We start from the raw sequence: 71614 nt of genomic DNA, 5'->3' as shown, positions 1-71614 counted from the left end.
AAACAGTGCACACAGGGCAATTCCCCCAGGGCTTATTTCAAAGTCTCAGAAGATGTTTAACCCATGAGGAAAAGCCTGGAGCTCTGGATCTTGGAGACAAATATGAGTTAGACAGTAAGTGGATGGCAGATCCTTCCAACCACATGTGGTCTTGGACTTTGTATGGCTTGCTTCTCAGTTGTTTGGAGGATGGATGTCAGAGCAGGAAGGCTGGGCATTCAGGGGTTAACTTCTAAGCCAAAACCAGGAAAGAAGGAAACCTTCCCAAGGGATCCAGGCAGTTTAAGAACCTGAGCCGCCTCGCAAGGCCTGCTCTCAGCTTTCTGTGGGTGACTTGGGATTACTGAGCATTTCTAAGCTCCTCCCAAATCTCAAAATGTGACACACGTCAACTGTTTCCACCCGCCCGTCCTCCTACAGCTGGCTGCCTTGCTAAAGCAGCTTTGGGGAAGGGCACCATGTGGAGTGGACTTCCCTGGTGGCTCAGAGGTAAAGAATCTGCCTGCAAGGCAGGAGGTGTGGGTTCAGTTCCTGGGTTGGCAAGATCCCCTGGAGAAGGAAAAGGCAACCTACTCCAGTATTCTTGCCTGGGAAATCCCACGGACGGAGGAACCTGGCAGGTTATAGTCCATAGGGTCCCAAAGAGTCAGGTGCGATCTAGCCACTAAAGAACAGCAAGAGTACCATGTTGAGCACTCTCTCCCCATGCAGACCCAAGACTCTCCTCCCAGCCCTTCCTGCAGCTCACCTGCCTCTCTGAGCTGCTCTCCTCATGGAGCTCCTGAAACATCAGCTGTTCATCCTCACGCTCCTCAAGTCACCCTTGGTGATGCTGTCTTGTTGACAAGCACCGTTTTGTTGATGCTATCTGTGGTTTGGTGGTGGGCATCCACTCTTTGTACAAAGCCAGTCACCTCTTCCCTTTCATCCATTTATTCTGTCATGTTCATTAAATGCCTACACCATCTGTCAGGCACTCTTCCAACCCTGAGGCTGCAACAGTGAATATAGCAGACAAAAGTCCCTGGGATGTAGATTCTCATTCAAGGGTTGACCAGTTTTTCATCTCTGTTTTTATAGCTCAAAAGCAGCCATAGGCAATGCATAAACACGCATGGCTGTGTTCCAATAAAACTTTATTTACAAAATGGGTTGCAGGAGGGAGGGATTTGACCTGTGGTCTTCAGTTTTAGTGGATTAACACCACCTCCAATTTTTCTTTGGAAATACATGCTGCTCTTCTTTCATTTCATGTTTGGATAGGTCTGAGTCCACTCCTCAGGGCTAGGGGTGGTCGTGTGACTCAGGTTCAGACAACGTCATAGTGATTGTCTCAGGAATGGTCCAAAGCCTGTGAACAGATGAGAAGTAATCTTGGTCCTTTTTCTGTGAGTGATGAGAAAGATATACTCCTTTTCTGTTGGGATTTCTAAGCAAATAGAGTAAATCCTCTGGGTCATCTTTGCCACAACACAGGGAGAACATGCATGAGAATGACGCGATCTGGAAGGAAGGCAGAAGGAAGAATCCTCGTGATCTTTGAGCACCCAGGATCAACCATGCAGCCAAGAATGAGGCCACATGTACCTTCCCTTGTACCTTTGGTTACTGGAGTCAATAAACATTCCTCCCTTCTCCATTTTTTCTTAATCCAACTGAATTGGGGTTCTGTCTTTTGGAACGAGAGTCTTGACTGATACAAAACCCAAACCCATTCTTGAACACCCTTTCTCTTTATTCTACATACTCTCTCTGGGCAGTCTTATCTACGTCCATGAGGTTCTGCTATCACCTTTATGTAGATGACCTTCCTATCTTTATTTCAGGCCCTAATTTTACCACTGGATTCATATTATCTACTGCCTACTGAATGTTCCTACTGAGAAATCTTGCAAATATAACAACTAAAACTCAACTCATTATATAGCCTCACCCCTCCAAATGTTTTCTCCTATGTTTCATAATACTACTAAAAACAAAAGCACCAAATGAGCTATCACTGTGCAAGGCCCTCTAGTAGGCAATATATAATCATTTGTAGTCTTCCCAACTAACATGCAAGGCAGATAGTAAAAGCCCCACTATCAGATGAGGTAACTAAATCTCAAAGAGTCTAAGCTCATTTGATTAGTAAGTGACTGAATCATAATTTAACTTCAGGCCCAATCGTTGCTGCCTGCCTTCAACTCTACTAAGTCAGGCTTGATGTCTTCTTGTTTGGTTAAGAGCACCCACCATTCAATCAGTCACACAAGTCAGTAACTCCTATCCCTTTGGTCATTAGGGCCCGCTGACTCTTCTAGGCATCTCTCTGTCTTCCTCTCTCTACACAGCCTGTATCTTGGTCCAAGTTTTTATTCCTGAGGAAACACAGTCTTCTAAATACTCCCTTTCCATTCCACTCCAGTGTACATTTCATTACATCATAAAGCCAAATCTAAATGAACAAAAATAACAAGTCTCTACCTCTTGAGACTCCTCTGCTCAGAATAAAAACCAAGCACCTTAGCTTGAAGCCAAGTGACTTTTCTTTTCTTTCAATAGTTTCATTGATATAAATTGTACACAAAAAATTACATACAATTATTGTGTATAATTTTACACATAATCATTTACATACACATATATACATACACATATACATTGTACATACACAACTTGGTAAGTTTGGACATAAGCATACACACATGAAACCATCACCACAATCAAGGTGTCACCTCCAAAAGTTTTCTTGTGTCCTTTTGTATGTCTGAGGTAAAAATATTTAATGTGAGGTCTACCCTCGTACTCTGTGGCTCAGTGGTAAAGAATCTGCCTGCAAGGCAGGAGATGTGGGCTTGATCCCTGGGTCTTGAAGATCCCCTGGAGAAGGAAATGGCAACCCACTTCAGTATTCTTGCCTGGGAAATCCCATGGACAGAGCAGCCTGGTGGGCTATAGTCTATGGGGTCCCAAAGAGTCAGACATGACTGGATATAGCAACAACAACAAACAACTACGCTCTTAACAAATTTAAAAAATTTAAGCGCACAATACACTATTGTTAACTATGTTCAATTGGTAGAAAGTTTCAGTTAAACACAATGAATAAGTTCTAGAAATCTGTTGTGTAACATAATTAAGGCTGTGGTTTTTCCAGTAGTCATGTACGGACATGAGAGTTGGACCATAAAAGAAGAAGAGTGCTGAAGAAATGATGCTTTTGAACTGTGGTGCTGGAGAAGGCACTTGAGAGTCCCTGTCAATCCTAAAGGGAATCAATCCTGAATACGCATTGGAAGGGCTGATGCTGAAGCTGAAGTGCCAATACTTTGGCCACCTGATGGGAAGAGCCAACTCACTGGCAAAGACTTTGATGCTGGGAAAGATTGAAGGCAGAAGGAGAAGAGAGCAACAGAGGATGAGATGGTTGGATGGCATCACGGATTCAATGGACATGAACTTGGGCAGACTCCAGAAGACGGTGTGAGACAGGGAGGCCTGGAGTGCTACAGTCCATGGGGTCACAAAGAGTCAAACACAACTTGGTGACTGAACAACACAAGGACATTTCAATCCAGCCCATGACCTACCTTTTTAATCTTCTTTCTGACCCACCATTTAATATATTCTTGATCTAAAGACTACTTTCAGGAAACAACAAGTTTAATCTGCTTTTCTAGAACTATTGAGACCACTTCAACTTGGAATGATACATCTGTTATCTAATTCTCCTAAATCCCTTCTCAAGCTCCAATTCTCTTGCAAAGTCCTCCTGAACACTTGAACTTACTCTCATCTCCACACCTCCTGAACTTTATTTTTTCTTCTCATCTGGAAAGTTCTCTCTCTCTCTCTCTCTTTCTACTTTGAAACATTTTTTGAGTCTTGTCTTAGTTCATTTGCTAACACGTACATTATTTTTTAACTACATCTCATTTCCCTAACTAGGCAGTAAGTATCAAATATTTAGAGGCCAAATTTCTTTTAATCTGGCCATGATTCCAAACACATTTCTTATTATAATTCTTCTCAATGTTAGCTTTTCTTTAGAATCTCCAACAGAGCTTTGCAAAAAAATATATAAACACCAGGTCCCATGATCAGAGATTTGAATTTAACTGATCTCACATCTTATTGCAGAGCTTTCCAGGTGATTCTCCTGTGCAGACAGGATCAATAACCGTTCAGCACATCACAGATACTCAGAAAATATTCAATGGTTATTTGATTGAATTTAGACCAGACAAGGACCCAAATTTCTTAATTAATTACCCCATTTATTTGGTTATCATCACACCTAATCCTGCAGACTTAATAAACACTGTCTAAGGATGAGAATGATAATGTCATTAATGATGATAATGATGATGATGGTGATAAAAACCTGAAACATATTCACTTCTGTGTCTCTAATCTCAGCAGCAGGACAGTTCCCTCATAAGAAATCAGGTCAGCCCCATTTTGATCTCTGCAAATTCTTTTCTTCTCTAATAGGTACCTTGTGGCTTCCTGGTCACTCCATACAGGACTCTTTGCAAGACAACATCAGTGGAGCAGACTCACTGGGAATAACCCAGTTCCTTCTCATCTCCAAGGCCACATTTTATAAAAAGCTTAGTTAATTTGTCATTTTGAGGAACTTTTGGGTACAACTAGTTCTTTTCTTAATAAGGCCTGGTTCCTAGGGAATGGACAGGGACACAGACTTTTAGTCTATGACCTAAAATGTGTTTGGAAGAAAAGGCATTTGCATCAATGGTTGTCACCAGTTGTTCAGAGGTATTTGCTAATGAGGCTAGTGTCAGGGCTCCACCCCCATACAGAGTAACAAAGTTTGCTTGTTCTGCAAAGTCCTCTCCTAACCTCACCCAGCATCTGTCAACTGTCCTTGGAGCACTCATACAGATGGTAAGAGGGTGTGGAGGATGGCTCATTACTGCTGGATTGGAGGGAGCATCTTTTTTTTAACTGAAGGATAATTGCTTTACAATGTTGTGTTGGTTTCTGCCATACAACAACAGGAATCAGCTGTGAGCATATATATGTCCCCTCCTTCCTCAGCCTCTCTCCCATCCCACCCCTATCCCACCCCTCTAGGTCGTCCCAGAGCACAGGGCTGGCTCTGTGTATACAAGAGGCAGGGCTGGCTGCCTCTTGTATACAGCAGTTTCCCACTAGCTATCTATTTTACACATGGTAGTGTATGTACATCAATGCTACTCTCCCAACCCATCCCACCCGCTTCTTCCCCTGCTGTGTCCACGTTCTCTACACCTGCATCTCTATTCCTGCCCTGCAAATAGGTTTATCAGTACCATTTTTCTAGCTTCCATATATATGCATTAATATGCAATATTTGCTTTTCTCTTTCTGACTTATTTCACTCTGTATAACAGGCTCTAGGTTCGTACACCTCAGTTCAACTAACTCACATTCATTCCTTTTTATGGCTGGATAATATTTCACTGCATATGTGTACCACAACCTCTTTATCCATTCATCTGTCAGCAGACATCTAGGTTTCTTCCATGTGCTGGCTATTGTAAATAGTGCTGCAATGAAACATTGGGGTACATGTGTCATTTTGAATTATGTTTTTTTCAGGGTATTTGCACAGCAGTGAGGTTGTTGGGTCATATGGTAGTTTTACTCTGAGTTTTTTTAAGGAACCTCCATACTGTTCTCTATCTGTGAGGCAGCCCCACAGTTATAGCTAAGCACTCAGGACCTCGGGGCTGCTTTGACTATTTTATAGCATAATTGATTAAGGACTTTTATCTTTTTTAGAAGTCAAATAAGATTTAAGATGCAAAAATCAGGCATATACTTTCTTTTTGTTTAGTCCAATTTCCACTTAAAGTCAAAAGCAACCAAAGCAGGTCTGAGCAGATCAGAGACAGGGGGCCTTGGGTAACACTTATTTGGGAGACCACGGGACAGCAGGTCAGGGGATCAGAGTAGCATGGTGGTCAGGAGCATGAACTCTGGAGTCAGCCTACCTGTGTTCAAACCCCACACTGACCTTTGGCATGTGACTTCACTTCTCTAGGCTTCAATTTCCATATTTGTAAAATAGGACAATAATAGTAATGGTAACAATCTTGGAATGTTCTAGGTCAGGTAGAGACAAATTGTGAGAACTAGAGCATTGAGGGAGCCTCTGTGACTGTGGTGTGATAATGATGCTGACCCAGATCCTTGCTCCTTGCAGGCTGGCCTCTGTTCAGCATAGTCCTCAATGAGGGGAATCAGCTTCCCACCTCATTGGCCAGTGGAGGTCCTACCAGTCCCCAACCCATAAGATAGACCATTTTAACCAGGATCCAGCCAAAGGTGCAGAATTCACACAAGGTCTTCCAAACAGAAGCAGGTTTAATACGGGGAACTGGTGACACCAGTAATGCAAGAGCCAAGAAGCCAAGCGAAGGGCAGTGAGCTGAGCCAGAAATTAGCATCGGCAAGAAGTCACTGCTATCTGACGACCGGAAGGACATGAGAAAATATGGCTCTGCAGATCCCAGAGGCCAGGCTTCCAGGTAGGAGCTAAAACCGTACAGTGCTGATAGGATGTACCTGGGACACAGGAGTGAGGGACAGTCTGATGGAAGCTACAGCCATGGACCTGCCAATGCAAGAGATGCTGGTTCAATCCCTAGGTCAGGAAGATCTCCTGGAGAAGGAAATGGCAACCCACTCCAATATTCTTGTCTGGGAAATCCCATGGACAGAGGAGCCTGGAGGACTACAGTCCATGGGGTCACAAAAGAGCCAAACATGATTTCGAGACTGAGAAACAGCACGGCCTTGGGAGAGACAGAGCCACTGATGTGTGTGCTATAAAACAGCATAGTAAGCAGAGAGAGATGGGAAAAAAATACTCTGGCTTTTCTACTCCTCTCACTCCATCCAGCGAGCAAGGGAGTCTGGGAAATGTAGTTTCCTACACCAATTTGGGATACAGAATGCAGGCCATGGATGAGAGAGATGGGTAGTCAACAGGAGTATTGAGTTCCTAAGGCACTTGTCTCCCCTGGAGCCAACACTGAATTTTGTCTCTTGAGTGAATTAAAATGCAAAGGGGCATTTCTCACCTGAGAAGTATCAGAGGGTCCTGGAACCACCACCCCCAGAGGTCCACACACCACCCCCAGAGCAGTTCTGTTGGGATGGAATGCTGTAGAGAGTAGGAAGGAAAATGAGGCTGGGGTTGAGGGAATTAAGTTTCCCTGTTTTCTTTAAATTTTTTCTGACAGGTGCTTCCGTTCTTTTTATTATTAGTTTGAAATTTTTCTTTCATGTTCTCCATACATCTTTGGAAGATTAATTTAAACCAAATCTGTCAGTTCCCAAGGGGCTAATCCACTTCTCTGACTGAACAAAGGACAATTATTATTTCTTATCAACAGAAAAGCACAGCTGTTTGAGTGAAAACCCCAAGAAGCTCCCTGCCTCCTTGGCAATCTGAAGGCTTGAGACTTGGTTGAGGATCTCAGCACAGAGTGTCTTGTGGGATTTTTAACATAGTTGGAAAGGAAGGAAGAAAGAGGATGGCTTTCGCTACACCAGGCAAAGGCTTGAGGACCTTGGGCAATGCTCTCCCTTCACTGCCTCCCACTCCAGTCATGTGAAACGGGCAGTTTCCCCTCAACCCAAGGGTAAATGCCTAATGAGGGAGAGGATTCTGCTGCAAGCAGAAGTGAGCCTTCCATCTTTGATACAAAGTTCACAAGCTGGGGTTTCTGGCAGAAATGAAGCCATGGCAGAGGCTGCCCGGGTGCGCTGAGAGACCCAGCTAGTGCTAGGCTACACCAGGATTTGTGCTCAGTCGTGCCTGAGTCTTTGCGACCTCATGGACTGCAGTCTGCCAAGCTCCTCTGTCCATGGAATTTTCCAGGCAGGAATACTGGAGTGGGTAGCCATTTCCTACTCCAGGGGATCTTCCAGAATAAGGATCGAACCCGTGTCTCTTGCATCTCCTGCATTGGCATCTAGCTAGTGCTAGAGATGCCAAATAAGCAGAGAGATTGGGGAGTAGTGCCCTGGCTTTCCCCTCTTCCTGCCCTCCAATCCTGGCTTGCTTGTGTCCGTGTTCAGTCATGCCTGACTCTTTGCAACCCCATAGACTGTGACCCGCCAGTCTCCTCTGTCCATGGGATTTCCCAGGCAGGAATACTGGAGTAGGTTGTCATTTCCTCCTCCAGGGGAATCTTCCCAACCCAGGGATCCAGTCCATGTTCCCTGTGTCTCCTGAATTGGCAGGCAGATTCTTTACCACTGAGCTACCTGGGAAGCCTCCTCCAATTTTGGAGCTAGCATCAAAATGAAGATGTGAAAATGACACAGTCTCAGAGCTAGAATGTCAGACTCCTGACAAATGTCTCCTCCCTTACACATCCCGCCCCCTCCCCTCCCCTCTCACAGACCCCAGATGCTGTTAGGATCTGCCCGGTGCCAGGAAGCTCGCGGTCCTTCCATCCCCACAGTCTCCGGCCCGAATGCTCCTCTTCTTCCTGCCTCTGAGCCAGATCTGTGCCCCGACGCCCAAGGGAAGAAGGACTCAGTCTGCTTCCCTGACAGCCCCTCAGGCCTTCCCCGTCTCTCAAGTATTGCCTCTTCTGGATAGAGAGCCTGTTCTTCTCATACCAAAGCACTACTTTCAGCTTTTGGTTTTATGTTTGCCTGCTAACTCTCTGAGCCAGGTTTATCCAAAATGTGTCACAGTGTAGGAACTGGTATTCCCTGAAGGAAAATAGAAGTCTGTGGCCAAATAAGCTTGAAAACGCTGGATTAATCGACTTGGGGGTCACTGTTGGTGCCACGTCCCTGACTCTCCAGTGAACGTGGCTCAAGTTCCATGGTCGGAACCTGCATTTCTGTTCCTAGAGGCTTTGTATGACCCTCAGAGTCCACTCTGCTCACCCAAGCCAAGCAAGACGTGCCAAGGCATGGGCACACCTGAGAAGCAGCCTCCATGGAGGTGGTGTGTGACCACCCAGATCTCCCACCCTGCCCTTTCATGGGGGCAGCAGACCCGTGCCCTCACGGCTGCAAAGCTCCCCAGTAGGATCAAGCTTCAGTCACAGGGTCGCTGGCCCTGCAACTCATCCTTAGCTGTCTCACTTCCCTGCCTTCATTCCCTATCTATTAGGAATCAGGAAACTTTTATTTTTGAGCACTTTAAAAAACAACAACAACAACAACAAAAAAAACCTTGTTCTTTTCCCTTTTCCCTTTTTTTTGGTTGTGTTGGGTCTTGTTGTGACGTGGAGGACCTTTGTTGCATCCTGTAGCGTCTTCCATTGCGGCGCATGGGCTTCAGTAGTCGCAGCACGCCAGCTCTCTAGCTGTGGCCCATGGGCTCCAGAGTGCTCAGGCCCAGCAGCTGTGGCTCAGAGGCTTAGCTGCCTGCCCCCACAACATGTGGGACCTTAGTTCACTGCCCAGGGATGGAACCCACCTACCCTGCATTGGAAGGCAGATTCTGAACACTGGAATACCAGGGAAGTCTCTGGAATCAGGAAACTTTATCTCAGTCAGGGCTCTTGGGAAACGGCGACAAAGACACAGCCAAGATGCATGTTAACTCTCCAACCAAGGCCCATAGTCCAAAGCCTTCTCTTTGACCGAGGAACCCTTCCCTGACAGTTTATCTTGGAGAGTGAGGGTTCTAGAGAACAGTCTCTGGGAAGCCCTGTGGTAGCTCCTGGGCAGGATGCTCACCTGTCACAGAATTGTGTCGAAGAAAGAAGTCAGGGATGGGTTGGATGATCCGTATGTGAGGCAGGAGAGATGTTAGTGAAGGAATATTCGGCCTCCCAGAAATACCTGGGCTTAGGACTCCTCAGGGACAGAACCCTCCCAAAGGCCCAGGCTGCCCGGAAGTTCTGACATGGGCGTTAAACAGGTTCATCTGCTGTTACAGGGCCTGCTTTGAATTCCTGCTCTCCTATATCAAGGACAGGGTGTGGATTAGGCTAATTCCTAGAGGATTCACACTTCACAAAGAATATTTTGCTGCCTGGGAGGGAACAAACCGTCCTGCCCTGTTCCTACCTGTAAGGAAATGGTACCAATCTCCTTCCAGCTGTGAGGTGGAGAGGCAGAGACACCCCAGGACTGGGCAATTATGTCAGGAAACTCAACATTTGAGATGAATGGAAAATAGCTGGGGAGGAATTTTTCCAACAACTTGGCTTGAGCAGGATTGAGTCTGGGACTGAGAGGCATTCAAGCGATGCAGAACCTGCAGTGTTATCAAATAGGATCATTTTATAGCTGGAAAATCTAAGGTGTGCCTTACCAGCAAAGCATAGGCATTTAACAATGCCAGTGGAAAATGCAGAAGGTGGGAGGAGGGAAATCAACCATGAAATGCTGGGTCAAACCTATGTTTGGAGTCCAGAGCATCACAGAGGCACAGGGAGACCCTCCAAGTTTTGGCAAGGACAAGGAAATTTTATTTTGCCCTAGGAGGACATGGGATGTCCTCTCTGGGACACCCCACAGCACTGTCCCAGGAAATCTCTGTGATGGTCCACAGCAGACAGGAAATTCTGTCTGAACCTGCACACAGATCCTTAGCCCTCCGCTTGGCATTTGCTTCACGTTTGGCATTTGGTGGTCTGTTATATATGTGATGGGATATAATTTTAGAAGAGAATGTTCTGAATCTTTCCTGATCCCCTACCCACTCATGAACATTCTGGCTGGGCCTGCTCCCCACCCTCCAAGAAGGGCACTGCTTAGCAGACCAGCTCTTCAGAATTGGAAGCACAGAATCTGGAGAAAGGAAGAGAGAGAGAAGTACAAGAGGTCTGGGAGGCAGAGTTTAGAGGGGGAGTTTTCCGGGGTGGCTTGGGAAAAATAAGATCAGAGCTGCTGCAGCGCATGAGCAAAATGGATGAGAGAGGAAACAGGAATGCGTTAAGAATGGCTGTGGTTTTCTGTGTCCTCTTTGGTGTCTGAAAAATGTAAACCACGCATAGGAGTGCTTGCCTTGACATTACTCTTGATTGTGGAGCCTCTTGAACTCTAAACCCACCTTGGGACAGGGTTTTGTGGGTCACAGCATAAAGCACTGCACAGATGCACATCCAGACCCAGAGACTTTAAACAAATCCACTCACCCACAAAATGTATGGCTAACAATCAATAAAAACAGGCTTTGGGACTTCCAGCCCAGTTCTCAGCAAAGTGTCAGGAAATCTTTTCTTCCAATCCTGTTCCTCACTGTTTACCAGTTTTTTTTTCCTACTTCTGACTTTCCAGTAGTTCTCCCATTTTTGGCCCTGTGTGTCCTCCTTGAACTTGAGTACAGAAGTTGACATCCCTGGTATGGATCCTTGCTGTCCTTAGGAAACAGTTTTTTCTCTTTCTGGTTCTCTCCTATCCTAAGCCTCCAGCCTGAGCACAGTCCAGCCTCCCTCCAGTCCCTAGACCACCCTGATGCCTGATGTTAACTGGGCTGGCTCTGCACCCCACCACCACTTTTGATGATGTTGAACATGTCCATTTCCCCTTAAACTGTACCTTCCCATTTATGTCCTATCTACATGGTGTCCTCCCCACTTGCCAGGCCTACATCTCTTCCAGAGCAAGGGCTTACCAAGTGTTTGCTGATTCCCAGTCACAGAACCAGCTTCAGGTCTCAGCCTGGGAGAAACATCAATATAAGAACAAAGGTATTTGGAATTTACCGTGGTGACACATGAGTTAACAGAAGTTCCAGAACACCGCAGAGGCTCCTGGATAAACTAGAAATCACAGGAAACAGGGATGCTATTTTCTGGCCAATAGCCAAGCACTGATGATTTAACAATAGCAGTTCACAGCGCCTCCAGGACTTTCCCACACTGAGTCATGGTCCTTCTTTGCTTATAAAGATCAGTCCTCTCCTGGCTCAGCTGATTTCTCCCAGCTGGGCTGCACTTTTCCCAGGCCCCTAGAATCCTGCCTTGTGTAGCCCTCTCTGCCCCCCTCCTCCTCCTCATTAGACCTAGAATCTGGAATCTGATAGATTCCTGTAGGTCTGTGATGGAATCTTGAGTTGTTTTTTAATTAGACTGTATTTTTTTCCTGTTTTTATTTACTTCTTCACATTTTATTTTTCTTCCATATCTACTATGGGACAAGCCCTCTGCTGGGCTCTGGGAATACAGTGGTAGTCCTGACATTAAGTGGTCCCAACACATTGAGGAAGACAGTCAAGAAATTGAAGTTTTTTGAAAATGCTATTGTGATGGGGCTGGTATATTTCACATGTAGAGGAGGGCTACCCAACCTCACCTCTACAGGTAGAAGCTAAAATTCCCACTGCTTTTCCTTCATCAGATGAGGGAGAGGGACACCATTGTGGGAAAGTCACCAACCCACACGGCACAGCTTGAGATCCCATTGCCTGGCTCCCAGTAACACACAGGAAACTGTGAAGCCTGAAGCCTTTGAAACACTCCTGCTACATCCATCTTTCCTTGGAAAAGCTGCCCAGATCTGACTGGTCCCTGGCCTTCTTCCCCATTCCGGTACCAACACCTCCAAGAGAGCCACATCTTCAGGCAGGTGCCAGGACCCCATGGAGCAATGATTCTCTGCTGTACCCCTCAATACCCCTGCCTTCCTCTGGTGGAACCCTGCCACCAGGGACTCCACTCTGCACACAGTTGCAAAATCTAATTTTGTAGCATCATGCTCTTCATGTTCTTGACTTCCAGCTTTTCCTCTGCTCTCGCCCTCATCCTCCTTTCTGGTGCCAGTCTCTTGAATCCTGCCATGCTTTCATGTTTCACTTTAATCAGATAGCTCATCTCTGGGACTGCTGTCACCAAGGGCTTCCAACAAGTAGCTTTTGGTAATCATTTTCTGTGTCTTCCCACATCCCTGCCCCCCAACACCTCTGACTATGCTCTGCATCTTTTTTTGTTGTTGTTGTTCCTCACTTGGACTCATTCATGAAAGTCATTTTAATTTGTTTTCTGCTTGAGTCTATTAATACAAGGCATTTCCATTCTATTGCCCTCATTAATTTTTTTGTGCTGCTGACTTCGACCCAGTAGACATACATCAATCCACACATGGTAGCTTTGCAGAAGGGAGAGAGGAGAGGCTCAGCTTAGCGGTTGGAGTTTGCGTTGCCTCTGCTGATCTGCTTTCTTCATGACCTCCCTAGTGCAGGTGATAGTTTTCACGTACATGGGTTTCTCTTCCCAACTATGAGCTCCTCTCGGCTGCAGTCTCCTTCTGTATCTTCTCTGCATTAGTGACAGCCCACAGGCCTGCCTGCCTGGCTGGTCAAGCCCTCCACTCCCACCTTCTCCCTGTTCGCTCTCCCAGACATGCACAGCCTGGGTAGAGAAAGACCAGAGCCCTCAGCCCTGTTACACACAGGAGCTCTGACCCCCGTCTCCCACCCCCAGGATGGTGGTCCCTCCATCATGTACTTGCCTTCCCCCTCAGCTCAGAAAAAATTCAGGGAAACCTTAAACTCCCTTGGACAATGAGGATATTTCCTGGGGTGGGGTGGGAAATAAAGTCATCTGGGTTTGAGCTGAAACGCTACCTAGTTCATCAGAGGGATGGCGGCTAGCACAGACCTTCTGCTCCTCCTAATGTCAGAGGGAGGGATAAGGGGTTGGAGGGTGAGGGTAGAGATGAACAGTTCTGAGAGGGTGGGCGGGTGCCATATGCGTGCATGTGTGCCTGTGTGTGTGAGACAGAGTTGCAGAGAAACAGAAGCACACCCTTCCAGGGAGCATGGTAGAGTGAAAGAGCTGAGAAGATTAAGCCACCAGACCTCAAGTTGCTTTCAGGCAAACTTCTCTTTCCTCTGAGTCTCCATCTCCCCTGCAGTTAGATGAACAGCTGGAACTGTGTGGTTTCCAAAGTTCTTTCAACCCTGAGCTTCCATGCTTCTGTGAATGAACCCTGACATGAGATTTATCTGACCACAAGCAATTTATTTTAACTTTATATGCTTTGGGTTTTTAAAAAAAATTCTATGTGTGTGCTAAGTCACTTCATTTGTGTCCAACTCTTTGCGACCCTATGAGCTGTAGCCTGCCAGGCTCCTCTGTCCATGGGATTCTCCAGGCAAGAATATTGGAGTGGGTTGCCATGCCCTTCTCCAGGGGATCTTCCCAACCCAGGGCTTGAACCTGAGTCTCTTAAGTCTCCTGCATTAGCAGTCAAGTTCTTTACCACTAGCACCACCTGTGAAGTCTTTTAAAATTCTAAATGAAGAATAATAATTCCAATTCAGGAAAACTGTTGTGATGATAAAAGCAGATTAAAATATAAAATCATTGGAAAAACTCAATGGTACTTTTAAAATGTAGGATCCTTGAGCAAGTAACTTCATTTCCCTGGGCCTTGGTGAAGCATGGATCCCAACATCACTTATGAGAAGTGAGTGGGGTCATCTCACAAAAGTTGCCAAACTTTTGTGGGGTTTGGCACATGGCAGGCTCTAAACAAATCTGTTCTTAGTTCTGTGCTTCATGATGCTTATGGGACAGTGTAATAGAGCAGGGGACCCCCTGGGATTGACTTGTAGGAGGAGGCATTGTGCAGGGCAGGCCTGGGCCTGAAAGAACATCTGGCTCCCCGCCTAGACTTCTTGTGAGGGTCCTTCTCCCCATTCAAGCCCACAACACATTATGGCTCTTCCAGGATGGGGACATTTGGGTACTTTGGGGTCAGCACCCCATCAACAGCAAAGCACCAACAGGGACTGTGCTATTCAAAAGAGATGAGAAACACCCAGGGCACATGATAACATCTTCCCCGTCTCTCAGTTCTTCTTTCTTCTGTATTGGCTTCATTCTCAGGCAGACGCTATCCCTGGGATGTCAAAACTGGCATCTGGAAGCAGAAAGTTAAAGAGGTCTGTGGCTCTCTCACCACCATTCAAGGAGAGTTCCCGGGTTCACCCTTGAAAAAGTGAAAGTGTTAGTCATTCATTCCTGTCTGACTCTTTGCAACCCCTTGGAGCCCTGCCAGGCTCCTCTGTCCATTGAATTCTCTAGGCAAGAATATTGGAGTGGATATACCTTTCTTTTCTCCAGGGGATCTTCCCAACTCAGAGATCAAACCCAGGTCTCCTGCATTGCAGGCAGATTCTTTACTGTCTGACCCACCTTCAGTTCAGTTCAGTTCAGTTCAGTTGCTCAGTCATGTCCGACTCTCTGCGACCCCATGAATTGCAGCATGCCAGGTTTCCCTGTCCATCACCAACTCCCGGAGTTTACTCAAACTCATGCCCATTGAGTCGGTGATGCCATCTAGCCATCTCATCCTCTGTCTCCCCCTTCTCCTCCTGCCCTCAATCCCTCCCAGCATCAGGGTCTTTTCCAATGAGTCAACTCTTCTCATGAGGTGGCCAAAGTACTGGAGTTTCAGCTTCAGCATTAGTCCTTCCAACGAACACCCAGGACTGTATATTGTCACCCTGCTTATTTAACTTATATGCAGAGTACATCATGAAAAACGCTGGGCTGGAAGAAGCACAAGCTGGAATCAAGATTGCCAGGAGAAATATCAATAACCTCAGATATGAAGATGACACCATCCTTATGGCAGAGAGTGAAGAGAAACTAAAAAGCCTCTTGATGAAAGTGAAAGAGGAGAGTGAAAAAGTTGGCTTAAAAAACTGGCATTCAGAAAACTAAGATCATGGCATCTGGTCCCATCACCTCATGGGAAATAGATGGGGAGACAGTGGAAACAGTGTCAGACTTTATTTTTTGGGCTCCAAAATCACTGCAGATGGTGACTGCAGCCATGAAATTAAAAGACACTTACTCCTTGGAAGGAAAGTTATGACCAACCTAGGTAGCATATTAAAAAGCAGAGACATTACTTTGCCAACAAAGGTCCGTCTGGTCAAGGCTATGGTTTTTCCAGTGGTCATGTATGGATGTGAGTGTTGGACTGTGAAGAAAGCTGAGAGCCAAAAAATTGATGCTTTTGAACTATGGTGTTGGAGAAGACTCTTGAGAGTAACTTGGACTGCAAGGAGATCCAACCAGTCCATCCTAAAGAAGATCAGTCTGACCCACCTTAGTTCTAGCTAAAAAGTCCTGGGTTTGACTCTCACTGACCTGGCCTGGGGTCACATGCCCACCCTAGACCTCTCATAACACTACAGAGGTGTAACTCACTGGTTGGCCCACCCTGAGACACAGTTGGTGAGTCAGCATCACCTGAACTGCCTAGGAGCTGGGTTAAGAGTAAAGTGGGTAGTGGTCCCCCCAGAAGGGCTGAGATCTTGGAAATGATGGGTTTGGGTTTGAGCTGAGATTTCTAAAACCTTCTGTCTCAGGTAGGCTTTCCCAGAAACAGACCCAGAGATAAGGATTTGTATGAGAGTAATTTATCAAGGAAGACTATACTGGCCTTCCCTGATGGCTCAGTGATAAAGAGCTCAACTACCAATGCAGGAGATGTGGGTTCAGTCCCTGGGTTGGGAAGATCCCCTGGAGAAGGAAATGGGTACCCACTCCAGTATTCTTGCCTGGAAAATCCCATGGACTGAGGAGCCTGGCGGGCTGCAGTCCATGGGGTCATGAAAAGTCAGACACCACTTGGCAACTGAGCACACACACATAAAATTCATCAAGGAAGTGCCCCCAGGGAACATCTGTAAGGGCAGAGGGAAAGCAGGACAAGGAAAAGGAGAGGTCAGATTCTGGCCATGTCCTGGGCAGGCTCCCATCAACCTGATCCCACATAGAACCTTGCAAGCGTGAGCTTCACTTCCAAAGAGCCCCACCCTGAGACTAGGGGGCTGGCCTCTGATCAGTTCAGTGCTTCCATTAACCTGGAAGACTGTAAACTTCCAGGCTCCTCTGCATTTCCTTGTGTGAGCTCAGTGACTCCAGCAGCCCAGGGTGGTCCTGGGGAGAAGAGGAAATGGTAGAGCCCTCGGGAAGCAAGAGCTGGCTGAAGCATCCCCTGACCAGAGGGATCCAGGCAGGGCACCAACAGCGCTTCCTAGAAGGCCAGGGTCCAGGCCCATTTTTCTCCCTTCACTCCCTGTCCTTCACTTTGTCAGTCCAGATAGTAACACGTTGCCTTTGCTGAGAATGAGGACACTTGGCTCTAAAATCCCTACATCAGAGAACACTGAGGAATTTGATTAGTGTTGAAGCACCATGATGACCACTTACCAAAGGAGCCCTTCGGTTGCCAAGCCAAGCGTGCTCTCTGCACAGAGCGGTCTCATCATTTCCTAAATGATCCTGCTGTGCAGATCACCTCAGACTTAGCCGCTGCAGAAGCAAAGAGACATGCAGTGGAAATGGATGTGCCAGAGGAAATTTGGCTTCCCTTCTACTATGTGCCAAGGAGAGAGCTTCCGGTGGGAGGACAGCCTGCTTGTTACCACCGGCTGGCGAATGTGAACCTTGCCTGTCACTGGCAGTTTGTCCTCAGGACATGCCTCCTGCCCTGGGGAGGGGGTGATGTGGCGGAACCAAACCACTCTGTCTCCCATGGCTTGTTGGCTCCACGGCAGTGGGATTGTCCAAGGCCTGCTCTCCTTGGCCAGACTCCCTGGATTGCTAATGAGCTGTTTCCAGCACCTGCCCTAATTGTTTCCACAACAAACTGTTCTCCACCACCACTTACATCCCAGCCATTGGTGGTCTCCAACTGTGTTTGGAGATGCAGACAGTGAAGTACCTGACAATTTTTCAACCAGTCTTCGGCCCTAGTTAGGCAGTCACCTGCTGTCATTTGACAAGGCGAATGCTCACCTCATGTGTTTGAATGACTTTCCCAACCAGGAACACCCTTCCCAATCCCCCACCTTCAGGGACCCTACTTGTCCTGCCGGGACTTGTTAGTTGTTCCCAGAATCGTTCTCACGTCTTCTGACATTCATTTACCTTTTTTTATAGAAAGTGAAAGCATTAGTCTCTCAGTCTTTTGCAACTCCTTGAAACCCCATGCACTGTAGCCCACAGTGTTCCTATCCATGGGATTTTTTTCAGGCAAGAATACTGGAGTAGGTTGCCATTTCCTCCTTCAGGGGATCTTCTTGACTCAGGGATCAAACTCACTTCTACTTCTCCTGCATTGCAGGTAGATTCTTTACCACTGAGCCCCTGGTACAAATTTCTCATTAAAAGAAATTCAAGGCCAATGTGTGTTACTTGCTCGATCATATCTGACTCTGCAACCCCATGGGGTGTAGCCCACCAGGCTCCTCCGTCCATGGGATTTTGAGTTGCCATTTCCTTCTCCAGAGGATGTTCCTGACCCATGGATTGAACTTGAGTCTCCTGCATTGCAGGCAGATTCTTTACCATCTGAGCCACCAGGGAAGCCTTCACACTTACTAGGTTGGCCTTTAAAAGGAATGAAATTCTGACACATGCCTCGGAGACATTATGCTAAAAGAAATGATCCAGTCACAAAAAGACAAACACTATATAAATCTGCTTACATGAGGTGTCCAGAGTAGTCAAATTCATGGAGACAGAAAGTAGAATAGTGGTTACCAGGGGCTGGGGGAGGGTGGAATTGGAGGTATTATTAATGGGTATGGAGTTTCAGTTTGGAAGGATGAAAAAGATCTGAGGCTGTGTGGGTGGTGATGGTTGCACAACAATGTAAATGTACTTAATGCCACTGAATTGTTCACTTGAAAATGATTAAAGTGGTAGATTTTACATTATACATACTTTAACATAATAAAAATATTTTAAAGAAATAGAAAACAATTGCCATAAACCAAATTTGCTGGAGGCTCCTGGAGCTGAGGGTAAAGATCAGCCTGGCTGCCTCCGTGTTTCGTGCTGAAACCGTGGAAACAACCTGGGTCTGGCCCTTTAATGCCAGTTCCACAGAGGGAAAGTCTTTCAGCAGAAGCTGTGAACATGCACACTGGGAAGTCAGGCAGACCCTCTCTGTGGAAATCAGCATGTATTTGAAGGTTTTAGTGCCCGATTTAGCCTCACCCAGAGGTGACCTTCTACACAGGGCCAAAAGAAAAGTGATTTCTTTGATCGTCCATCTGACCACAAACTGACCTCCTGCGCTTTTCAATTCATTTTAAATCACACTGTTCTGGCCAAAGTGATTCCACCTCTTAGCAAAGAATATTTCACATTTTGACCAGTAATTCTGGGCCAATTTCAGACTTGTTCACTTGAATAGCAAGAATAAAATCTGTGAGTTCTTTCTGGGTCTTTCTTCTCTCAGGCAGTAGGGAAGGAAATAGTCGTAAGTGGCATGGGTCTTTGGCAGAAGATGAGAATTGGAAAGTCCTCCTTGCTTAGATGTAAACTAGTGCCCATTTGGGACACATCTAAGGTTAGAGGAAGACAGGTGTGACCCCAGGGCAGGGACCTGAGTTCGCTTTCCTTGGGTCAGACTCAGCGTCTTCCCAGAGAGAAAGACCTCTTTGTCTTCTGCATTGTTTATGATGTTTTTGGCTGCAAGTAACAGCAACTTATCTCTAGCTGGGGAAAATCCAGCCTCTCACGTGACAAAGAGAAGGAGGTGACTGCAGGGTCAGCAAACCAAGCTGCTCAGCGTCGTAAGCAAGAACTTATTCTCTGTCCATCTCTCCACTTCCCCCGTGGGCACAAGACGGCTGCCGCAGCTCCAGACGCCATGCACACCCCAGGCCACGGGAGAGAATAATTTCCAGAACCCAGCCCACACCCCCAGTTGATTTTCCATTGGCCTGAACTGCATCACACACCAATGCCTAAACCAGGAGTCAGCAAACTTTTTCTGTAAAGGGCCAAGAGAATAAATATTTCTGGCTTTGAGGACATGTGTTTGGTTGTACTCAGCTCTACCAAAAAGCAGCCATCCGTAATGCATTAACAAGTGACAATAGCTTTGTTATGAAAAAACTTTATTGATAAAAACAGACAGACTGGACTTTCCTGGTGGTCCAGTGGTTAAGACGTCGTGCTTCCACTGCAGGGGGCATGAGTTTGATCCCTAGTCAGGGAAACTAAGATCCTGCATGCCACATGGCAAGGAAAAAAAAAAACACCCTTAAAACAAAAAACAGGCAAGTTGGATTTGGCCTATGGGCTGTAGTTTACCCATCCATGCTCTAGATTGACCATTCTGAAACATATCACAGGCAATTTGTTGTTATTTTATAATAATACTTGTAAGTGGCTTATCCTATTCTTTGCTGGCACCTAACAAAAGATATTGGAGAAGTTCTAATTCATAACATTGAATGTATGATCATCTAATAGGCATTTTAACAGAACACAGCAAAACTGGGACACCAAATGAAATAAAAATTTCAAAGAATTTCTTACTTTCTAATGAGCATCAAAGTAGACACTAAGGGAAAACTCAGAATTCAGTTAAACCTTGTTCTGTACTTACTTTGTAGCTTACTTTACAAATTAACATTTATAAAACATCTAGATCTCACTATAATCCCCTTGGAAGTCCAAATTCTATTCTCTAGAAGCTATTTTCATATCTCCTTTTTATTCTTCCTGTATTGAAAGTCAAGACTGAAAAGAACTCAGTCCAAACCCCCAAATTTTATAGATAAGGGAATTGAGGCTCAAAAAGGGCAAGCTACTTTCCCCAGATCACACAGCCACTCAGTGCCAAAATAAAGACCCAAAGCCAGGCTGTGGTAGGTTGTAATATTGTTCAAAATATCTGCTGTCCCTCCCAAGAGGTGGAATCTACAAATTCCTGCAAGGAGAAATTTGACAGTTGCCTTGGCATGCCCCTCCCTGGAGCCAGAGTACATAACCCACCTCCTTGATGAACTTCGGAGTGGCCAAGTGACTTGTTGTCCATGAAAGTGCAAGTGAAAGTGAAGTCGCTTAGTCGTGTCCGACTCGCTGTGACTCCGTGGACTGTAGCCCACCAGGCTCCTCCATCCATGGGATTCTCCAGGCAAGAATACTGGAGTGGGTTGCCATGCCCTCCTCCAGGGGATCTTCCCGACCCCGGAACCGAACCCAGGTCTCCCGCATCACAGGCAGACACTTTAACCTCTGAGCGGGCACATGGCACTTCTGATTATTCCTCCAGCCTGGGCTGCAGGGTGAAGAAGATAAGTAGCACCAATACAGCTGACCTGGGAAAGACATGTCATGTGAGTGTGAAATAAACCCCTGAAATGTGAGGCTGTTTGTTACAACAGCTTAACTGAGCCTAATCCTGACCAATACACAGGCTTCACAACTCTGAACACTGGGCTCTTCCTCACCTGGAGAGTCTTGGGTTTCCAGCGGTGCTGCTCAGAATTGTTGTTGTTCAGTCCCTCAGTCATGCCCGACTCTGTGACCCGCTGGACTGCAGCACCTCAGGTTTCCTTGTCCTTCACTGTCTCCCAGAGTTTGCTCAAACTCATGTCCATTGAATCAGTGATGCCATCCTACCATCTCATCCTCTGTCATCTGCTTCTCCTCCTGCCTTCAATCTTTCCCAGCATCAGGGTCTTTTCAAATGAGTCAGCTCTTCATATCAGGCGGCCAAAGTATTGGACCTTCAGCTTCAGCATCAATCCTTCCAATGAATATTCAGGGTTGATTTTGTTTAGGATTGACCGGTTTAATATCCTTGCAGTCCAAGGGACTCTCAAGAGTCTTCTCCAACACCACAGTTCATAAGCATCAATTCTTTGGCGCTCAGCCTTCTTTATGGCCCAACTCTCACATCCATACATGACTACTGGAAAAACCATATCTTTGACTATACTGAACTTTGTTGGCAAAGTGATGCCTCTGCTTTTTGATATGCTGTCTAGGTTTGTCATAGCTTTCCTCCCAAGCAGTAAGCGTGTTTTAATTTCATGGCTGTAGTCACTATCTGCAGTGATTTTGGAGCCCAAGAAAAGAAAGTCTATCACTGTTTCCATTGTTTCCACATCTGTTTGCCATGAAGATATAGGACCAGGTGCCATAATCTTGGTTTTTTGAAAACTGAGTTTTAAGTCAACTTTTTCACTCTTTTTCATCTTCATTAAGAGGATCTCTAGTTCCTCTTTGCTTTCTGCCATTACTGTGGTATCGTCTGCATATCAGAGGTTATTGATATTTCTCCTGGCAATCTTGATTCCAGCTTGAACTTCATCAAGCCAAGCATTTCGCAGATGTACTCTGCATAGAATTTAAACAAACAGGGTGACAATGTACTGCCCTGAGGTACTCCTTTCCAAATTTTGAACCAGTCCATTTTTCCATGTCTGGTTCTAACTGTTGCTTCTTGACCTGCACAGGGGTTCCTGAAGAGGCAGGTAAGGTGGTCTGGTATTCTGATTTCTTTAATATTTTTCACAGTTTGTTGTGATCCATACAGTCATAGGCTTTAGCATAGTCAATGAAGCATAAGTAGAGGCTTTTCGGGAATTCCCTTGTTTTTTCTATGATCCATTGGATGTTTGTAATTTGGCCTCTGATTCCTCTGCCTACAAGCTCTAAAACCCAGCTTGCATAGCTGGAAGTTCTTGGTTCATGTACTGTTGAAGCCTGTTTTGAAGGATTTTGAGCATTGCCTTGCTAGCATTTGAAATGAGTGCAACTGTGTGGTAGTTTGAACATTCTTTGGCATTTCCCTTCTTTGGAATTGGAAAGAAAACTAACCTTTTCCAGTCCTGTAGCCACTGCTAGGTTTTTCAAATTTGCTGGCATATTGAATACGGAACTTTTACAGCATCATCTTTTAGGATTTGAAGTAGCTCAGCTGGAATTCCATCATCTCCACTAGCTTTGTTTGTAGTAATGCTTCTTAAGGCCCACTTAACTTCACACTCCAGGATGTCTGGCTCTAGGTCAGTGATCACACCATCGTGGTTATCCAAGTCATTAAGACCTTTTTTGTACAGTTCTTCTGTGTATTCTTTCCACCTCTTCTTGATATTTTCTGTTTCTGTTAGGTCCATACCATTTCTGTCCTTTATTGTGCCCATCTTTGCATGAAATTGTCCCTTGATATCTCTAATTTCTTGAATGGATCTCTATTCTTTTCTGTTCTATTGTTTTACTCTATTTCTTTGCATTTTTCACTTAAGAAGGCTTTCCTATCTCTTCTTGCTATTCTTTGGAATTCTGCATTCAGATAGGTATATCTTTCCTTTTTTTCTCTGACTTTCACTTCTTTTCTCAGCCTTTTGTAAGCCCTCCTCAGACAACTGTTTTGCCTTGTTGTATTTCTTTTTCTTGGGAGTGGTTTTGGTCACCACTTCCTATATAACGTTATGAACTTCTGTCCATAGTTCTTCAGACACTCTCATCTATCAGATCTAATCCCTTGAATCTAATTGTCACTTCCACTGTATAATCATAAGGGACTTGATTTAGGTCTTACCTGAATGGCCTAATGGTTTTCCCAACTTTCTTCAATTTAAGTCTGAATTTTGCAATAAGGAGTTCATGATCATGATCTGAGCCATAGTTAGCTCCCAGTCCTGTTTTTGCTGACTGTATAGAGCTTCTCCATCTTTGGCTGCAAAGAAAATAATCAATCTGATTTCAGTATTGATCATTTGGTGATGTCCATGTGTAGAGTCATCTCTTCTGTTATTGGAAGAGGGTGTTTGCTATGACCAGTTTCTTTTCTTGGCAAAATTCTGTTTGTACTCCAAGGTCAAACTTGCCTGTTACTCCAGGTATCTCTTGACTTCCTACTTTTGCATTCCAGTCCCCTATAATGAAAAGGACATCTTTTTTGGGTGTTAGTTCTAGTAGTCTTGTAGGTCTTCACTGAACTCCTCAACCTCATCTTCTTTGGCATTAGTGGTTGGGGCATAGACTTGGATTACTATGATACTGAATGGTTTGCCTTGGAAGTGAACAGAGTTCATTCAGTCGTTTTTGAGATTGCACCCAAGTACTGCATTTCAGACTCTTTTGTTGACTATCAGGGTGACTCCATTTCTTCTAGGGGATTCTTGCCCACAGTAGTAGACATAATGGTCATCTGAATTAAATTAGCTCATTCTGGTCCATTTTAGTTCATTGATTACTAAAATGTCAATGTTCACTCTTGCCATCTCCTATTTGACCACTTTGAATTACCTTGATTCTTGAACCTAACATTCCAGGTTCCTATGCAATATTGTTCTTTAAGCATTGGGCTTTGCTTTCACCACCAGACACATCCATAACTGAGCGTTGTTTCTGCTTTGGCTCAGCCTCTTCATTCCTTAAGGAGCTGTTTCTCCACTCTTCTCCAGCTGCATATTGAACACCTATTGACCTGGAGGGTTCATCTTTCATTGTCATATCTTTTTGATTCTTCATACTGTTAATGGGGTTCTCAAGGCAAAAATACTGAAATGGTTTGCCATTCCCTTCTCCAGTGGACCACATTTTGTCAGGACTCTCCACCATGACCTGTCCATCTTGGGTAACCCTACACCACGTGGCTCATAGTTTCATTGAGTTAAACAGAGCTGTGATCCATCTTGGTTAGTTTTCTATGATTGTGGTTTTCATTCTGTCTCCCCTCTGATGGATGAGGATAAGAGGCTTGTGCAAACTTCCTGATGGGAGGAACTAACTGTGAGGAAAACTGGGTCTTGCTCTGGTAGGCAAGACCATGTTCAGTAAACCTTTAATAAAATTTTCTGCTGATGGGTGGGGCTGTGCTCCATCCCTATAGTTTGGCCTCAGGTCAGACCATCACAGGGGTAATGGAGACTTCCTCCAAAAGGACTTATGCCGAGCCTTCTAGGACCACTGCTCCCAGTGCCCCTGACCCCACAGCAATCCGCTGTAGACCCACACATCTTCCAGAGACTCCCAAACACTCACAGGCAAGTCTGGCTCAGTCTCTTGTGGGGTCACTGCTCTTTTCTCACGGATCCTCATGCACTAGGTTTTGTTGGTGCCCTTCAGGAGTCTCTGTGTCCCCAGTCCTGTGGAATTTCTATGATCCCCCTGACCGTCCATGTCAGATTCCCTGGGGATTCTCAGTCCCTTTGCTGGATCCCGAGGCTGGAAAGTCTGTTGTGGTGCCTAGAACTTTCGCAGCAGTGCAAGAACTTCTTTGGAATGATTGTTCTCCAGTTTGTGGGTCACCCATGGCAGCTGTATGGTGGAGCTAGTGGCAATCTCTTCCAAGAGGGCTTATGCCACACGCTGTGTGTCAGGAGCACGCATTCCAGTGTCAGTCTGCCTGGGCTCAGATTTCAGCTGTGTGATGGGCCAGGGGCTCTCCGTGCCTCAGTGTCCTCATCAGTAAAAGACTGGTACCTTCTCTACAGTGATCTGGTGAGGATTCAATGAACTAATGTGTGTTGTAAGGACCATAACCCACCTCACTTGATGGCTCTTTGCTTTGTTGCACTTGGTACATACTGAATGTTTTACAAACCAAAGGTTTGTGCCAACCCTGCATCGAGCAAGTCTGTCGGTACCATTTATCCAACAGCATCTTCTCTCTTCTTGTATCTTTGTCACATTTTGGTAATTCTCACAATGTTTCAAACTTTTCATTATTGTTGTATTTCTTATGGTGATCTGAGACCAGTGATCTTTAATGCTAATAAAAGGATAATAATGATGCCAATAAAAAAATAATTCACAGAAGGCTCAGATAACAGCATTTTTTAGCAATAAAGTATTTTTTAATTAAGATATGTAGTTGCTTTGTAGACATAATACTCTTGCACACTTAGTGGACTACAGTATAGTATAGCAAATATAAACTTAATGCACACTGGGAAACCCTCCCCAAAACTGTCTGACTCACTTGTTTGCAATATTTGCTTTATTGCTGTGATCTGGAACCAAACCTGCAGTATCTCTGGGAGGTCTGTGTATACTGGCTAAACATTGGTTATTATTATTCCACATACTTTCCTCCTGACTGACATTTCGACAACAGTAGGGGTTGAGAGGTGAGGGCTCTCTGAGACTGTTCCATGTTATTGCATATGCAAACAACATTCTTCCCACCAGAAGTCAGCCTCTGCTGTGTGCCATGCTGACAGCCATCATGGTCCCTGGTCAGGACGAGGGGAAGGGACAGGAAGGGCTCTTGTGGAGGGATTACATGCAGGGTCCTAGAGTCAGACTGGCTAGGGTTCAAGTCCTGCCTCTGTTTTTTCCCTTCTTATACATCTATAGCTCAGTTAGTAACCTGAATGAGCCTCAGTTTCCACCTCTGTAAAATAGGAGTAATAAAAGTGTCCATCTCATGGAGTGAGGTGAAGAGTCAATGAAATTATTCACATAAAAATGCTTACCACAGTGCCTGGCACATGGTGGGGGCTCACTAGAAGTCAGGATGTCCGGCTGGTGTTCTTTTCAAGACGGTGCCAGTCAAGGGGAGTGTGGGCAGAAGCAAGTGGTAGGAGGTGATTCATCTCTCAATGCATCTGAACAAGCCACAGGGATCTTTGTAGCCTTGGCTCCCCTTTGCCTTCCTGAGATCATAGCCTGATTGTCTGGCTAGTGTTGAGTTGGTAGAAAACAAAGGATCCTCTCCCCATCACACAGCTGGCATGGATTCCCATGACCAGCACAAACTGCCTGGTCTGCTTGCCACATGGGGGAGTTGCTGGACATCCATCATGGTGAAGGCGACACTCAGCGTGAGGCAGCTGCCCAGCACCTGTGGGTTTAATGACCCCAGATCAAGGTCACATGCCATGATGGAGGAGGATCAGATCGGGGCCGTGGAGTATTTGAAGATGCACTCTGCCCTTTCACAGGAGATCCGAACGGCATGGGGCACCCATGAAAGGAGCCCCCTCACTCATGGACTTTTCAACCACACCCTTTTTGCTGTGTACCCTCTGCTGATGGCAGAGTTGCTGCCCAACTACCTACCTGAGCCAGGACCTTGATGCTCACCAGATGGGGCGTGCTACCTGCAGCTGGTTGTACTTACTTCACCTCCTGTCCTGCAGATACCTGCCCAGGCCTGGTCAGAGGCGAGCTGGAGAGTGACTTGTTGAAGGCACATCCCACAAGCCTAGCCTTTGAAATGCTAGCCCATAGCTTGTCTGCCCTAAATCTCAGTCTCTCCAGGTTAAACCCTCAACATGCAAATATACCCAAGGAGTGGGGAGAGGAGGGGTACCTGTCAGGATGAGTTCATCGTGGTGTCAAGCACTCACGTCACTCATTTTTGACTACCATGTGCCAGGCTTGTCTTCCTTGTTGTCTGGAAGGGAAGGGTGAAGTGCGGGACCAAGACTAAGAAGGCATGCGGCAGGCGGTTCATGGGCTGCCCCATGCCACATCTAGAGCTCAGCCTGGGCTGGGAGGAGAGTCCAGGAAACCTCACTGAAACATCACCAGGGACTTCAGTCCTGAGGAAGAAGGAGCAGACAGACTATGGAAAATACTGCAGAAGAGCCCTTTGGATTTCTTTTTTTTTTCTTATCAAATGTTATTGTGAATTAGCAGCACTCACTCCTGAGCCAGCCTTTACAGCCTCCCTTGTAGCAAACCTTAAGGCTGGAAAGAAAAGCCTTTCATTTGAGAAACGCTGTGGGGGCTTATTACTGAGTCAATGGAGAAAGCAAAGGGAGTCTGTGAGAGGAAATAGTACAAAGACTAGAATATCTTCAGCAAAATAATTGCAAGGCAACATTTCAGGGTAGTTTAATTTCCTACTGCATTTTAATGACCAATATAGAAGATATAAAAATGTCGTTTACAGACAAACTCCAACATTTTGTTTCCCTGGTTGTTCTAATAGATCAAATGGGACATACAATATGATTTTTTTTTAAATTTTTTCACCAAGCACTGTAATCAATCTTTCAAGCTACAGATCTGTGTAGTTACCTCTTGTCACACACTCAAAATAGATGTGAATAGGAAGTGGGAAGAAAACTCTTCTTTTTCCTTCTGATAACCAGGCAGGAAATCTTTACAAAGTACATCCTTAGGCATTTTCCCATTCTGATTGTAACCTTTTTGGAAGTTACAATGTTGTCATTCCCAGCACTGGAGGTGTCCTGATAACACAGGAGGGATGATGAGGGATTTAGGAATTCAGGGTCAGTTTTTTAACCCAGGAGCTTCTCTTGCCTCTGCTCATCACTGAGACCCAAGCCCTCCAGGAGGCATGTGCTGGGCAATGCAGGGAAGCGACCTCCATCCCGGCTCTTCCTGGGTTCCAGGTTCCGGGAGCAGGGCGGGGTTGGGGGATGGGATGGTGGACCAGATCTAACCCCGATAGGTGCATCTGACTCATCTCACACAGCCTCCTCTTCCTCTAAAATTAGCTGATGGGGTCCCTTGGGAACCCTTATATTCGGACTTTGTTTTCTGCGGCTAGTAACATCGCAAAGGCAGAATCTGGCTTCTCAGCAAGGACTTCAGGCTTATCAAACTCCACTACCTGAAAGTCAGAGAAGAAGAGCTGAAATTGTCAGAAAAAAGCTACCCGCCATAGAGCCCAAACCACTGAAACCTCTGGAGAGGTGACACCAACTTTCTGTACCTTCCCATTTTCCATGACCAGGACACGGTCACAGTTGAGGACGGTGTTGAGCCGGTGGGCAATGGTCAATACAGTGCAGTCTTTGAAGGCATCTTTGATGGTGTTCTGAACAAGAGTGTCAGTCTTAGAGTCCATGGAGGCAGTGGCTTCATCCAGGAGAATGATCTGTTGAAGAAGGAATGTTGTGAAAGTCACACCAAGCCAAAGCTGTACCTAGAGGGAAACTTACAGTCTTAGCTCAATTCATTAAAAAAGAAGAAGAAGAAGGGCTGAAAAGTAAGGAGCTATTTATCCATCTCAGAAAGTTAGAAAAAGAGCAAGAGAAAAAAGCCATATCACACAATCTTTATCTTTCGCAGAGGGAACTGACTTGCTGGAGAAGCAAGACTGTACATTCTTTACTTACCTTTTTATAAATGGTTTATTCTAATCCCACAAACTATAGGAAGAAATGCCCCATGATCTTTACCTACTGCGCTTATATGAGTCAGCATGAGGCATAATAACAGCACTTCTATTAGTTTCCGGTTTCTGCTGTAACAGAGTCACATAAATCAGAGACTCAAAACAACACACGCTATCTTACACTTACTTCTGGAGGTCAGAAGTCCTAAAGCCAAGGTAGTATCAGCACTGCATTCCTTCTGCAGGCTCAAAAGGAGAAATGTTTTTCCTGCCCTTTCCAGCTTCTAGAGGTTGCCTGCATTCCTTAGTGTACCTTCCTGGTATCACTCTAACCTCTACTTCCATCGTCACTTTCTTTCTGGTTCTCTTGCCTCTCTTACAAAGACTTGTGTAATTACACTGGGCCCACCAAGGTAATCCAGCGTAATCTCCCCATCTCAAGGTCCTTGACTTAATCACATTTGCAAAGCCCTTTTCCCCAGGTAAGGTAACACGTTCACAGATTCTGAGTATCAGGACATGAGCATCTTGGGGGTGGGGGGGCATTATTATGCCTGCCACAGTGCTGGTTTGCAAATCAGAGGACTTGATCAGCTCAGCTCTAACTCTGCTTGACTTTGGCTAAATTATATAACTTACCCAAGCCTCTATTTCTTTGTCTGTGAAAGGGGATTACACCTTATTATGTATGTAAAATGCAAGGACAACCCATCAACCACTCAGCACCGTGTAGGGCCACAGGCAGCAGTGAATGTATATTGGCCCCCTTCCCTGCCGTTAGCACGCTAGAGAGCCCATGTGATGGGTTACCCTTTGATCGGGGTTCAGAGGACACAATTTCTTTTTTTTTTTTTCACTTCAAATTATTGATTCTGTTATAAAGTTAAAATTCTATGAAAATATTCTTTTCTTTAATATAGTAAATAAAAACCATGCCAATTACCACTTCTAAGATTGTTCACCTATACCTATCACAGTTTTGTAGCATATTATAAAATACAAGTTGGTGGTGATGGTTTAGTCACTTAAGCTGTGTCTGACTCTTGCGGCCTCATGGACTGCAGACCACCAGGCTCCTCTGTCCATGGGATTTCCCAAGCAAGAATACTGGAGTGGTTGCCATTTCCTTCTTCAGAGGATCTTCCAGACCCAGGGATCGAACCTAGGTCTTCTGCATCGCAGGCAGATTCTTTACCACTGAGCCACCAGGGAAGCCCAAATACAACTTAACATTATGGAATAGCCTGAATTTCTTAAGACAGAATTTTCTCTGGGTCACTGAATTTAATTGAAAGATTGTAACAAACTTACACTTAAACACACAGAATATGCTTACAATTATCTACCTAATGTTTAAATACCTTCTTAAGAGTGAACAAAATAGGCAACCACTTATTTGTTTTCATGGTATTGTCTAAAGTCTGGTTGATTGGAGAATGGGATTTCTAAAGCAGCAGCAATCCTTTCCTTGAAATCAGTAAGCAAAGATGACTAAGTCACTAAGAAAAAAGAGTATAATTTTATAGTCCTCATAGACTGGCATACTGAAGCCCTTTTTCAGTATCCTGAGTACTGTTTGTCAGGCCTCAGAATTGTTCAGGGACAAAGGGGAAATGTTGAGAGGCTGATTTCTCAAACCCAAACCACTTAGGAGGACAGAAAGAATACCTAAGCAAGGCCTCCCGGGGAAAGGCCCAGGGGAGGCAGGTGCTATTGCTGTAAATAGCTGTTATTTTTCAATTTTGACCCTTTACAACTTTGTCTTAAGAAAAAGTGATCGGTTTTTAAATGGACCAATTCCTCTCTCTTTGCTGAGAGACAAACACGTGGCTCTATCCCCTGGATCGAGCGGCACTGCAGGGAATATCAAAAATTTGACCGATCCATTTTCCGTGCTGTTTCCTTACTTTTGAATCACGGAGAAGTGCTCGGGCCATACAAAGCAGCTGACGTTCCCCTACTGAGAAGTTTTCTCCATTTTCTGTGACTTCTGCCTGTAATTTTTCCGGGAGTTTCATTATCTATAAAACACAGAGAATGCCATATCTGTGCTGACGATCTATAAAATTGTCCTGCATCTGCTATATTGATGGCCCCCTTCTCTTGCATTTATCAGCTGGCTTTATTTTACTGCAGAAAAGAAAGCGCAAAACAACAATCATTTCAATATTGCCAACAGGCACCAGGGAGAGACCAAGGAGTAGGCAGACATTAATAATTTAAAATCACAGGGTGATTCATAGAACCCCGTAGACACCTTGCCAAAAGAGTACAAATGATGCACAGACGGCTCCAGAGAAACACAAACAACCGTAAATGGCTTTCAGCATCCCTGTTTCCATGGATAAAATAGAGATGGGATGGGCGTTTTCTGGTCATCAAGGAAAGGTAAGACAGGGTCTGATTTATTTAGCATTTTAAGTCAAAGCGGCTTTGGGAAATGCTCACCTTGGTCCCAAGTGCTGGGGAAAAATTCCCTCTGGGCTGCAGAGGTGCCGGTGCTCACCTGCTGACCCAGCCGCAGCACATACAGGACAGGGCCCCGCCTCACAGATGGGGCATTCCATACCACACCCCTCACCTTCCCAGAGCTTATCTGTTTCAATAAGCAAATGAGGCTCCTGGCACTTCCTCTGCTCTGGAGTCAGATGGCCTTAAGGTCAAGTCTCCATCCTGCCACTCCCACCTTACTACCCTGAGTCTTAACCGCTGCATCTCGAAAAGTGAGGGTAGGAGTACCAACCTCGGGGGGATGAAATCAGCTGAATTTCAGTTGGATGAAACCAACTGAGATACTGCATGTAGAGCTCTTGACTCTATTGGGCCACTGCACTGGCCTAATAAATAGTCTATTGCAACTTTTAACAAGGAGTAATAAGGATCAACATATGTGGTGCCAGCAAACAACTGGCCAAATTTAAACCCGGACCAGGTATTTGGGGCACTGGGGCTAGGAAATGGATGTGTCCCGGACAGCCCCAGCGACCTACTGTGTCTTTCATGAATGTTCTCTCCAGAACCTGCCAGAGCATCTCATCACTGTGACTCTCAAACGGATCCAAGTTGTACCTGCAGTGAAGGAAAGGAGGGGAAGCTGAATTTCTGAGGATGAGCGGATGGAAGAGCATATTTCCCACAGCACGAGGGGAAGAGCAGAGGCGGTATGTGATGATCCCGTGGCAACAAGAGCAGTGCTTAGCCTGGGATGGTGGTCCATGAAATACAAAACCTCAGGCTGAGAGACCGCAGACCCATGACTCTGGGATGGAGCAGAGACCACACCAAGGTGGGCAGACCACCACCGAGCAAGGCAACAAGGATACACATTCGGTCCTCTCGGAGGCTGTGTGCAGAACAGCAGGTCTGACTTTGTGCAAAGTCTTGGCAGAGAGAGTGGGGGCAAGCAATTCCACTTGCTGGTGCATTCACTCTGCCTCGAGAGGCAAAGCTTTATCAGCAGCTTCAGGGCCTCGCAGAGGGTGAGCGTCTCACGTGCAGGGTGTGAGTCTAGTGTTTCAAGACACAGAATCTCCTTCTTTTCACACAGCTCTCAATATAGCCCCCTACTTCAGCTGGTGCTCAGTTGGGGAAAGGTGCCTCTTGTTAGAGGGACAGCCGCTACACTGGGCTAAGTGAGAAACTGTGGTTTTTCCCTTGTGCCTTGCCAACAGATCTTGAACCCCTGTAGAGGTTGCAATGACCCTACCTTTCTTGTACTTGAGCAGCTTCTGTTCACTTCTCTCTCTCTCTTTTAATATTGATTTGTTCATTTGGCTGTGTCAGATCTTCTCTCTAGTTGTGGCTCACAGGCCCCAGAGCAAGTGGGCTTAGTTGCTCTGTGGCATGTGGGATCTTAGTTCCCTAACTGGGGATGTAACCTGAGTCTCCTGCATTGCAAGGCAGAGTCTTAACCACTGGACCAGCAGGTAAGTGCCTCTGCTCACTTCTTAGTGGGAATGAAATGATGTGCTTCCAAAGGATGGCTACATATGTAGAATAACCACTTATTGTATTGTGTAAACTGGGGTAATATAGGGAGTGGCCATAGCTAAACCTGATAAGATGCTGGACAGGCATAAACCAAGCCTCTCCAGAGTCAAACGGGATGTCTGCTCACCCTGCACATAGCATCTTGCTTATTTTTAATGCAGTTTATAAAACACAGGTTTCAGGGCCTTGGTCCTCAACTCCCCCAAAAGCTTGTGAACATCTCAGGACATAACTTCCCTCAGACAGAACAACCCCGGGCCAGCCACCATGTGACAACTTCTCAAAGCTCTTGTTACTCTGATTTTGCTACCCAAAAATAGGGATGCACAGTGATCAAAAACAGCTACCTTACTGTACCTACAAACAGGACAGGATCCTGGGGGATCACAGTCAGCTTGGTTCTGAGGTCTTCCAAACCAACAGTGCAGATATCCACACCATCAATGAGGATCGTGCCACCAGCAGGCTCCACCAGACGAAACAAAGCCATTCCTAAGGATGACTTGCCTGGGAACAATAAATGTAGAAGCAGCAAACATCACATCAATTTGCATTGCATCATATCTGAGTATCTGTCTAATCAAGTGAATTTTTAATGCAATGAAAACGGCTCTGTGCGGATGAGTGTACAGACAGAAGTCCCACTCTGCAGGGGTGATTGGCTGCCCTAACACTATTACCCTGCCTATCCCTGCAGGGCTGTTAGTGCGTGACTCATCCTCTGGGCCTCGTCTCACCAGAATGACTCTCATTTAATTAATTCAAAAACTGATGTGTGTTTACTTCCAACTCCATACACACCCATTCAACCTGAAATCCCAATTTACAATAAAGACATTTCAGGGAAAAAACAGCCAATCCGCCACACATACACATCACCCTCTGGTGTGATATAACTAGCATACCCGGTGGAAATGCAAAGAAAACAACCTGCGAAAAAGGCAACCAGAGCTTGTCCTCACCAGAACCTGTTCTTCCGACGATCCCAACTGTCTGCCCACTTTGGATGTTCAAGTTCAGCCCGTTGAGAACAAGGGGAGTATCATCTCTGTATCTCATCTGATAGTCTCTGAATGTTATCTCCCCGTGGCTAGGCCAGTCGTGGGGACAGGTCCCCACCTTGAGGGGGTGAGTGCATTCAGGGACACAGGTCTGAAAAGCAGAATAACAAATGGCAGGTTAATAGTCATTTGCTTTTCCATTCATTTCACTCATTCATTCATGTATTCATTCACACAGTTCTAGGCACTAGTATTCATGGTGGTGAACTAGACCAGTAAGGATACTGCACTGCAAAAACTCACATTGCAATGGGGAATTCAGATAATAAAACAAGAAAAGAAGTGAGAAATGAAGACAATTAAACAGACTATTGCAGTAGAATACAGAATATGTGTGGTGAATGGGGTAGAAGATGTGAAAGTAACAGTGTTGAGGAAGGCATCTGTGAGGATGTGACGTTCAAGCTGAGACCTGGAATGCTGAGACAATGCCAACTATGAGAAGATCCATTCCAGACAGAGCTGCTAGTGCAAAGGCCCTGAGGCCAGAACAAGCTTGAGGACTTTGAGAAATAGAAAAGCTGTATGGCCAGGGCTTAATGAATAGAGGGATGAATAAATATAAGGAGCAGGGCATACTGGTCCTTGTGAGCCTCGGCAAGTGTCAGCATCGTGACCAATCCAGACCAAGCCTTGAGAGATTTGCAGAATTCAGTCAGACACAATTTCATCATCTGCAAGAGTCACTGTGGTGTTATAAGTAGGAAGCACAGCATGTCAAGTTCAGAGTTACATGGAAAAGGAATTAAAGTTTCCTAAGAGCCCAAGGAAAGCAAAGTCTAATTAAGCAGTGAAGCAACGTGACTGCATTACAAGACTAACCCCCTCCTCTGAATTATAAAGTCCCTGTTCACCAGGGAGAAATAGGGCTCCCACGATCCCCATTAGGGTGGCTGACCAGCTCAAATTGCTGGTCGATAGGCAACTACAATTAACTGAGAAAATAACAGTTTTCCTAGACAGTGAGTATTTTTAACCCCTAGAAGATTTAGAATTAGTAATAATAGTATTTAAGAGAAGCAAAATTATAATGGTAATATTTTTAGTTTATGAACTCTGCATACTTGGTGTTTTAACTATTCATAATGTTAATAATATTCAGACTGTGATTCTAAATTAAAATGTATAATTGAATAACTTATTTTAACATGGTTTTAGGTTTAAAAACTTACTGTTTATATACTGCATTGGGATTGTTATGAGAACTTAAAGCTCTCCATATTTATAAGTTTAATTTATTAGATTTATATAACCTCTGGAAGGTTTGTTTGTTGAATCAGATTATCGAGGTACTTAAAAAGGAAACGGAATGCATTAAATTTTAAAATGCAGTTTAAAATGTTTTAAAGTGTTTAATTAAGTTTGCAAATGGGGCCAAAAGCTGTTCAAAGGCCCTTAAAAGTGATTACTTGAATTGGCGAGACAGCTTTTCAAAGAACAGCAGGATTTGTAAGGGGAACAGAAAAAGCTTTGAAAGAAGAGTTAGATTCGTTTTTTTTTTAATTTAGTCCATCAAATATTAATTTTTAGAAACTAAAGTAAGCCACCAAATTCTCTTTTCTGGGTATAGAAATCCTTTGAGGAAATGTTTTTTAAAAGAACTTCTCCCTCAGCATTAAGGACTTTAGACTATATAAATATGGACTTTAGGAAAATCCACACATGAACAAGGAGAAAATGCCCAAGTTCTGCAGCGTCAGCGGGCTCCTCCCAGGCCCCGGTTTCTTACCGAAATGTACTCCCTGAGCAGCTCCACGGAGGTGAGCTTGGCCTGGGTCTCGGTCCCCGTCCGCACGCACACTTGGAGCAGCCCGCTCAGCTGTGGGAGGGAGCAGGCAGGCGCGGTCAGAGCCCTTTCCGCCTTCAGGGGCAGCTGTGAGTCACCCTCGGGGCTCCCTCCGGGCCACACAAAAACAGGCCTCCGCGCCCAGCCGAGGGTCCAGATGTAAAGACTCTCCTGTTGGGGTGTTTTGCCTTAAACACTTCCTTTGTATGTAGAAACAAATGGTAATTACATCCGCCCTGGCACTCCAGATGGTCAGAGTCAACCCACCACAGCATCGCTCCGGCACAGATCTCTTGGTTGGAGCGGTGGGGAATTCCTGTAGGCAGAAGTTCTCCAAGGGACCTCTGCACTGCTGGGTGCCCACCCCCTGAAGCCACCGTGTGGGGTCCTGCACCTCTGTGCCCTCCCCGATGAGCCTGCCAGCAGCCGGAAAGCCCCAATCGCCACAGATGGCAGAAGAGGAAGACAACCATCAAACCCAGCAGCCTGCTTCAGACAGGAGAGAATCTAGGCTTAGACCGTGACCTGCTAAGGTCACCCGCCTTAGGCCAGGATCCCCCAGAAGCCAACCCTGAGATTTGAGGGCAGGAGTGTACTGGGCAGGTTGGATGGTGGTCCCCCCACAGATACGCCGCACCCAGATCCCTGGCCCCTAAGCCTGAAGCGCTCTTCCCTCTGTCTTCCTTGGCTCCTTCTTGGTCAAGTTCAGGTAGCAGCCTGCAAGTCACCTTCCGGCAGAGACCTCCCTTGACTCTATGGGGTCTCATGGGGCTTCCGCACTGACAGCCAGTTACCCTGCTTCATTATGTTAATAACAGTTCAACAGTTTCTGAAGTCTTATTTATTTACTTGCACACTTATTTATCCCATCCCACTGGAATGTAAGCTCATGAGAGCACAGACTTGCCCAGCTTGTTCACAGCTGAACCCACAGCAACGGGCACGGTTCCAGCTCCTGGGAGGTGCTCAGTGAACATCTGGTGAGTGAGTGAATGAACCCTGCTCTTAAGAAAGGCACATACATTTTTGTTGTTGTTGTTGTTAAATTTAAGGGTATAGCAAATGAACTTACTTACAACAGAAAAAGACGAACTTATGGTTGCCGAGGGAGAAGGAGGTGGGGAAGGGATAGTTAGAGAGTTGGAAATGGACATGTACACGCTGCTATATTCAAAATGGATAATCAACAAGGATCCACTGTATAGCACATGGAACTCTTCAAAGTTATGTGGCAACCTGGATGGGAGGCGAGTTTGGGGAAGAATGAATGCATGCATATATATGGCTAAGTCCCTTCACTGTTCACCTGTAAAGACGGCAACATTGTTAACTATCTATACCCCAATACAAAATAAAAAGTTTTTTTTAAAAATTCAAGGGTATCAGCTCTTCAAGGCCCCAGGCAGCCCTCCACAGGGTTAGAATCCCCTTGTCAGCACAGTGCTGGCCCCAGGAAGTGTTTGTTCTCTCCATGATGTTACGTGATATTACTTTGCACTTGCTTTCTACTCTGTGGGACTTCACAACAATTTCTCATCCATCTAGGAGTCTCCTCTGTTCTCAAGGGAAGCTTTGTCAGCTGGATTTTCTGTGTTCTCCAAAGGGGGCTAATGCTCAAGAAAGCCAGCTGCAAGAAACATATCCCCTGGATCTTGATGTGTGCAAGTTCTCCAGCCTTACAGGCATGTTTGAAAACAGTCTCACAGAAAGCTGGTGATATCTTCCAAAAGCATGACCTCAGTTGAGGAAAGCTGAAACAAGTACAGGAATCTAGCCAACATCATCTGTTTAATACTTTACGAGGCAATGACAAATAAGATCAGCCATCAATGAGGGAAACTGCCTACCCAAGGAAAATCCATTCTCCTCGATTAACATAGTGTCCTGAGCATATATTTTTGTTCCTCCTCTTTTCCAAAGTATTCTTAAAATGATGGTGAGAGATTTCAAAATGGAATAGACCATGAACAGCAAGGGGCTTGGGAAGAAGTATTGTATGAGAGTTACAAGTTTCTGGAAGATGGAAAGAGGATGAACGCCTTTTGATAGGACAGAGGCAGAGCGCGCTGCAGGGGCTTCCAGAGTGCTCCAAGGAGCACAACTCAGAGAGGCTCCGGGTATGAGGAGGGGCCCTCAAAAGACTGACTGAGAGACGGTGCATTGACAAACTTCTGTTGGACCCATTTCTTCCCCTTCCTCATCTTCCTCCCAGCTGGACACTCTCCCTAGGCCAACACACACACACACACACACACACACACACACACACACACACACACACATGCTTCTTTAAAGAAATTGAATAATTTGGGGATAAATGGGGCTCCTAGATAAAGCCCCTTTAAAACTAACTTTTGTGTGCCTGGAGGCCTGCTCCCTGGCTGCTTTCCTGAAGTGAAGCAGCCTGTGGACAAGTCCAACCCACCCATCCACAGTCATAAAACCTCCCATCAGGAGAGACCTAGTGAAGCATACACAAAGACAGAGGAAACCCTAAAAATCCAACATAGGTTCTCATACTTCAACACAAAAGGATGAGAGGATATATGAACAAAACCAGTGCAGCAAAGAGCAAGAACCAGATAACAAACAGAACCAGATAAACAAATGAACAAAAAGCCTGACCCTGGGAAAAAAGCAGATATCAGTCAAAGAAGAGAGGAGAGTTTAAGAAAGGCAGAGTTTAGAGTTTTCTCTGATTAATATCCTCAGAGAGATATAAAATACATGTTTAAAGATGATTCTTTTAAAAACTCAGAGGCTAAGAAAGAGTACATGAAAATTAAGTATGCAAAGAATGGCTGAATGACAGAGCAAAGGAAAATTCCCAGAATAAAAATAAAAAGACAAGAACAGGGAGACTTTGAGATGAAAGAAAGGAAGCATAGAGCACTGATGCAAGAAATCCAATATTCAAGCAATATGAGTCACAGGAAGAGAAAACAAAGGCAAAGGAGACAAAGACATTATCAACAGGAGGAAAAAGAGTACGGGAGGAAAAGGAGAAATTTTTCCACTTGAAGAGAGACTTGACTGTATTCTCTTCCCAGCCTTGAACAGAATCAGCGGAAAGAGACCACCACTCAGACTCGTCGTCCTAGAATGTCAGAGCCCTGGGGATAAGGGCTGCATCGGAACAGCTTCCGGAGAGAGGAACGTGAAGCATGCGTCAAGGAGCAGATCCATGCCTGTGTCTACTCCACGCAGACTCAGATGGGATCAGACCCAGATGGCCTGGGTTCAAATCCCGGCTCTCACACATGCAGGTGTGTGACCCTGGCGAGTCTTTCTGGGCCTCAGTCTCACCTGTACAACGGGGATTGTGGCATGCCTACCTCACGGGTTATTGTGGAGGTAAATGAGTTAATTTATGTAAAGAATTGATAACAGTGCCTAAAATAGCGTGCGTTTCCCTATTATCATTATCATTCCCTATTACTATTATTCCCATATTGTTGTTATTTTTCAAAAGAAAAACCCCAAAGCACCTCAAAAGAGAAGTCAGTAATTCTTTGTCATGGACACCGTGGCTGCCTCTCCAGCATTGCTTTCCCTCTCCCCATTGTGGGGCAGCTGTGTGACTTGGGTCAGGATGGAGCGTGACTCCCTCCTTTGGCCTAAACCAATCATCTCAATCCCGTCTGTTCACAAATTAACAATAGTTCTGGGATGCCTAAATTAATCCGCTAAGAGTAAAGCAAGGGCTTTTGTTCAGTGGCTGGAGCAGGAAAGGCTTTCCTCCTGCTTTCTTCCTGCTAGAGCCCCTAGAGGCTGCCGGCCACCATTGTACAACCATGAAGGAAGTCACTATAGGAGGATGAAGCCAGGGGCCATGGTCCCCCTGTGCCTGAAGCCCATACAGCGGCCAGACCTTTTAACCACGTGAGCCACCGCGAGCCTTCTTTATTATTTAAGCCCATTCGAGTTAGGTTTTCTGTTATGTCCACCCTGCCTGATACACTCTATGCCAGAGCCTCCAGGCCAAGCCCAGCCTTCCACTAGGTGTTACCTGGATGATGTAAGACAATGACAAGCCTTTGGATGAAGCACTGATGGAGGAGAAACTCAGGGTCACCAACAAGGCCACAATGAAGGTGACGATGTTCATGAGGACGTCCATTCTTAGAGCGAACCATCTGAGAGCACAGTTAAAGTACAGGAGATGGCTGCAGTTTTCATCGTTTAGCATCTTGAACCTAAAATTAAGAGATGAGACAAAACAGGAGGTCGGGTTGTGCCTCCATAGACTTAGAGTTAGGGCTACCAGACAAATAGGGCAAGAGGAATTTTTAATCAAAGGCCAACGCATTAGTACATGGGAATCTCTTACAAAGAGAGCATAGATCCAGACTTTAAAATCTGCCACCATGAGCATCTTTGATTTGCACGTATTTTGAGAAATCCCAGGTGGCAATAGAGCTTGATGCTGAGTGGGCTCCTTCTGTCTTTCCCAGAACTGGCAGCTGGAACCCATAGCTGAGAACCTCCTTTTCAAACTTCAAAGCACCGCTGTCTTCAGAGCAGGCATCCCCCAAAGGCCCAGTGGAAATGACGTTGACCCCTTTGATCTACAAAGGATGGGAGGTGGAGGAGATCTCAGGGTTTGTGATGGTAGGGAAAGGAAGAGAGGGTGCTGGACTGGTTCTCCTCCCCAGTTCAGGGAAACAAGATTCAAGGCAATTGCTTATAAAGCTGGAGGGAAAAAGAGTAAGCTGACATCTTGCACGCCTGCCGCGTGTCCCCTGAGCCAAAGAGGAGAGGGAACACGGGGCAGAGCGACAGAGCAATGACACTGACAGGGGATGGGCAAGACCCACGCCCAGAGTTGCTCATTCCCCAGATGTATGGAAGATGGTCCTGCCCATTCCTGCAGTACCTAGAGTTGGGGTGTGGGGGGAAGATGGCATATGGGGCTTCAATCCTGGTGCCACACTGATTGGCATGAAGTGGGAGGCCCCACATCAAAGGAAAGCAGTGAGGCTGCCAGGAGTTCACAGAAGAACAAAGCAGAGCCCGTGGGCAGTATGTCCAGCAGAGTGACTGGGGACCCGCGTCCTGGTGGGGGCTCTCCCCTGCCACGCCACATCTGCATGAGGAGCTGGGTCAGCAGAAATGAGCAGCAGAAATAGACACAGCGGTCCCCTGAGGAGGGTGTGTCCTTCTCCTACTCCCCCACTCCATCTCCTTGCACCAGCCTCAGATAACCAGGCTCAGAGAAAAGGGAGGGGGTGTTTAACACAACAGACCAGGTGCTTCCTAACAGCTACCCTGCCCCCTTGTCCACAACATATGGCAACACAGCATGACTGCTCCAATTCTCTGAGCAGATGCCTGGGGGGCGGGGGTGTGTGTGCTATGACTTGTGTACATTTAAGATTGTAATTTTAACTGAACTGAGCTAAACAGACCAGAAGGGACATCAATCACAATTGCCACTAAAGGTTCCCTGGACCTCCTGGGAAAGGGGCTTCTTCAGAATAACTGGTAAAAGAAATTATTGGTAAAGTTGAAAACCATTCGATGTTTAAACCCTAAGAGTTGAGATTCCTCTGCTGGCACAGTCATGACGTCCTCGGGCACGGCTGCTCCATCCTGTTCCAAACCTCCTCCAAGGATTCTGGCCTGAAACACCTCTGACCACCCAGGCTGGCCCTCTCTGTTTGCACTCTCACTTACTTTCCTCAGTTAAAATATTCTTCCAAGCACCATGATGTTTTCACCATGTCACTGTAAAGCCTACAGATTCAACTGATAGCTTGAGTGACTCAGGAGTCATCTGTGGTCTTCTCTGTGCGCTTGGTTAGGTTGTGCAGAAACAGAACCACTGGCTGGGGTCAAGTTGGAATTTGACCTCCAACCTTTTTTTAGTGGTGCAGCATTTTCGTCTGGTTGCGAAAGCAACACAAGTCAGAAGCCCAAGCCCTCTGGAAAGTCCATGACTGGAAAGAACGGATGAAGACGGCAGAGCCCATCAGTACTGTGGGGGCTCAGCTAGCCTACAGGATCGTTCTGGAAACCTTGGAGGACAATCTGCTGGAAGACAAGGCTTGAATCTGCTCAGTTTGTTGAGAGTTGATGGATGGCCCATGATCAAGACACTGGAAGGGGCATGGCAGGGCCCTTGACAGATGATGTTCAGGTCAAACCAGTAACAAGGCTAGCTGCTGACTGAAGTAAAGACAGGCTGGAGTGCTTGAGATTGGGGGTGGCAGGGAGAAAGAGATGCAACTTTTGAAGTGTACATTAAGCTTTTGAGAAAGGAAAGGATGGGGGTGGAATAAGAACATCTGTGTGGCAGAGACACTATAGGTTCACCAAATTCCATTTTTACAGCTGGACTACATTTCCCAGCCCCCTTTGCAGTTAGCCGCACCCATGTGATTGAAATCCGGCCAGTGAAAGTACATAAGTGATGAGCACCTTCATTGGGGTCCTCCTCTCACATCTCTGCTCTTACCTTCCAATTAGACCAGAGGAGCTGTGAGATGCAGAGAGACTGTGTGCCTGAGTGTGGGGCAGAATCACCGACCCCTGCCCCATGGACCCTTGTTCACATATGACTTAAGAATAAACATGTATTGGGTTAGCCCCTAAAATTTGGAGTTGTTTGTTACCACAGTGAGCTTACTGTGACCGATACACAATGATAACCTGTGATTATATGGTGTTTTAGAAGATTGGAGATGGAGGATTCCAGAGAAATTTATTAACCTAGTCCCTGCATCTTACAAAGAAGAAAACTGGTCCATCTACTGAATAAGATGTAATGTGGTCTTTAAGAATGAGCTTTACAAGGAATATGTAATAACAGGGGAAAAAAATGCTATTTAAAAATAAAACACAACAAAAATGACTATAAGTACTTCAGAAATAGAAAAACAGAAAAGATTGGAAGGAAATACACAAAAATATTAATAGGATTTGGGTTGCAGGCCTATGGGAGATTTTTGTTGTTGTTGTTTTCTCCTATTTTCCTGAGCTGAAAACATTCTACTTCTAGAGAAGAAAAATAAAACACGTAAAGCACCATGGTAAGGTTGCCATTGGATGAACTCGAGTCTTTGGGGGCCTCGGACACTGGGGGAAAATGCTTAGTGCATGAGGGGCTTCCCCTCCATTCTACCGGCTCTCCTCAGTCAGTCCTCATCCCTCAGACTTCCCTCCTCAGAGCCGGGCCAGCGGGGAGCAGAAGCCGGGGGGCAGCCCCTGCCCAGGACTCACTTGTTAATGCAGTCTTCCCTCTTGTTGTAGGCGTGGATGGTTCCCAGGCCCTGCATGGACGAGGTGATGTGGGAGAACCAGGGGGACCGGCTGATGTTCTCCACTTTCTTGAGTTCCTGGATTCCTCTGTGGAAGATGCTGCAGGGAAACCAAGAGAGCCCCAGATAGGGTTTCCCAGGGCTCCCCTTGGCTCACACAAACCCAGCTGGGCGCTCAAGACAAATTGAAGACGGCTGGCGCCGCCAAACAAGGGAGGAGGGGCTGGCCTGCGTTCTCCTCCGGGAGCAGCCGTCCCCGTGTGTCAGGAAGGAAGGGTCTCAGAAATTCAAGCCGCTCCTTCCTGCGTTCCCAGTTCTGAAGGCTTCCTGTGGCGTGAGGGTCTCACTACACGGGCTGTGACTCTACTCTTTTCAAAGACTAGAGAATTTCACACAGTGCAGCTCCTAAATACAAGCCAGCCACCTTGGGGTGCCCAATCAAATACCTGATGGCTCAGTGGGTAAAGAATCTGCCTGCAATGCAGGAGACTCAGGGTTGGGAAGATCCCCTGGAAAAGGGCATGGCAACCCAGTCCAGTATTCTTGCCTGGGAAATCCCATGGACTGAGGAGCCTGGCCAGCTACAGTCCAAGTTGCAAAGAGTCCAAAGGGTTGCAAAGAGTCAGACACACCTGAGTGACCACACACACAAACAAATAAAAAGGGATCTCTTCCAGTTCTGGAGGAAAATCTGAATCTGGTGTATCAACTGCCAGTGTGCAGTCTTCTAAAGGCAGTTTCAAAGGTAATTTTGAGCAATATACGAACATCATCTCCTTAGGAGCTGACTTTAAAACCAGACTCTTCACAGTATGTAACTCCCCCTGGGCCCCCGTGGGTGCGAGACCACTGCCCTCAGCACGCACAGTGGCAGCTGATCCATGACAGTGAATCTGACCCAGGGCAGAGGAAGGGAAACCTCATTTGTCCAGAGTTCAAGTGAGTTTGTTAGAAACATCCAATAATTCCGTCTGGATCAGCCTGATCTGGCCTGTCTTACAGCATACAAGAATGCAGTGCAGAGAAAAACCTTTTGCAAAGTAAATCAAAAACAGACAGAACAGAGAGAACAGACAGGAACCATGGTCAGACGAACACGTGACAAACACGTGGATGGTAAAAAACTAACACTAGCCCAAGGAATCATTTTTCTTAATAAGACACAGCACCCACGACGTGGGGGATTCTCCGGTGGCTCAGTGGTAAAGAACCTGCCTGCCAATGTAGATGTGGGAGACATGGGTTTGATCCCTGGATTGGGAAGATCCCCTGCAGGAGGAAATGGCAATCCACACCAGTATTCTTGCCTGGAAAATCCCACGGACTGAGGAGCGTGGCAGACTACAGTCCATGGGGTCACAGAGTCAGACCCTGAGCAGGCACGCACTTAGGACAGGTTATATTTAGAAAAAGACCTGCAGACATCATTTTTATTAGATCACCACAATAAACCCTTGAGGCCAGACACGGAGGCCCATGTGTCCTCTCTCAGAGTCACCGAGGGGGCAGTGGGAGACTGAAGTGAGAGTCCAGCTCCCCCAACACCCAGGGCGCATGTGCTAGTTGCCATGGTGATGCCAGCTGCAGCCAAGGATGCGGAGTCTGCCTCTCCACCCATGTGTCCCTGCACTCACACTTCCCACTGTTGGCTGGCTCATCCGTGGACTTGATCCACAGCCTTGAACTATCCAAAACCAAACCTGTAATCTTGATCACCCTCAACTGCGTCTCCTCAGCTGTCACTCATATCTGTCTTCACACTGCTCCCCATCTTGGATGCATCCTTGGCCTCTCCCATCCCCTAACCTCAGCGGACTATCTCAGAAATGGCTTCAGGATCCACCTGTTTTCTGCCCGGACTGCTGCTGCCTGTGTCTCATCTCTCAGCCAGACTCTGCCCTGCAAGAGTCTCCAATACTATAGCCCTTCTCTGATCTTTCTGAAGCTTCATCCACCCTCCACACTGTGGCCAAAGCAGTATTTTGCAAGCTCAACTCTGAGTGTGGTGTCCCTGTTTACAGGTGGATGTGGGTGCAGGATTTGTGGGCTGAATCCTTTGTAATCTGGGGGACCCTCTTCAAGATGCTGTGTGTCAAGTCCAAGGCAATTTTGTTGAGTTTTATTGAAACTCAAAGTTTGTATAACATTTAGGCAGCCTAGTCTCATCTGATCCTTTCGAGAACCCCTTTGGAAGAGGGCAGGCACATGTTCTGATGATTACCATTTTAGAGATGAGGAGACTGAGGCTTGCAGCATTCCTTTGACTTCTCCAAGGTCCTCCAGCTAGTTGTGCAGCAGAGTTGGGACCCTGGTGCAAATCTCATCTGATCTCCAATCCTTAGCCCTCACACAATACCACCAGCTGCCGGCTGAGAACTCCAGCTCATCCAGGACAGGGCGGAGCTGGGTTTCCTGGAAGGCTGGGACAGATGCTACCCTCCTGCTTTTCCCCAGGGTAGGTGAGAAGGTGGGCACAGGGACCCCCTCCAGTGCCAAACAGCTGACCACATCACTGGTCAGGTGGGGCTACTTCTCAAAGCTCAGAGAGACTGAGTTCTGGTGTCCTCTCCTCCAGCAGCAGAAACCGCAGCGCCCCATGGTTAAGAACATAACATCAGTCAGGGAGCAGCCACTGTTGCTACTTTCCTGACCGGGGACCAGTGACTTAATCTCCCAATCCTGTCCACCTCTCAGCATGGCTCTGAGGCTCAGATGCCTGACGTACGCCGAGCACCTAGCACAGCACCCAAGTCAACATGCTCCGGCGTTCAGAGAACACAGCGCGGACTCAGCACCCCCGGATACCAGCCGGTCTCTGCCCAGGATTTGTGTGCTCCGCTTTAAAGAGCGCATCGACCTACCGTAAGAGAATGAAGAAGCCTAAAGCCAGGACGGCCAGGACTAAAAGGACAGCAGGAAACACAGTGGCCAATATCACAAGAATAAACAGCACCATGAAAAACTGCTGCAGAAAGTTCTCGGCGTGAAACGGCAGCCTCACATCCAGCTCGTCCATATCCTTGGAGAAGCGGTTCATCAGTCTGCCAGTGGGCGTCCGGTCAAAGAAGCTCATGGGGCTCTCCAGGATCTGCGGGTGACCACGGAGAGTCAGGGTCGGGGCATGCGTTTGGTGGCACCCCCCCCCCGACACCCCGGGAGGCCTGCCTGCTGCCTGGGATCGCGAACCAGGCCTGAGTTTCCCTCTGGGGCCCGACACCGTGTGCCAGGCCATCCTGGGAAAGTGAGGCTGTGGCCACGTGGAGGAGCATGACGGAGGAGGGATTCAGCCTCCATGAAGGATGGAGGGATTCTGTGCCCCAGGGCAATAAAAAGTCAAGTTCTATTGTCTCGATGCAGGCTACCCCTGTGCGCTCCAGCCAGGGACCTCCCCGGCCGCCGGGGAATGAGGAGGGGATCCCATGTACTCAGGAGATGCTCTCTGGGCCTGCGCTCACCAGTTCCATGGCAGTGTCCTCAGGAAGAACTTCCTGACCACCCTCACCTTCACTCCCAGCCCTGTCGGGCCCGTGCCACGCCTGCAGCTCCCCAGAGTTTGCCTTTCTGGTTGATAATTAGATGTGGGAGACTCAACGGTAAGCTCAGTGAGCAACTGTGTCCGCCCCAGAGCCCAGCACAGCGTCTGGCGCATCGCAGGGGATCGGTGTAAACCCCACTGACTGGGATATGCATGCAGCCCCCCAGGGCGAGGGGCAGGGGGACTGTACCTTGTCAAACACTCGGTCATGCAGGGAGGAGGAGGCCATCAGCGTGGTCTTGGTGAACATGAAGCCTTTGGTGATGCCAAACACCAGGATGGACACCATGCTCCCTGAGTACACCCACTGGTACACCCTCGGCCCGGAGTCTGCCAGCACCGTGCCCACCTCGCACGTGCTCATGTTACTGTGAGGCCCACACGTCATCTTGGGAGGAAAGCAAGAAGCACCAAGAACTGATCAACTGTCAAAAGAATGGGAATTTTCCAGAGAATGTTCCCAGGGAGAAGAAACTAAATAGAGGTGCATAAACGTTAAGAATGAATCAGGTGGTAAAGTCAAGTAGGTTCCCTGTGGGGCTCTTGAACTTTGAGTGGGTCCTCCTGCTGGGTCTCTGGGATTCCAAGGGCCCCTGGCTGACGAGGCTCAGCACAGTCAGTGGAAAAAGCATAACAGACAGACCAGACCTGTACAGGGCAGTTGTCTTGGAAACCAACAGTGCCTCAGGGGACCAGAGGTGATGCTGGGCCAGGAAAGTCACAGAAGCAACAACATATGAATTCCATAGGCTGGCTGTGCAACCCTCAGGCAGCCCAGACAGGTTGGGGAATCAGGGACCCGAAGGCAGAAGCCACTGGGCCTTTGGGGAGATTCAGGAGCATCTCTGTAGGAGGGGTCAGCCCCAGAGCCCTCTTTCTTTCCTTTTCTGGGGGCGCACCTAGGAGGGCACTGGTTCACTGCGCTGGAGTCCCCAGGGGGTAGGAGGGAGTCTGATGAACCAAAGACTCTGGGAGGATCCAAAGTGACCCCACTTGGCTCCATCCTGCCCCAGAAGAACATGTTTTTGCCTCCATTTCTGGGGAGAGGCCATCTCCTCCTCCTGAGAAATTGGCAGTTTCATTCTTCTCTGAGCTGTGTGCTAAAAAGTCAAGACTGCCTTTGGGGAGCAAACAAGCATCTTCCTTCTAAATGCCATTTTGCTGATTACAGCCCTAGAGGAAATGTAAACCAGAGGTGGTGGCTGATGGATGCACATCCATAAAAGCAAGAGCATCCCTGGGGAGCTAATCGACCAAAGGACCAGCTTGAAGAGGAGGCTTCACTGTGCTGTGGGCTGTGTCCACGGTGTCTGGGGGTGGAGCCAACACGTGGGTAGGCCGTCATGGCTGCTGCCCAGTTAGCACAGCACCGGCCTCCTGGGGAGGCTCCACTCCGATGAACACCCTGGGCTCTCCAAGGAAAGGGCTCTTCAGGAGCAAGCAAGGATCTGGGGGAATGTTCCAGAGGTGCCTCTCTTTCTGCAAAGTGCAGGCCACCCCCCTGAGACAGGTCTCAGGGAGCTGTGCTGAACTCCAGGAGGGCAATCCCATCCTCTCCTCTGCCCGTGTCTTCCCAAGGCCTCCTCACGTTGGTTGTCATAGCAACAGAACTATACCAAAATGTAATCTTGGAGGATGGGGAGGCAACCTCACAGCATTTCCCAGGGGGCTCCAGGAAAGCTCTGAAAGCATGGGCCAAAAGCTGGGAGAGTTTCCATCAGGCTTGAGGGAGAGTAGACTTATCAGTCCTCAAGAGGGGCCTGGCCTGGTTGCAAATTTGGGAGTCAGGGAGAGGCCCGCAGGGGTCCTACAGCAGATCCAGGCTGACTTTCGCATGTCCTCTTCCTTTAGAGGGACTTTGGGGAGCCAAGCCAAGTGGAACCCACTGACATCAGACAGTGTCAGTGATGAGATGTCAGTTTCTCTTCAGAGGCAAGAAGATGGAAATCTGCGTTAGGCTTCCCCAGTCCCTCCCAGACTCTCCTTGGAGGTCCCTTACAACAGAGTCTGCAAAAAACTGACCCCATCCTGCCTGTGCATGACTCCAGAGAGGCTGCATCTGCCTGGCACAAGGTTTTTAGCCAATCCTTTAAAATTCGAAAGTGGCACATACAAATTCAGATGCCCTGCCTGTCTTGAAAGATCAAAGGGGATTGCTGGAGTCAAGTTGCGTAGGTGTAAGCTGCTGACCTTGGTCTTGTGGTGGGGGCTGTGGGAGGCTCATTGTGTTCAGACTCTGTCAGCAACTGACTCAACAGTTGCCAGAGCCAAAGGGGAACTCACCTGTGAGCCCTTGTCTAACCAGACACCCAGCCACCAGTTGCTGAAGGCAGAGCTGCCGATCATCAAGACGAAGAGGGACACCACGAAGAGAGAGAGCAAGTACCCTGCAGCGGAGGAGAGAGGGCCAGGGGTCACAGAGGCCATGCAGCAGCGGTGGGCTCCTCTTCCTCGGGGTCCAACCCTGGTGGGGAAAATCGAAGCCTATAGGGAAAGGTCATCCACCCTGGGAAGCACTTTCTAGGCTGACGTGACAACTATGAGCATTAGGTCCCAGAAACCCCAGTGGGGACATCTATTCCACCTAGTTGGAAAATGGATCCAAATGTCAACATGTTTAGAAACAAAAACCACCACTGTTCACTGTAATACAAGTGACTCAATGTTTTTAAAACAAACAAATTTTAAAAAACCCGGCCTTGCTGGAGAGTGACAAGCAATGGAACTATAGGTTATCTTTTGCACATGGCAATGACTCTTGCCCTGAAGGCAGGCAACGAGCAGATGGCGCTGCACTCAGAGATCAGAGTGCAAGGTTACACAAGCACCACAGCCAGGTCACGTTGCTGCTCATTCAGTTTCAATAGGTAGTGTCTGGCAGCTTTAATGGAGATAAAGGATGATTCCATTTAAAAGGCGGCTTTATCAGACTTTGGATTATAAGGGGGAAAAAAATATAAAGCACTGATAAACGACCCTAGCATAAAGAGAGCAATTGTTAAAGAAGTCATAAAACATGAACCCAACAGTTTAAGAAAGAATTTTTAATGCAAATTAAATCAAGAAACCCGTTGTTTTCTACCAAACCTCCAGAAGCCTTAATGTACGTGTGATACGTTTTCCAGGTCACAGTTCCTTCCCGGGGGGACTCAGTCTGGATGAGCTGGTGCGGAGGAACTGTGGGGACAAACACAAGTCCTGCGACACCCGCAGTGGGGCGGCCCCCTCCTGCCCACCTCTCCACCCCCACCACTAAGGCCGGTTGTCATCCTTCCTTCCACTAGCCCTATGCTTTAAAATTCCCAACACACTTTTGCTCGTTTTATTGTTTGGTCCTCATGACAGCCTAGTGAGGCAGGTGGCTTTCAGTCTTTTGAGACATATTTATTAAGCAACTACTACATGCTCAGCGTGCTGCAGTCCATGAGGTGGCAAAGAGTCGGACACGACTGAGCGACTGAACTTGAACTGGCGTGCTCAGCTCTGGGGAGACAAGGGTTGCCTTTCTCTAGCTCTACAGAAGCAGACCCTAAGAAGAGGATGTGAACACACGCAGTTTACTCCGGAGCTAAAGGGCACAGGGCAAGGAAGTCGGCAGTAAAAAGTGTCTCAGCAAAAAAAAAAAAAAGTGTCTCAGCAAGGCAGCGCTCTTTGCTCCCCGCTCCCCCTCCCCACCCACTTCCATGGACAATGGTAGCTTACCTCAGCACAGAGAACTCTCAGACTGGGGCACAACTACATTTCAGAGATTTTTCACATGATCAGTGAGACCTGGGATGTTTCTACACCAACTCCCATTGGCATCGGGGGAGGCTCCCCCCTGGGGGTTAATTCCCCCCACACTTCAGGCTTGACCTGTGGCTGGCAGCTCCCAGAGAGCTCTGGGCAAAGGGCTGCAGGTGTGAAATGCCAGCTGGGAGTTGGGCTGGGTGGTGCAGAAGTGCTGAGGGTACCCACGCTATCTACTACAGGGCCAACAAGAACGCCTCCACCACGGAGATCACACCATGAGCAGAAACCAGGGCATCCTCCCAGGTGGGTCCCTGGATCCCGCCACGTGGCTCCCCCACGTCCCTTCCATTTTCCAAGGTGTAAGGGCAAAGGGCCACGAAGCTCCCACTGGAGCAACGTCCAGAGGTGCAGGGATGAGCTCCCAGCAGCCAGGAGTGAATCGCGTCTCTCCCCTCTCCAGCATGAGAAGGAGGAGAATGTCGGCTCGGAAGCAGCACCCTATGCTTATACCTGGCTCTTGTAAACAGAGATGATCAGAGCCTGACTAGGGGGTCCCCCTGCACAGGGCTCTTGGTACCCTGCCCCGGCAAGGAGAGCTCGCATCTCAAAGGTGCCTCTGAACAGAGCTGCCATTATCCCCTCTGCCTGGGAACGCTCGCTCGAGCTTCTTTAAAATGTTCAGCCTGACTTTTGCTCATCATCGTGTCTCCCTCTGGGGCTGCAGCATGCGGGGGTTGCCTTGACGGGTCAGCAGAGCCTAATGAGCAGCATCCCGGGGCGTTAAAGGAGCTATTGGTCCCAACCCAGTCAGCTCTGCTGCTGACACTGCGCACCTTTGCGGGCTGTGCCACCTTCAACCCTTCCATCCCTCCAGCTCTCAGCATTTAGCTTCACACCTTCCCTTTCCTCTCCAGAGAAGGGGGTGGGGTGAGGAGGAGAAGAGGAGCAGGGTTTACTCTGCCCACAAGACCCCAAATCCTTAGTAGCCTGGAGCTTTCCTAGGAAAGCATGGAAGAGACTACAAGGGCCCCACTTCAGCCTTGGCCGCCTCCAGAGAGATAAAAATATATTGTCCAAATGGGCATGCGTTTGTCACAAGCACCATTAATGGTGCCAACTTTCATCGATGTGAAGACTCACATTTTTTCCCACATTTTAACATCTCTGAAATCAGGATGTGCCCCATTCGGTAGCATGCCATATCATTTAATTGGCAGAGACTTTTCTTAGTGGTACATAAAATGACGCTGCTCTTAAAATAGATGGCATCTTAAATGTGATGAAATATACTAAGGTTTTTTTTTTTTCAGCCACACATTATTGAGGGACCTTGCTGTGGCCATTTTTAGGGGGGTGTATTTTGATTCCTGTCTTCTCAGTGCCCATCGAGGGCAGGGCATAGAGCAGGTGCTCAACAAATGTTGAATGGATGAAGGGATGAAAGGCAACAGAGACTAAGAAGGAGAAGGAGTTTGACCAGCCTGGTCCTTGCCAGGTTTATCTCCCACATCTCTTCTCTCTGCTTTCTTGGAATTACCTGTTACCCTCGACCTCAAAGCCCCCCGCTTTCCCCACCTTTTCACCATAGTGTCCTGGGCAAACTCCTACATATGCTTAAAGGGCCAGTTCAAAGGTCACCTCTTCTGTGATGCCCTTCCTGATTTCTTACTCCCACTTCAGCTCCCTATTACTCTTATCACAGCTGCCCCTGATTATCCTTTTACCTATGGCCCCCACCAGACCAAAAGATCCTGAAGACAGGGGCAGTCTAGCTTAGTGACTGGCATATAGTAGAATGCTGAGTCCTTATTTGTGGGAAGAATGAATACCCTTATTCCACATCGATTTCTACTCTGCTATACAATTCTTTCTCAACACTCAGCATAAAGACTGAGAAACATCTCATCTCCTGTGTGTGCATTGTTTTGATTATGCACATAATCTCTTTGCATTGTTTTGATCTTTCCAAATAACAATAACAACAACTAATAACAATAATAACTATATGTCAGGCACTGTGCTAGTCATTCTATGTAGCGTTTCTCTTGTAATCATTGCAAGAACCTATGAAGTTGGTACTCTTATTTCCCCCGTTTTATGGATTAAGAAACTAAGGTTCCGCACGGCCAAGTATCTTGCTTCCAAGTTCTAAAACTAATACGTCGTTGAGCCAGAATTCAAATTCAGGGAGCTGAACCCCAAGGCTCACACTACAATAAACGATACAATTCCAGCTGCCCACAAAGGACAGCATGCCTATACTTCTCTATCCCACATGGTAGCTGCCCAACAAATTCTTAAGAGTATGTAACTGAGGGAATGAACAGTAAATACCTTTTATGTCTACAAATTCTGATTCTGTTTCAGATTCTTTTCCTTCACGTTTCTCATCGCCTGGAGCCAAAACTAGGGTGAGAAATAAAGAACCATCTGTGTCCACTCATGAGCCATGAGTGATAAGAGAGGTGGGATGGGAACTCTGATTGTACCAGCGTCTTCATTTCTCTCAGCAGGGCTCTCCTTAAGGGCTTCCACTGCTGCTGCGTCATACATGTGCTCAGGATCCTAGAAACAAAATGAAATCCCTCTGAAAACGAAACGACAGAACTTCTCCAGGCCAGAAATGATGAGGGAAGGCACCCATTCTCTTGCACCCAAGTAGAAAGAGACTTACCTTGAATTGCAACCCACGGAGATTGTGAATCAGTTTTGCATAGCGTCCCCTCTCCTCCATTAACTCCTTGTGGGTTCCCTTTTCACAAATCTCCCCATCTTCCAACAAGATGACTTCATCACAAGACTCTAAGAACTGCAGGGATATTCAAGCAATGTACAGTGAGCTTCTGTCTTGGAAGAGAGAGGAAGAGCACGGCGCTGGACTCCCATCCAGGAGCATCCTGGGCTCATGTGATCCAGGGGTTCCCAATATTGGCAACACTGATATTGAGGGCCAGATAATTCTTAGTTGGGGGTGAGGTGGGGACTGACCTGGGCATTGCAGGATATTTAGCAGCCTCTCTGGCTTCTATCCAGTCGATGTTAGGAGCACCTCCACTCCCAGGTTGTGGCAAGTAAAAGTGTTTCCAGACACTGCCCGATGCCCACTATGAGGTACAGTGGCCCCCAGCCGAGAAACACTGACTTAGTGCCTATGTGTCTTGTGAGAGCAAAGGGGGCCTCTGGTTGTCACTGTGATGCACATTGAATCTTCCTCTGCTATTACTCCCTATATGAACCTCCTTGCTAAGAAATCTGATCACGGGAACTTGGAGTATGAAATTAACAAGGTCACTGAAGCCATGATTTAGTGGAGAAGGGAAGTATGACCTCAGCAATGGCTCCCCTCTGTTGTAACGTTACAAACCCACCTCACCATCCTTATCTAGCCCAGGAGATGCAGCCCATGGCACAGTCCCTGGCCTCCAGGCCACTTTACCTGGCTTGAGGAGTTTACACCAGCCTTATCTGTACCTTTAATGATAGCATCCTACATTTTGTCCAAAGCACTTCTGTTTTTCTAATTTGAGTTCCTTTCATTTCTATATCACGTCTGAGATCAAAGAGCTGCTAAGCGGAGTTTCCTTTCATTTTGGAATGAGACTGAGCTCTCCCGATAGGATCAGCCCATCTAGGGGCAGGGAGACCCTCCTAGAGGTGGACAAGATGCTATGAGATCTAAGACAGTTCAGCCTGAACAGGGCTTTGCAATTCAGGTGGGAGGTCTTCCCTTGTACTTTGGGGTTCACACAGATCAAATCTACCTTGATGCTCTTGATTGAAACCCTGAAAGAAGTAGCTACATTTGGTCACTCTGCATCTGTTGGGGTTTGTGGGGAAGAAGCCAAATGACAACAGGTTTTCTTGGCCTTGGACAGGTCCAGCCTTTCTGGCTTCTTTGGACTAACTGCCTGGTTCCATGTCCACTTTCCCAGACAACACAAGGAGGAACAGCTGGATCTTAATATCCAGTGGAGACACTTTCTGATAGAAAGTCTCTTCTCATCTTTGCACAGCATCTTCTAATTTTCAAAGCCTGATCTCATCCCCTCTCTGTCCCCCACAGTCCAATCAAGAAAGCAGGCAGCATGATTATCAGCCCATTTCCCAGATGGGGAAACTAAGGCACAGATATGGGAGCACACATCCCAGCCCCTGAGGCTCCTGGTGAAGCCCCTCTGGCCAGTGATCTCCCAGTTCTCTCCAGCGAGACAGAGGGTGATCTGTGCAGCTTTGCTCTGCAAACACAGACTCTGGCCCTGGGTTGGATGTCAGTGGTCGGCCGCTGGCCTCATTTCATTTGTTTCCTCAAGTGACAGAAGAGCAATCGTCCAGTCTGAGCACCGGAAAGCATCCAGATTGCGTGTGGACCCCCGAGTGAAAGTAGCGGGAGAAATGTTCCGGAAAAGCCCAGGGGCTTCAGGTCCGCCTCTGAGCGCCTCCTTCCCATAATGGATGACCGGATTGAGACTCCAGCGCCATCTAGTGGCTGCCTGTATTTTCAACACGCAAAAAGTAAGATGAAATGACCTTGGTGAAAAATAGAGTCTCTGAGGAGACTGAGCCTCCTGGGATATAGTCTGAGGCCACTCTGCTGGTGAGCAAGGTTCAGAGGCTGGGCCAGGGCCAAGGTCACGTTGTGCCCCTTGAAGACTCCTGAAAAGACAGCTCTGACCCACATCCGTTGGGCCCTCCAGGAGGACAACCCTTCCCACTGCCTGTGGTCTCCAGGGACTGGAGCCTCACGGGGCAGAGCTGTGGTCACCACATTTAGCTCCTGGGCTGGGCGAGAGCCCATTCTGAGTCACCTCATGGGGGCCCAGAAGAAACCCAGCCTTCTCCACACCCCGCCCCTGCCTAGCCGAGGAACGAGGAGCTCTTATCTCACGCGCCCAGCTAAGATGTTTCCTGGAGATGACGGACACCACTCGGGTAAACCCCATACGCTAAATTCAGATGCTTGGCGCTTCTTCTGAGACCTCTAACCCTCAGTAAAGAGAGGCAGAGGTTGGGGCAAAGCCACAGGTATAGGAAGGCCTGGTTTTCCTAGTCCTTGAAAACCTGGCCCTCTTCGGCTAGACCTTTTGGCCACTGACAGAGGAGCCTAAAGATGCTGTAACCATGGCAACTTCACATGCTGTCAGCTCCAACCCCTCCCCTAGCTTGTCTTACCCTTGCAAAGGCCGGGAGTCCCACCTCTTACTCCTAGTTTAACATTTCCCCCCGGGTGGCAGAAGAGTCAGAAGATAGGACTTCTCCTGCCTCTGCTCCAACTGACTTCTCATTACAGTCCCATACTGGGGGCTCTCTCCTCCAGCCACGCACACACACGCATACACACACAGATGCACAGCGCATACCTCTGGGGACTCACTTGCCTACTCACTGTAGATAAGTCAGAGTGGAGAAGGGTCCTGAACCCTTTCCATGGGGCTGACACAGTAAGTACTGTCCCCAATCTGCCAAATTCCCAAGCTTATTCAGGGAGTTCAGTCACTCCCTTTCCCGGGAAATATTCATGTTCCTAAGCCTGAGAGTGGCTCTGAGCAGGGAGAAGCTTCTTGCCTCAGCCCTGAAGTCCTAGTCTCCAGCCCCTTCCCCCTGGGGAATGATACAAGGGGCATCTGAACCCCAATCAAGTGTTCATCATCTCCTGTCACCCCCTACCCCTGACCTCAGGTCTGCCCAGCCCTTGATGGAGGAGAAGGCTCTTCCTACCTGGCTTCCCACCTCCCCATCATCAGTGATCCCGAGCTGGAGGAGGTGCCCCATGTCAATCCCACAGGTAGGGGTCAGGTGTTCCTGGAGAATTTCCCTCTGATGGATGGTCTTGGCTCCACTGAGCCCAAAGGTAGGGTAAGCCAAGCACAGAGGACTGGGCAGAGCTCCACGCTAGCCTGGATGGCTGGGGACCATCACAGTGTCACCTGCCCCTTCCCTGACCTGGTCCAGGTGAGGACTGCAGGTTTAGGCAGAAGAGGAGACTTTGCGAGCCACACCCATTTCATGACCTCATGGGTCCTGCTGGTCCCAGTCACCTGCAGCTGGTGGGTCACCAGGACAACGGTCTTCCCCCTGAGTGCCTTCTTAATGCACTCCTCAAAGACGTGCTTCCCCACGTGGGCGTCCACGGCCGACAGCGGGTCATCCAGCAGGTAGATCTCATGATTCGAGTAGATGGCACGGGCCAGGCTGATCCTCTGCCTCTGCCCCCCAGAGAGGTTGAGGCCCCGCTCCCCGATCTGTGGACAAGGGTAATGCTATGGTCCATCATCAGGCCGAATCTCCCACCCCACAGTCCGTGGGGACCAGGAGCTTCCTGGAGACTCTACAGCAGACCGCTCATCACCATGGTCCAATTCCTCCACCCCCTTCCAGGAACGCCCTGGCCACACCAGGTACCCTGGCAGTGGGAGGCTCCACTTCTGCAGGAAGCCTGGTGGGCAGTGGCAACTAGGGAAATGCTCCTTCCAATGTTGAGTGAGGGGTTCCTGGCTCACAATACCGCCACCCCAGTGCAACCCCATTGGGAGGGCTTCATCTTGACCAGTAGTGCCAGAGGGCATTGTTGAGCAGGAACCTCTCATTGTGGAGCAGGAGAGCCAGGGGACAAGCGAACAGGAGGGAGAAGTGGCTGAAAGCAGAGGGTCAAGGAGCAGGTATCTCTGTTGGTCCACTTGTGGATCAACTTTTCACTCCCACCAGGCAACTCTAAGCTCCATGAAGGCAAGAGATGTGTTTGCCTTGTTCATCATTACATTCCTAAGGCCTGGCACCATGCCTGGACCAGAACAGGTGCTCAGCAAGCATTTGTTGAAAAGGTGAAAAGCCCAGGTTGCCTACTTGAGGTGATCCTATCCAACTGACCCCAAAGCGAGCCTCCAGGACTTCAGCCAGGCGTTGGACTGCACACTAGGGCAGGACACATGAAGTCAGACAAGAAAAGTCCCCTCTCTACCGGGAGCTCACATCTTAGCAGGGGTGGGTAGTTTAGTTATACACAAAGTAATGGCACAAAGGAGTTTTAACAAGTGCCATCTGAGAAGCATAAACTAAGCCCTTTGGGGCATATTACTTTAGACTTTGGGACTCAGGAAAGTCTTCCTCAAGGGGATGGATTTGGAGTGGGAACTCGAATGGTGGTAACTGGCAGAAGCAGAGGTCTAGAGCCTGGAAGGCGAGTGTGCAGCTAGGTAAGCAGGTAGGGGTGGGTGGAAGCAAACACTGGCAGGGCCAGGGCTTCAGTGGTTGTGGTGGCCATTCCCTTAACACAGGCACATGGCTACACCGGCAGAGAATGACAGTGTGCTCTGAACTGGGCTTTCGTCAGGATGCCTTCCTTCTCTGGGGTCCTGGCAGATTGGGAAGACTGTGCAAAGGGCCCACTGGGGTGGGGAGACAGAAGGTGGCCTGGTGATGCCCCTCAGTCACCTGAGTTGGCAGGCTCAGCCCCCGCCCTTTAAATGAACACCCTTCAGGGGAGATATTTGGACATGACCCTTACACTCCTGGGCGGGTGGGGCCAGCACATCAAGAAGGGGCCCGTGAGCATCCAGCCACAATGCTGTACCCCCAGTCTCTGTCTTGGAAGACAAGCCAGCCTGGAAGATGGGGAAGCAGTTTTTGCCAGAAACCATCCCCGAGATGGCAGGCAAACTGGAAGTGACCCCAGGAGTGAGCAGGCGGAGCCCAACCCAAGTGGAGCTGGTGTCACATCCATCGTGATATCCCCCAAGAAAGGACCCAGGTGGAGAATACAGGATGGTAGAGCCTGACTTTCCCCACATCTCCTGGGACCCTTCGGTCCTCTGGGACACCTGGATATGATGGAGCCAGAGCCTGCAGAGCTTCAGCGCAGTGGACCTGGCATTTGGGCGGCTGTGCACTGCTGTGGGGTTGAGCTCTGGGTTCTACTCACCTCGGTCAGGTCTCCATAAGGAAGGCTGCTCAGGTCCTCCTGGAGGGCACAGACGCGAACTGCTTGCTGATACCTGTGGGAGCAAAGCTTGAGGTCAGCACCGTGAGAAAGACCCCACGTCCATGCAGCCCAGGGTGGCTCAAAAGGCGCACTGGTGTCCTGGGCAGGCAAGGAGGTGGCTGGTGGCTTGGTCTTTGATGTCCAAGGGCAACTCCCTCTTGACTTCTTCCCGTCTATCTGATGCAGAGTTGACTCGGGAGGGTCCCTCCCCTCACAGGCTTCCCACCATTTGAGAAAGATGAAATAAGTGCACACAAGACCTCTGAAGGGAAAGTGACTCACAGGGGTTAGAGCAGGGAGTCACCAGTGAAGGCTGAGGTCACTGGAGGAGATCTCCCAGAGGATGCAAGACCATTGATGGACAAGAAGATGCGTGTGGGTGGCACCAGCAGACAGTGAGCAGGCAGATCACAGGTCTGCACCAGGATCTGGAAGCACTTGACGCCCTGAGCATTGAGCCCATGTGTCAACTTCAGGGCTGCTATGCCTGGTGGCTGAGACCAGTAGCTTTGGAATCAGAACCTGGGTTTGAATCCAGCTGGGTAACCTTGAACAAGTGACTATACCTCCCTGATCACTCTCCACTCTGTACATTAGGTTAATAACTCATTAGGTTGGGAGAAGTGGGAACGCTGTCTGATGCTCAAATTCTCCATCAGCAGTAGTTACAGCTAATGTTATCACCTTGGCCAGTCTTTGACTATGAGACTCAGGATGCTCGGGACATCTTCATCTTGCCACCTCCACTCCCATCTTAAACTTCCTCCCACTCTCCTGCTTCCCGTGGTCCTGAGAGTCTCAATATCCATCCCAAGAGCAAAACCTCTGCTAGAGATGCCACACATAAAGGGTGCTCAGTCCATCCTTCAAGGCCCAATTCAAGTGCCACTCTCTCTTCCATCTTGTGATCTCTGCCTCTGAACAGTCCGGCACAGTCTCCTGCCCTTGGCATATTCCTCCTTGGCCGATTGTCATCTCTGTGCGTCTCCTACCACCCATTCCACACTTGAGCACTTGAAGGCCAAAGATACATCTGAGCCACCCCGGTGGCCCCCATGGTCATGCACAGTCCTGTGTCTTGCAGGTATTTGGTAAATACTTGCATTCTGATGCCCTATGAGATAAGGACAAGAATCCCTTCCTCTAGTCTGCCTCTGCGGAGAGAAGCCATTCCAGACAGGGCTGGCAGGAGGCACGGGAAAAGGCAGGCCAGGAGATGCTGGGAAGAACAGTTTGGCCAGGGCTAAGGACTCCCTGACTGAGCCTCTTGACAGCGGGATGTCATGACCAGGGACAAGGAGGGGAGGTAACATATCTCTTGCTGAGAACCCAATGCTGGCCAATGCCAGCCAGCAAGAATGGAGTTTGGCAGGGTCAACTCACTTTGGCAGGTCAACTCTCTCTCTGGGCCTTAATCTCTTCTTCTGTAAAATGGGGATATTATGCCAGAGTCCCCCTAAATGGTTGGTTATGGGACTCTAATAAAAGAATGTACATGGCAACACATCAAGCTTGGCAAAGAACCTTAAGAATGTATTTCCAAAAAAAAAAAAGAATGTATTTCCAGAGCTTAAATATAATGGCCCTATATGTGGATTCAAAAATTATGAACTTTGTTTTCATTCCTTTCATGTTGAGAACATCAACAGCAACATATCCCGATAGCTCTGGTGTCAGTTAATAGTTTCAGGGTTGATTAATTGCATACCTGCTGCACACAGTTTCAAGGAAAGTTCCGATTACTTGGCCTAAAGCAAAATTGTCAGATTCCTCTTTCTGCAGTCAGACACCATATGCACTGTTACAGAAAACCTCAGAACATATGCTACTCTGCATTGGGATGGAGTGCTGATTCCATTCATTCCTGGGAGTGTGATCGCAGGTCTGCAGAAGGCACCTCTCCTGAACTCTGGGATCAGGAAGAGAAAAACCAACACCCAGCCACATATGATGAATGTTTAATCAGAACTCATTAAAGAAACCCACTTAGCAATCATTACCAATGACATCAGCCTCTGTAGCAGAGTGTACCAAACACAAAAGTACTTCACACTTTCAAAGTTAATATTACCTTCGGTGATCATACTTTTCTCCAAATAATATGTTTTCTCTCACATTTCCATGAAAGATCCATGCTTGCTGGGAAACATAGGCCAGAGTCCCGTTGACGGCCACGATCCCTTGTTGTAACTGCATCTGAAGCCACAACACCAGAGAACCCTCAGGAGCCAGGCCTCACTGCCTTCTCCTCGGGGCCCTGTTGCACTTTTGCGTGTGTGCATGAGTGTGTGCTAAGTCGTTTCAGTCATGTCAGAGTCTTAATGACCCTATGGACTGTAACCTACCAGGCTCCTCTGTCCATGGGATTCTCCAGGTAAGAATACTGGAGTGGGTCACCATGTCCACCTCGATCCCAGGGTAGGATCTTCCCTACCCAGGAATTGAACCCACATCTCCTGCGGCTCCTGCGTTGCAAGTGGATTCTTTAATACTGAGCCACCAGGACAGCCCCCATTGGACCTTTGCCACACGCTTATTCCATGGGCACAAATTCTGAAGGCATGGAGGGTGATAGGATGTCTCTCCACACACAAAGCCCAGCTGTGCTGACGGAGGCACTCAAACACCCTTGAGAGGCCAGGTGGGAATGTTCCAGAAGGGGCAGAGGTAACCCCTGCATGCTGGAGAACATGTGGGGCATGGGAGCTGGATTCTGTTTTCTCTGGGACGTTCCAAAGGAGCAGACCAAGGGTAGAAGTTAGAAGGAGGTAAATTTCACTCCCATATGCCTCAAAACTCTCCAAAGAGGGATCAGGGTGAGGTCATGAGTCCCGCATCACTGGAGGTATCTGAGTAGAGTCTGGCTCACCTCTTACAGGGTTCCGTGGAAAGGATTCATATTATTGGGTGGAGAATCGGGTTGGGTCACCTGTCATGCACCTACCTACTCTAGGGCTGTCACAGAGACACACACCAAATCCCAGAGCACGGGGGCTGAGCAGCTCACCTGCCTCACTCCCCACCTCCGCCTTCAAGCAGGGAAGGAGCTGTCACTCCTCCTACAAATGAGCCAAGTGAGGCCAGTAGAAGTCACCCTGTTTGGAGAGGCTCTTCTGAGCCCGGAATCCCCTTGTCTCTACTGCAGGCAAAGGCAGTCCCAGGTCCCAACCTCTTTTGGAGCACAGAGTGAGGGGAAAAGGGACTTAACATTTTTCCCTGAATGCTTCTCATTCACTTGGGAAGCCTTGGTAACCGTGAACGGTTCATTTACTGAGGATACAGTGAACGGCTTGGCCGTTTCCCTGGGGTCACGCAGCTAGAAACAGCAGACAAGAGTCCCGCTATTCCTAGCAGGAGGTGTGCTCTGCTTCATGCATTCATTCAGCCCCTCCTCCAAGGACCAGCACCTGCTCCGGGCAGACGCTGAGGAAATGGAGGTGGATCTCAAGTCCCCGTGATTTGCACCGGGTTCTCGGGTGCTTCCCCGCCAAGCCACCTGGCTGGCCTTTCTAATCGGCACAGGCCAAGCATGTCATGAGAAAACTGTGGGTTTAATGACCCGTCTCTCCCTTTGACCAAGATGGAGCTCCAGGCAAGAAAGCTCTCACTGCTTAACTCAGCAGGCAAAGCAGAGAGAGTGTGGAAGTTCCGGCCCGCAGGCCTGGAGCTGCCAAGCGCATCGACCGCCTAGGACTCATTGTTAACTCTTGAGTATAGCATGCCATGTGGCCGAGGCCGGGGCCCCGGACAAGGCCGGCGGGGAAGCACTCCGACGTCACAGCGCTCCGCACGCAGCTTACCTGTCCTAGCAGAGCTGCGATAAGGGAGCTCTTCCCACTTCCGACATTCCCGCAGATGCCCAAGACCTTCCCCTATCAGAGAAACAGAAAAGAGACAGTCACTCTCCCAGCTCTTAGAGGGTCACCCCCAAATTGTGCTGGCCAGGCCAGGCAGGGACCAATGGGTCACTGCTGGCTCTGTGAGGTGGCGGCCGCAGCTTCACACCCCAACCCTGATACACAGCCTGGGAGGATGCCGGAACCGCACTCTTCATTGAGTGCCTCCCCGGCACAGCCCAGCAGAGTGCCCGGAGGACTTCTAGAAATCATGTATAAGCACTGATGCGAAACAGCCTGTGCTGGTCTGGGACACACAGGCCCTGAATATGAGAGTTGTCTTGTGCCCAGACTCCGGGAAAGCAAATTCATTGGACACTAAAGGCTACACAGCCCAGGGGGACAGGGGTAGCCTTGAAGTGCAGAGGCCTGGAAGCTTTCTAAAAGTCCTCTTAAAGCATCCTCCCACCATAACATCTCAGTCCGAAATTACTGAGCAGTTATGTTGTTCCAGCATGTTGGGTTCATGGATTTTTCTATGGCTGCAGATTTATTAATTCCACTAGTAAATCACCGTTAAAGCCTGCTTTGTGCCAGGTGCTGTTCTGAACCCCAGCAACAGCACAACATAGCCAAGAACACCACAGTCAAGTCTGGGCCTACCCTAATGGAGCTTATGCTTCAGTTGGGCAGACAGTAAACAAGATAATTAAATAAAATATGAAGTATGACAGATGCACGCTGTGGAAACAAATAAAGCAGGCAGGAAATGGGGGCGGGGGCTTACCAGGAAGGTGGACATCTTAGCTTGAGTTCTCCCAGAAAGAGGACCCAAAGCGAGGAGCTGAGTGACGGTGGCTTGTTGGGGAGGTGCAGGAAACACCAACTGTGAGGATGGGGATGGTACAGGAGAAGGAAGGTGGCCCATCAAGGGTGTGCTGTTGGGTCAGCTCCCACAGGAGGCAAATGAAGCTCAGTGCTGCTGGGAAACTCAAGGAATCGCAGAAACGGAGTCTTTCTCCTCCCAGTGGTTGAAGCAATCAGGATAAATACCCCACAACCAGTGTTTGAGAGCTGCTCCCTCGACTATTGATGTCTTGGCTCATTGAGCATGGTGGGGAGGGCGCCCAGGCACACAGATGCTGATCTGGCCATTGGAAGGTGGCCAGGACACACGGATGGGTCACTGATAGTACCTGCTACTGGTGACGTCTGAGTAAGACCCGGGGGAGGTGAGGGGGTGAGCTGTGTAGCTATCAGCAGGGAGCCACAGCTGGCAGAGGAGGAGTCCTTGCAGAGACTCAGGTTGGCTCAGACCCACTTGAGTTCAAGCAGCTATCGCAATGCTGTGATTGCAACATCTGGAGCATTCTCATTAAGACCTGCTCCCAGGGCTTCCCTGGTGGCTCAGTGGTAAAGAAGCTGCCTGCCAGTGCAGGAGACACGGGTTCGATCCCTGACCTGGGATGATCCCACATGCACAACTAAGCCCATGTGCCACAAGTATTGAGCCTGTGCTCGAGAGCCCAGGAGCCGCAACTACTGAGACAACGTGCTACCAAAGCCTGCACAGCCTAACACCATGGTTTGCAACGAGAAAGGCCACTGCAATGAGAAGCCTTTGCACTGTAACAAAGCGTAGCCCCTGCTCTCCTGAACTAGAGAAAAGCCTACACAGTAACAAAGACCCAGCACAGCCATAAAAATGAATAAATAAAATTATTTAAAAAAAAAAGACCTGCAGCAATTCCTCGGAGCAAAGATGCTCAGCATGGAACCAAATATGACCCCTTTTCCACCTGAGCTAGATCAGAAGGGCCTCTTGCTGGCCTGCTACCCCAGCACATGACAGTTGCTGCCTGTCCTCACTCATCCCTTGGATGAGTCTTCACGGAACGCCAGGCAGAGCAGTAGGCATTAGCGATAAAACAGTGATCAGGGCAGATGCCTTGTAGTCACCGGAGCTGCACATAAGTAAAACTGATCATTTTAATTCCACTCAAAGAGCTACAAGGAAAGGGGGGCATTATGGAGACTTTGAGACAAAGAAACACAAGGATGGATCTAACCAGCCTAGGCATTTGGCTTTTCATTGAGTCCTGTCTACTACTTGCAGCCAGGTCTGAGCTTTGTTTCAGCCTAAACTCATCCTTGTTTTCAGCAAGAAATCCATGAGGCCTTACCCCTGAGTTTCTGATTATTCATTTGTTCATTCAGAAAACATTATTGGGAATCTATTCTGTGCCAGGCGCTGGGCCCAGTGTAAGGTCACAGCTGTGTAGTAGATATGGGCCCTGACCTCAAAGAAGCTACAGTCTTATAGAATCTTGGAACTAAATTTGGGAAAACATGGATGTCTTGAATTTAGGACATTTAAGGGCAGCACTTAAGCTGGACGTGATCTTTGGAGGAAAAAGGCAACAACCGTAGCTCACCTCCACAGGGACTTAGCATTTGTGTCTGATGTCTTTCTGTCCTCACACCCACCTTGGGTAACAAGTACTATTGTAAAAATACCCATGGAGTGGGTAAAGAAGCTGACTTCAAGAGGTTGGAGAGTATATTCAGGTACACAGCTGACCAGTGGCAGGGACTGGAGCCCAGGTCCGCTAGGCTGGAGAGGCAGAGCCCGAACCCCCAGGACAGCGTGCTACCCCTTTGACTTCACTTCTCTTCACAAAGCATTGACCATGTTGATGACAAGTCAGGAGCGACCAATGTACTGAGAAGGAGGAAAGTCAGTGCAGAGATAAGAAGCAGCTTCCTTACAACCCGAGAGCGGTTCGCTGAGGCCTCTTGGGAGCAGCTCGGAAGGCATGGTTGAAGTAATCTGGGTGCTGCACGTCATAGGCCGGGGAACGTGATGGGCAGGCAAGTGGGCTGCACACAGCAGGACTTAACTGAGAGCCAGGCTCGATTGCACTCAGCCAACCAAGTAGCATTTCCAGTGAATGTGTGCAGACAGCCCTGTTAACTACAAGAAGTACCACTCTACGCCAGCTATCGAGCTTAGCGTCACGTAATACATAAGAACCTCTCCCTCTATAGTGCTCACACGGGGAAAAGGTGAGTCAACAAGATGGGAGATTAAAATATTAGGCACAAGATTAATGCTGAGCCCTTTGCAACAAAATCAACACTGCCATCCGGGGAACACGGCTCCTGAGTTCCCAGGGCAAGGAAACCACACGCGAGAGAAGGTCAGACATTCCCCAAATGCAGGGCTTCTCTAAACACTCTACCCCACCCGCAATCCCAACGGGAGCAGGCAGCAGACGCTGGCTGGCTTCTGTTGCTGGGCTGCAATGAGAGCAATAGCTCTCATTTTGTTTTTTTTTTTACAAGAATAGTGTCTCATAATGGTTAAGTGCAGACTGTGGGGCCAGGAGCCCAGGGTGTGAAGCCCTCTTCTGCCACTTTCGAGCTGTGCAAGTTGAACAAGGTATTTAACCTACTATGCCTCTGGTTCCTCAGTCATCAAGTGGGGTAGCTCTACACGCATCTCATAGGGTCATTGGGGTGGTTAAATGAGCTCATTTCATGCCTGGTAAATAGAAACTGCTCATGATTGTCAGCTATTATAATCTATCATAGGACTCCAATGTGAAATTAAGAACAAATCAGAAAAGATTTATGAAGGCTTGTCAGTTTGAGTCTAGCCACCTGAGATGCAGTGTCCGCTCAACACTGCAACTGGTTGTCAACTCCTCTGAAATTTGAAGATCAGCGCTAACAACCACTAAGACCACGGTATTCTCTCAGCTTGAAGAGATATCTCCATGGTTGATTTGCTAGTTTTAAAATTTGGGGAGAAATGGAGACATCCCACCACCACCTCCTGCTCAAACTGAATCATATTCAGGCCACCCCTTTGGAACACATACCCACCTTTCTCACCACAAAGCTTATGTTGTGTAGAACTGATTTGGGGCTGTCATATTGCTCCTCCGCATCAGGGGCTCCCTGAGCTGATGGACTCAAAGTGTATGCCTCTGGCCTCTGTTTCTTGAGAAAATGCTTTTTCTGGTTCTGCACATTCTTTAGGCCACTTTTCCTGCTGGTTTCTTGCTCCCATGTCAAGGTGGCATTTGCTAAAAGCAAGACAGTATCTGGGTCTTCTGGTTGGGTGATGTAGGATGGGGGGCTTTTAGCTATGAGAATTTTCTGAGATTAAAGAAACAAAATTAACTTGGCAGATGTCATCCATTTGCAAGAATCATCCCAATATATCTTCTAATGACCCCCAAATCACAATCTTGGCAATTCTACCTGGGACATCCAGGAAAAGTATTCTGAAGATATTCCCCCCAGGAGAAGCTGCAACAAAAATAGTCCACTAGCTCATACTATCCAGGACAGACAACTCTTTAACCACAAGGCCTATCTGGGTCACCCACATTGGAGAATGCTGATTCCAGCTACATTGTTACCCTCATGCCTGCGAGGGCCAGCTTATGCCAGTCTTTGGGCTGTGGGCCTTATTGCTTTGCACTAATGCTTATGAAACTAAGGTCACATGTTCAGTCTCTGCTGTGTCTCCTTCCCAAGTCCCCACTCAGCTCAGTTCAACAAAACACGTGCCAAGTACTTATTCTATGCTAGTTTCTGGGGTAAACAACAGAAATGCAAGTATTAATAAAGCACACTTCCTGTCCTTGAAGAGATTGCAGTCTTGGAGGAGACGGGAACATGCATGGGTCACTTCAGTGAAATGTGATAGGGACTGCACCCTATAACTGTCAGAGATGGGATCCTTGATCCCCATCCTGGAGACCCATGTAATTGATGCCCAAGCTGAGTCCTTACGGTGTTGTATAGGCAGGGACGAGGGAGGGGACAGGGGAGGAGAGCTTTATCTTATAGTAGAGGGCACAGCATGAGCAAATGCAAGGAAACATGCGATAGTGTGGTTTTCAGGGAAAAGGGTTATTAAACAAGATGTTCAGGATCACCAGGCCCAGACCCCAAGGTAGAAAGGAAATGAGCTGGAGACATAACTGAGTGACCGCTGATCAAGGGCTCAGCCCTGGAGGGTGAAGGACAAGGATTTCAAGCAGGTTAATAGCAGCGATCAGACAAATAATTTAACAGCTCCATTAACAGTGCAGCATGGATTTGGAAAGGACAACTGTGGAAAAAGATGATTGGTTCCTAAGTCACTGTGATAGTTCAGGTGAGCGGCTATGAGGCCTCAAATGGAGGTGATCCCCATCCCTAGTGGGTGATCCCCGCTAGGGACGGAGTGGAGGCTGAGGAGTCAAGAAATAGAATTTTTCCTCTAGTCTAAGACATTGGATATCATTATACTAGTAATGTGATGAGGTTGACTCGTATCTTATTCAAAAAGTAATAACAATGCAATCTTCCAATCCAGTCTTACAAATGGTACCTCTTAAACTTGAAGGAATTCAGTAATCAGGAGGTGAGTCAGCAAGATTCACGACTGGTTGGCTACGGATGGAACGGGAGAAGAGGGATACAGGCATCTACGTGCGTGTGCTCAGTCGGGTCCGACTCTTTCCAACCCCATGGACTGTTGCCCGCCAGGCTGCTCTGTCCATGGCATTTCCCAAGCAAGAATACTGGAGTGGGTTGCCAGGCCCTCCTCCAGGGGATCTTCCCGACCCAGGGATTGAACCCATGTGTCTTACATCTCCTGCATCTTTACCGCCAGCGCCACCCTAAGACATTTAAAACGACATCCACGTTTCAGGCTTGAGTGAATAAGATCGTCCCATCAATTCATGGACATCGGAACATGTTGCTCTCTTGACTGAAATTCCCTCTTTCTTTCCTTTCCTTGCCTCAACTTCAAAGCCACTTAATCTGTCCTTCCTGCACATCACATCCTTACTGCATATAGCAGTTACTAGGGTGCCTGGTCCTATACTAGACTGGTGGCTTTTCAGAGTAAAGACTCTCTTCTTTGTATTTGCATTTTCCACAATGTTGCGCATATGGAGGCACACAGTAAATCTTTTTTTAAATCAGCATATAATTGACTTACAATATTATATTAGTCTCACATGTATAATATAGTGATTGCAAGGTTTTATAGATTATATGCCATTTAAATTTATTATAAAATATTGGCCATATTCCCTGTTCCCTGTGCTGTACAATATATCCTTGTACCTTATCTATTTCATACATAGTAGCTCGTACCTCTTAATTCCCTTACCCCTACCTTGCCCCTTCCCCCTTCCATCTTCCCACTGATAACCACTAATTTTTTCTCTGTATCTGTGAGTCTGTTTCCTTTTTGTTATATTCAGGGCTTTGTGGGGGTTTTTTAGATTCCACATATAAGTGATATCATTCAGTATTTTTATTTCTTTGACTTATTTCACGTAGCATAATGCCCTCCAAGTCCATCCATGCTGATGTAAATGTCAAAATTCCATTCTTTTTATGGCTGAGTGGTATTCTGCTGTATATATGTACCACAAGCTTCTTTATCCATTCATCTATAAATGGACACTTAGGTTCCTTCCATATCTTGGCTTTTAGAAATAATACTGCTATGGACAGTGGGGTACATGTGCATGTATCTTTTCAAATTAATGTTTTTGTTTTCTTCAGATATATACTCCAGACTTCCTGGTCATATGACAGTTCTATTTTTAATTTTTTGAGGAAAAAAAATTTCCTCTCTTCTTTTGTTCTCTTCCTTTGTGATTTGACAAATATCTTTAGTGTTATGTTTGGATTCCTTTCTCTTGTGTGTGTGTATTTCTTACAGATGTTTGATTTGGGGTTACTATGAGGTTTATATATAGCAATCTGTATATGAGTACAGGATTATTTTAAGTTACACATCTCTTCATTTCAAATGAATTTTAACAACCCTGTATTTTTATTCCCCTCCCCTCATGAGTGCTGTTTTGCATATTTTACATCTTTTTGTTTTATTATCCCCTAACTGCTTATTGTGGATTTATATTAGCTTAATACTTTTGTCTTTTAACCTTCCTACTAACTTTGTACATTGTTGACTTACTACCTTTACTGTATATTTGCCTTTATTGATGAGCTTTTTCCTTTTGTAATTTTCATGTTTCTAATTGTAGCCTTTTCTTTCTAGCTTAGAAAAGTCCCTTTAACATTTCTTGTAAAACTGGTTTCATGGTTCTGAACTCTTTTAGTTTTGCTTGTCTGTAAAGCTTTTGATCTCTCCAACAAATCTGAAAGAGAACCTTGCTGTGTAGATTATTCTTGGTTGTACTTTTCCCTTTCATCACTTTAAATATATTGTGCCACTCCCTTCTGGCCTGCAGAGTTTCTGCTGAAGTCAGCTATTAGCCTTATGGGAGTTCCCTTGTATATAACTTGTTGCTTTCCCGTTGCTGCTTTAATGTGCATGCTGAGTTGATCAGTTGTGTCTGACTCTTTGCAACCCTGTGGACTGTAGTCCACCAGGCTCCCCTCTCCATGTAAATTCTCCAAGCAAGAATACTAGAGTTGGTTGCTATTTCCTACTCCAGGGGATCTTCCCAACCCAGGGATTGAACCTGCATCTCTTGCACATCCTGCTTTGGCAAGTGAATTCTTTACCACTGCTCCACTTAGGAAGTCCCTGCTGCCTTTTACCACTTTAATTGCAAAGTGTCTTGGTGTGGTCCTCTTTTGGATCCTGTTTGGGTCTCATACAATAAATCCTTGGTGAATGGATAAGTTAAAAAAATAAAGTGGCTAAATGAGTGTACAAATATGGTGCCCCCACACTGTCATCCCTTCTGTCACCATCATAAGACAAACTAGATAGGCAAGGGGGGATGGCTCAGTGCAGACTGAACTCCACTCCTGGAACAACTTAAGATTTATAGCTTGGAAAAAGAGTAGAGGGTCAGGAACATCATTCCCTGAGTGGAGACTCCATCTTACTTTTACTAAAAGAACAGGCCACCTATAATATTCTGCCTCTATCCTGCTTGATGCATATTTATGTATCCAACACTGAATGGAGAGTCTTCTCCCAATATCCACAAAACCAGTGACCCAGCCTTCCAAAGGGTACTAAGTTGCTTCAGTCATGTCCGACTCTTTGAGACCCCTTGGACTGTAGCCCACCAGAGTCCTCTGTCCATGGGATTCTCCAGGCAAGAATACTGGAGTAGGTTGCCATGTCCTCTAGGGAATCTTCCTGACCCAGGGATCGAACCAGCCTCTCCTTTCTCCTGCATTGGCAGGTGGGTTCTTTAACACTAGCGCCACCTGGGAAGCCCCAGCCTGCCCTTCTCTGAGAATTTTCCCACCCAAAACTGAGATCACTCTTCCCTACTCACCCAGTGTTAGTTATACCTTCATTCTCCTTAGAGAGACATTGGCTTCAGCTGCTGCTTTGACCGAGAAAGGTAAGATTGCAATTGAAAACTTCATTACATTAAACATGGCAATCACACTAAATGCCTGAAGAACAATAGAGAGGTATAGAGTTTAAGATGGGATGTTGCCTTGCCTTTGAACCATTAAGTCCATGGGGATTAAACTTGCTGAAATGGGAAACAGTAGCACAGTTGGGATTCTCAGAGGAACAATTTTCTCATTTCATGGCTCAGAAATCATGGTTGGCAAATTAAAGATATCAACATCTTAATCTATTTTGTTTTTGGATTTTCATCAACATGGTGGGAAACTTATCCCCTTATCTCTGTCAGTCCAGAGGATAAAGTCCGAGAAGGGCCTCTAATTGAGTGCATTTGGAAAGCCCCATCCATCCCACATCCTTATTTGGCCTAGACAATTCACTGAAACCCTTATGCAGATTTTCCTAAATCGTCACCTTCTCTCAGAGGTGTCTGACCCTTCAGAGATAGAGCATCCTTTTACACACCACACAGGCCAGTGTTGAAGGTAGAAGCTCCCTGCAATGATGTGCTTGGCCTAGGCTGGTTGCTCATTCTCCTGCCCTCAGGGGCTGGCCTCCATGTTCTATCTCCACACACTCATAAGGGACTTATTTGAGAGCCTTTGTTTCACAGCCATTTCCAGAAAAAATCATCCTTCTCTTTACTAGGGCCTTCCCCACTGAGTCCTGCCTAGTGGGTGGCTAATATCATACAGCCTCAATGAAGACAAGTTTCCTTGCTCTGTGAGTGCCCCAGGGGAGACATGATCTCATCTCTCAGATTTCATCTTCTCATCTGTCCAACTTGTAATTAGCAGCCTCTCCCTAACCACCCATCTAAGAAATTAAAAACACAACTTCCTTCAACAAATCTGGAGCGATCCTTCCTGCTGCTGAATGGGCCTTGTGGACAGGGCTCCCAGGTATCAACTAATCCTACTTAGTTCATTAAGAGCATGGTGAAGGATGTTCCCTTCATCATGAGTGAGTTCAGTCGCTTCAGTCCTGTCAAACTTTTTGCGACCCCATGGACTGTAGCCCACCAGGCTCCTCTGTCCATGGAATTCTCCAGGCAAGAATACTGGAATGGGTTGCCATGCCCTCCTCTGGGGAATCTTCCCGACTCAGGGATCAAACCTGCATCTCCTGTGGCTCCTGCATTGCAGGCAGATTCTTTACCGCCAAGCCACCGGGGAAGCCCGCCCCACCCCTTTCATCACATCTGATCCCAAATATATCCCCAGAGAGAATTCAGTTCCTCCATGTTCCAAAGCACCTCTTGGCTCAGGAAACCCAGAGCCCTCA

General features: G+C 47.5%; 1 protein-coding gene across 1 annotated transcript; it reads right to left on the bottom strand.

Moving 5' to 3' along the window:
• Nucleotides 1–27535: 27535 nt before the first annotated feature.
• Nucleotides 27536–60349, bottom strand: ABCC12 (ATP binding cassette subfamily C member 12). The gene is made up of 19 exons (XM_043437786.1): nucleotides 60198–60349; nucleotides 58067–58139; nucleotides 56187–56390; nucleotides 52826–52960; nucleotides 52641–52716; nucleotides 52486–52557; nucleotides 49507–49596; nucleotides 48703–48806; nucleotides 46610–46807; nucleotides 45746–45972; nucleotides 42847–42984; nucleotides 39635–39821; nucleotides 35569–35658; nucleotides 33741–33930; nucleotides 33126–33285; nucleotides 31779–31857; nucleotides 30696–30809; nucleotides 28384–28548; nucleotides 27536–28281 (listed from the first exon to the last, which is right to left on the bottom strand). Exons 1-19 carry the CDS (start codon nucleotides 60320–60322, stop codon nucleotides 28189–28191), a joined length of 2520 nt encoding a protein of 839 aa, XP_043293721.1. The 5' UTR covers nucleotides 60323–60349; the 3' UTR covers nucleotides 27536–28188.
• Between the last annotated feature and the right edge of the window lie 11265 nt (nucleotides 60350–71614).

Source organism: Cervus canadensis, chromosome 18 (genome assembly GCF_019320065.1).
Source record: "Cervus canadensis isolate Bull #8, Minnesota chromosome 18, ASM1932006v1, whole genome shotgun sequence".
In the NCBI taxonomy this organism is placed as follows: domain Eukaryota; kingdom Metazoa; phylum Chordata; class Mammalia; order Artiodactyla; family Cervidae; genus Cervus; species Cervus canadensis.
Note: the sequence above shows the minus strand (reverse complement) of the source record. Positions and strands in the feature narration are given on the sequence as shown.

What these genes read in the sequence shown, in the direction of transcription:
- ABCC12 (XM_043437786.1), bottom strand. Translation starts at nt 60,322, where the DNA reads ATGCAGTTACAACAAGGGATCGTGGCCGTCAACGGGACTCTGGCCTAT. An exon ending in TCCGTGGGTTGCAATTCAAG is followed by an intron (nt 52,717 to 52,825) that starts GTAAGTCTCTTT and finishes TTTTGTTTCTAG; the next exon opens with GATCCTGAGCACATGTATGA. An exon ending in ATGACCGAGTGTTTGACAAG is followed by an intron (nt 45,973 to 46,609) that starts GTACAGTCCCCC and finishes GGTCACCCGCAG; the next exon opens with ATCCTGGAGAGCCCCATGAG.